General features: G+C 35.4%; 6 protein-coding genes, 1 non-coding gene and 1 pseudogene across 9 annotated transcripts in view; 1 reads left to right on the forward strand and 7 right to left on the reverse strand.

Moving 5' to 3' along the window:
* Positions 1-4,806: 4,806 nt before the first annotated feature.
* Positions 4,807-6,237, reverse strand: LOC108990026 (protein LURP-one-related 10-like). Its single transcript, XM_018963869.2, has 3 exons — positions 5,846-6,237; positions 5,474-5,701; positions 4,807-5,304 (listed from the first exon to the last, which is right to left on the reverse strand). The coding sequence occupies exons 1-3, from the start codon at positions 6,107-6,109 to the stop codon at positions 5,095-5,097; spliced, it is 702 nt and encodes a 233-aa protein (XP_018819414.1). The 5' UTR covers positions 6,110-6,237; the 3' UTR covers positions 4,807-5,094.
* On the reverse strand, positions 6,171-13,324 carry LOC108999497 (protein LURP-one-related 15-like). 3 transcript variants are annotated; one of them, XR_004801359.1, is made up of 4 exons: positions 12,856-13,324; positions 12,562-12,705; positions 6,804-6,898; positions 6,171-6,257 (listed from the first exon to the last, which is right to left on the reverse strand). XR_004801359.1 is itself a non-coding variant. In XM_035689544.1 (3 exons), the coding sequence occupies exons 1-3, from the start codon at positions 13,120-13,122 to the stop codon at positions 7,517-7,519; spliced, it is 477 nt and encodes a 158-aa protein (XP_035545437.1). In that variant the 5' UTR covers positions 13,123-13,324; the 3' UTR covers positions 7,200-7,516. The 3 variants fall into 3 exon arrangements, 2 of the variants coding, with proteins under 2 accessions (XP_035545437.1, XP_035545436.1); XM_035689544.1 differs by lacking the exons at positions 6,171-6,257; positions 6,804-6,898 and adding an exon at positions 7,200-7,582; XM_035689543.1 differs by lacking the exons at positions 6,171-6,257; positions 6,804-6,898 and adding an exon at positions 8,723-9,421.
* A 1,895-nt stretch (positions 13,325-15,219) lies between these two features.
* LOC118348365 lies at positions 15,220-15,326 on the reverse strand. The gene has a single exon (XR_004801459.1). It is a non-coding gene; the product is annotated as a small nucleolar RNA R71 (small nucleolar RNA).
* A 9,374-nt stretch (positions 15,327-24,700) lies between these two features.
* Positions 24,701-26,020, reverse strand: LOC108990027 (protein LURP-one-related 10-like). Its single transcript, XM_018963871.2, has 3 exons — positions 25,602-26,020; positions 25,239-25,475; positions 24,701-25,069 (listed from the first exon to the last, which is right to left on the reverse strand). Exons 1-3 carry the CDS (start codon positions 25,887-25,889, stop codon positions 24,932-24,934), a joined length of 663 nt encoding a protein of 220 aa, XP_018819416.1. The 5' UTR covers positions 25,890-26,020; the 3' UTR covers positions 24,701-24,931.
* Positions 26,021-31,706: 5,686 nt separating this feature from the next.
* On the reverse strand, positions 31,707-32,928 carry LOC108999478 (protein LURP-one-related 10-like). Its single transcript, XM_018976382.2, has 3 exons — positions 32,568-32,928; positions 32,200-32,427; positions 31,707-32,030 (listed from the first exon to the last, which is right to left on the reverse strand). Exons 1-3 carry the CDS (start codon positions 32,832-32,834, stop codon positions 31,821-31,823), a joined length of 705 nt encoding a protein of 234 aa, XP_018831927.1. The 5' UTR covers positions 32,835-32,928; the 3' UTR covers positions 31,707-31,820.
* A 19,593-nt stretch (positions 32,929-52,521) lies between these two features.
* On the forward strand, positions 52,522-52,968 carry LOC108989960 (ribonuclease H-like). The gene has a single exon (XM_018963749.1). It carries the CDS (start codon positions 52,522-52,524, stop codon positions 52,966-52,968), a length of 447 nt encoding a protein of 148 aa, XP_018819294.1.
* A 4,496-nt stretch (positions 52,969-57,464) lies between these two features.
* On the reverse strand, positions 57,465-58,465 carry LOC108989959 (annotated as a pseudogene).
* Positions 58,466-71,763: 13,298 nt separating this feature from the next.
* Positions 71,764-72,089, reverse strand: part of LOC108990028 (protein LURP-one-related 10-like) — a 1,373-nt gene continuing 1,047 nt past the window's right edge. Inside the window, exon 3 of the mRNA XM_035689545.1 lies at positions 71,764-72,089. This exon is cut by the window's right edge and continues 110 nt beyond it. Coding sequence (XP_035545438.1) covers positions 71,990-72,089 — 100 coding nt within the window. The 3' untranslated portion in view covers positions 71,764-71,989.

Genomic DNA, 72,089 nt, shown 5'->3' on the forward strand with positions numbered 1-72,089 from the left:
GATAGCATCTACGGATCCCCTCCAACACACTACGCATTTCTGCAAAATTATTAGAACCCTGACCCAAAGACACAGAATACGCCATGCGAACCTTACCATTATGGTCACGAAGAACACCTCCAGCGCCAGCCATCCCAGGATTACCTAAACTACTACCATCTGTATTCAGCTTCATCTAACCATCTTGAGGTCTAGACCATCTAACAACACGCACCTTCTGAGGTTTAGGGGCTAAAATAGGGATTTCCAATCTATTTAAGATAGCAACATCCTGATTAGAAAGCTTAGAAACTTTCATAATCAGCTGCATAATCCTGCGAAGCCAAAAAATAATAACATGCCAAACCGACTCCACATTAGACACCTTACCTTCATACCTAGCTTTACAACGCCAATCCCATAGTTTCCAAGAAACTATGGACGGGAGAAGACCAAAAATAGTTCTAACCTGGGAAGACTTATTCGCGCGACGGAACCAAAAATTTGTTTGCTCCTTCCAAGTTTGAAAGACCCCCATATGAACACCTAACTGAATCGCAGCCAGACGCCAAATCTGACGAGCAAAATCACCAGTACAAAGCACATGATTCGAATCCTCAACCTGACCCCCAGAACAGCAATGACATTTAGAAACCAAGGGAATACCAACAGATTTAATTTTCTCATCAACACTCAAGCAGTTATGATTAGCCTTCCACATCAAAATAGAAATTTTTTTAGGAAGACTCTTGTGCCAAATCCAATCAACCCAAGGTAAAGGAGGCGCCCTGACACGGATGTAATCCCAAGCACTTTTCGTAGTAAAATTACCAGTTGTGTCATTTAACCAGATTAAGACATCTTGACCATCCTTCCTCCTAGCAAAAAAATTACACAAATCATAAGCTTTTTGGGGGCCCACAAGCCTTTCCAGAAGAGGAAAATCCCACCCATTGTCGAGACGACACTCAGTAATTTTCAAAAGAGGCTGCTCAATAACAGGATAAGACCTACTAATAGGACCACCCTTCATCCAATTGTCATGCCAGAAAGAAATATTACCATCCCGAACGAGCCACTTAGAATTATTAAGAACATCAGGAATACTTTTAACAATAGATTTCCAGAAACGCGTACCCTTGTTAGGCGTCAACAATGAAAGATGATTACCCTTAACATACTTCCCCCTAAAGAAATCGGCCCATAAAGACTGGCTAGTAATCAGACGCCAAGCAAGTTTCAAATGAAGAGCCTTCTGAATGTCCCCAAAAGCCCGGATACCTAAACCACCTTCCTCAATAGGATTACAAATATTATTCCAAGCAACCCATTTTCTCTTGCTTTTACCATCAGACTCGCCCCAAAAAAAAGAGCTCAAAAGTCTATTCATCATATTAAGCACACTTTTAGGAACACTTAAGACAGCCAAAAGATGAGTCGCCATGCTCGATAAAACATGGCGAAGGAGAATAGTACGGCCACCAACAGAAAGCATTTTCATCTTCCAACCAGCAATCTTCTTCTTGATCTTCCCCAACAGCTCACCAAAATCACCAACTTTAAGTCTGCCATCCACAACAGGGACACCTAAATATTTAAAAGGAAAAGAACCTTCTGAAAAACCCATGAAACGGAGGATGGAATATTTCCTAGCAAGAGAGATTCTTTTAGAAAAAAACAAAGCACTTTTTTCTCTGCTAAGAACTTGCCCCGTCCAATTCTCATAATTATTAAGCACTTCCATCAAACCCCGCATAGACCTCTTACCACCATTAGCAAAAATAATAATATCATCTACATACATCAGGTGAGAAATAAGAGGAGTTGTTTTTCTTAGTATGTCTTGTGTCGACACCTACATTGTTCTTCTTAGTATGTTTTGTGTTCTTTGCCAATATATAACACGTGTGATTCGGCCATTAATATTAATTTAAGACTGCTTAACCAAGTTTTCTATCTGTCAAGCACTTAGATACATAATTTTGCAGTAAAAAAATTATTATGTTTAGATTCCATAATAATTGACAGTATCAGTATTTTATTTTATATATGAGAATTGTTGCAAGAAAGTCTCTCACTACACACTTCTATTTAATTAATGTGGTTTATTATTTTTATCATTTTATTTAAATATATATATTTAAATATTAAGATATTTAATGTAAGGTGTGTGGTGTAAAACTTCTAAGTGAAATATATAAATATATATATATTATATCTCAAAGATAGCTATGCAGGATCATAATTTTTAGACGTGGACTGAAGCGTCAAAGTAACAGTCTGGAGGTGTAGGTGCTAATATTAATAATTGCTAAAACGACCCGTAAAGTTGACGCAAACCTAATATTATATTAATAGGTTATGGTTGATTCTTATATTTTATCCAAATAGAACCTAATATTTTACCCAACAAGAACTAAATTTATTAGCATTAAGATATTTTATCTACTTTCTCAAATGGGTTAAAATATAGTTAATACGAGATCAGTTAGACTTTACACGTCTCAAAACCACCACGATAGAACTAACAAGAATAATAAAGCTACTACTATTACACCTTTTATATATACAACTACATACCCAATAAGGAATTACAATTTTTAAAAGTTTTTTAACTTTTTTCTTTTGACTTTGAAGTGTTTTAATTTTAAAAATATTGTTTTATTATGGAATAATAAAAATTAAAAAAACTCTATGTGTAATCACTTTTACGTATTTCTTGTACACTCTACTGATGTGATTGAATGTGTCATTTTTTTAATATAAAATGACTCATTTAGTCTCATCACATCATTTAAGTGCGTAAAAAATACATCAAAGTAACTATATATATATAACAGAATTCATAATTGTAATTTTATCACTCCTGATTGGCCGGCCTAATTACACAACCGGATGGGAAGTGGATCATGTTCTAATATCTTTTATCCGATTCTGAACTTTTGCGGCGATTTCTTTCTATAAAGGTCGTTGTTATAATGAATTAGCTGCAATGGTGTTTAGTAAAGTAAAATGTCGCTAATGTCCATTAATTCCAGATGTGATTAATATAAAAAGGTTGTGCAAAGATGTTCGGCCTTAGTGGAATTTTACATAAAAGTCCTACGTACTAGCTGGGCCTACCACGTTCCATTTCACAATCCTTCTTAACCGAATCGATAAAGAAATTTTAATTTTTTTTTTCACATTTATTTATTTATTTTTACATGAATATACCTTTTCAATTAAGAAATATAAAATTTTGATAAAAAAAAAAAATTATACAAATTAAATCCATTTGCTAATCTAGTCAAATATATCTATAGGGATGAAAATGATGCTGAAGGGCACAACAAATTAAGGGGGGGACGTTTAGACGCAAATATGAGACATAAAATTCTTAAAATTCTCAAAACTTCTCGTAACTTCATTTCAAAACATCAATTAAATATAAAATATTTTCTAATTTTAAATTCTCAACTTTTTTCATTTAATCATTACCTATTCATTATCTAAACACAAAAACTAATATAATTTTTACAAATTTCAAAACAAAACACAACTTTTACAAACTTCAAAATAAAAATAATATTCAAACAATTTTTTACTTTATAATATTTTTAACAAATACTATATTATAAATGATCTCAAAGCATTTAATTAATGCTAAACTTAGACTCGTATTTTTTTGATCATTTCTCTCCTAATTATATATAGAAATATATATTTGGGATGAATAATTATAGGATTCCCAAACAAAAGGGCTCAATAACTCTTTAATAACTCCGGAATCTATATATATGGGAAAATTTGTTGGAATTGGAAAGGTAGTCCCGACGTGATGCAACTGAGGTAAATGAAGAACAGAAAGAAAGCCAGTTAAAAAAGCAGTGTTCAAAGCAAAAAACTTGAAACATCCTCATGCATAAATCACAATGTTTCAAGAAGGCAAACGTCATGCATGCATGCTGTTGATATATTTTTCAAAGAGTCTAACAATATGACTTGAATGACTCACGGTATTGATGGTTAGACGTTGATATGGTGATCGGATGCTCGTCTATGAAATACATAACAAATAAATCATATAAAGTGTAAATAAAGAGAGAAACATAGATATTTACATCATTCAGTATAAAAGTCTACGTTTGCAAGTCGTTTGGGAGGTGAAATCCATTATATTTAATAATTTTACAATTGCTCGTAATTTCTTATAATACAATTGACAATTCTCATATTTTTTTTTTATAATGAAGGATTCATTCCATTTATAAAAAAAGGACATACAACTTTGACTTAAAAAGTCAGTTACAAACGTTAATAGCACCTCAGCACACTTTCGTGGCTGACATGGTCTAACCCAGACGACAGAACTCTAAAGACCGAAGTCTAAGAGATTCGTCGTACACATCTCTGTCCCCGACAGAGTAAACAAACCCCATACCCCGACTACGCGAGGTAGGGTACACCAATCTCATATTATACTTAGATTCTATGTTAGGCATCTTACCTAATTATTCTGTTTTAAGCTAAATAGACACTGTCAATTTTAAGTAATTAAAATGGATTGAAACGTGGTCAGCTCTCATAAATGCTTAATATTGCATCTCGATCCATACATTTAATTTGCCGCGTGACTTATATTTCTTGAACATGAAAGTAGCTGATTGTCAACAGTAACTATAATATAGTTTACACTATGCCAGTCTCTTTGAAGTAAGTACTTGATTTGGTTATACACAACATCAAATTATCTCATCTCATTTTATATATATAATCATTACAATATTTTTAAATTCTCACAAAATATAATAAAAAATTTAATTTTTTCAAATTTTAAAATAAAAATTATATTATAATAATATTTTATTCAACTTTCAACAATACATCTCACTTATCTTATTTGAATTACATAACCAAACGAGACCTCAGTCTCTTTGTAGTATATAGTCAAGCAAACAACAACAAACTCATGATCATCAGTTATTAACTTTAATATCGAGTACTTGGTCCAAACTGGATGCACATTCAACTACCTAGTACAAACTACAAACTAGCTCATTATTTATGTAAACACTCTGTCTATCCATCATTATTACTCAGCTAATGTATATTTAAACACACTTGCATTAATATTTATTTTCCTGGTACATTAACTGACGACGGTAGTTCAGCCTTGCTCATGGCTAAATTGAAGAACAGTCCATCCATGTCGGTTATGTGGTTCATGTCGTCTAGAATCACAATAAGCGCGACTATGAATGCATAATCAACGTTAGGATGAACAGTTACCGAGTAATTGTCTTTCCCGACCAGAACACTTCGAACGGTGGTCTTCTTACACATCTGCGTTTTAATTCCCACGATAATCAATTCAATTAGTTTCTAATTATATTATAGGTTCTTAAACTTTCAAGATCTAATTAATTTTACGAAATTAAGAACCAAGTAATAGGACTTCTTCTCTCTAATATAAACATCATCGAAAACAAGCTATAAGCGAAAACCAGCTTACCTGGGCAATTATATTGGTACGATCTCCGGTATAAACGACACAAGATTTTTCAGCCCAACTCCCTTCAACCATGAAGTCGCATACCTCTTCGTTTGTGTTATTTGCCAAGAACACATGTAACTTTGCCCTTCGTTGAATCGTTGAAGATCGCTTAACAGTAAAAATCAAATCACTGGGCTCTTTGCTTTCGCCCCTATACACATTCCATCTGTGATGTGCAGTCATTCTCTACGGAAACAAACATCATCGTCAATCGCAATTTGCAAAGAATATAAGAAAATTTATAACATGCAAAACCAAGACTTGGGGAAAAGATGTTACATATGTTTATGATGAAGAGTAATGCATATATTATCAGCCAAATTAATTAACCTTCTCTCGAAGCGTGACAATAGGATTTCCAGCAGCGTCAAGCAGAACACGAGCATCGTGAAGGGTCATTAAGTTTCCTTTCACATTAAAAATGACGTTGTCGTTGTTGTCTGTGACAACAAAGTTACCACCGGATATGGTCATGACTTTTTTGACAACCGCAAGATCAACGGCATAAGGTGCACAGTACTGAGTGCAGATGACGGGAAGAGGGTTGGCAAACTGTGCGACAGTTGGAGCTGGAGCTGGAATTGGCTGAGCCATGATGATGATGATAATGGGATCGGAATGGAGCACTGGATCAGAAGAAGACTTGCTTATGTTGCTTGGGGCTTTGGTGATGTGGGGAGTATTTTGTGAGCGGCTTTCCCGTTAAATTGCGAGGAAGAGAGCCCGCAAGCAGAACGCCTTCCTGTACATGTATATATAGTACTTTAATGCCAAAAAAATCCAAAGAATGATAGCTATCATGATGCCGTGTTGTCATAAAAGTAAAGTAATAGGGTAGTGATAGACTTGCTACTTTATTACTGTTAATTTACTAATAAAACGTATTTTAAATTTTTTTATTTTTTTATCTTTTTCTTTTAAGTATTATTTTAATATTCTTAATCATTAAAAAAAATTAAAAAAATATATATTTTTATTAATACACACTTTCTTAATCATTAAGTAAAATAAAAAAATTAAAAAAAATCAAATATAAAAAAAGTAATAAATTAGTAATAGTAAAGTAGTAACCCTATCATTATTCAAAGTAATATATTACAAAGTAAAAAGGTTCTATAGAAGAATTTCTTTAATTGTCATAGAAGATGACGCCCAATCGGTACTCTCATCCATAGATTGCAAGAATTCTATACTTTATGGAGTTTTATCAAAATCTATCGAGCTCAAAATTGATATGCTTATTCTATAACGTAATCGGCAGTTACCAACTTCATGTTTAGAAGCTTACCATTAAATTTTATTTTGCAATGTTTCTTGTATTTTGATAGCGGAAAGAGTACACCTTAAAACGTTGTATTTATCCTTCGTATATACGTACTATGCCTACTTAGTAGAAAAAAAAAAAAGAAGAAGAAGAAGACACTGTCAATTTTAAGTAAAATGGATTGAAACAAACATAGTCTCTCATAAATACTTAATTATTGCACCTCCATACATCTAAGGAAAATGATTTATTTATAATATATTGTACATCACATTATACAATAATGTGTTAAATAAAAAGTATATTTATAAAATCATCTTATAAAAATAAGATGATTTTATAAATATATTCTTTATTTAACTCATTATTGTATAATATGTCGTACAAAATATTATAAGTGTATCATTATTCTACATTTAATTTGCCGCTTGACTTATATTTCTTGATCGGACTTTTGGAATATAAAAGTAACTTTTCTACAGTAACTATAATATAGTTTACTCCATGCATGCCGTATTCTAATATTGACTAAGAAACCTGACGTCCGTTAGAAGTATTTTGCTTACTCAAGCAACCGGCAAGAAACTCATCATCATCATACAAATCACGTCCGATGACGATCCAAGTCCATCAAGTCATATCTTTGTTTTTTTTTGGTGCTCACGGGCTCACAGTTCAGTCCATGCGGTACTGGTCGCGAGTTCGTGCACCACAAGGCACCTTCAGCTTATTTTGTTTTATTCATTTTTGACCTTTTTAACCCTTACTTTTATCAAACAACCCATCCATCTCTGACATAATACCTAAAAAGAATGAAAAGATTAAAGACAAAAAAGACAAAAAATGAGAGAAGAGAAAAGCAGAGGGAAAGACCTTTAAAAAACTTTTTTTTTCGTGAGTCATCAGTGCATAGCTTTGAGAATGGTGATGGTTTACATTTTTACAATTTTATCTTTTTATTTGGTTCGTTTACCGTGTTATCTCTCAATTTATTTTATTTTATTTTTATTTTTATTTTTTTATCCTTCACTTTTATCGATCCATCCATCAATCTCTGACCTAACATCTAAAAATAATGAAAGAGAAAGAAAAAAAAAAAAAAACTAAAGACGAAGGAAGAAAAAAACTAAAGGAAAAGACTATTAAAAGACTTCTTTGTGTGTCAGTATATAGGAAAGAGATAATTTTATTTATGTCAGTATTTTGTGTCTGCTTGTGTAAGACTGACTTCTTTCGTGTGTCAGTGCATAGGGAAGAGATAATTTTATTTATGTCAGTATTTATATATATATATATATATATATATTGAAGAGTGAGAAACACATGTTCAATAGTATCTCTTATTCTAAATGTATTTCCAAAAATCTTTACATGTAAAGGAAGAAAACCGTAAAAACAACTTTACACTTGAAATATACAAGAATAAAAAAAGTAAAAATCCCATTCCCAAGAGACCAGACTGAATTATTAAAGACCAAACATATTAACAAAAAAATTCCAAAACTAATTTCCAGCGTAAAAAACCAGCAACTGTACTTCTTGAATAAATAACCAACCCAACCATACTCCTTAATGACATCTTAAAAACGGTATACCACATCTATCTAGCCTGACCATCCCTCTCACAACTTGAGGAAGCCTATCCATCTGATCATATATCTTATTACAAAAAATCTTTATAATTTTCTAACATTTTACATTTCATATTATTTTTAATTTTTATTATTTTTTTCTTTTATTAAATATTTATTATATGAATAATGAATAAAAAATTTTAAAAAAATAAACTCAAAAAAAAATATTAAAAAAATATTAAAAATTTAAAATATTTAAAAAAATATAAAATGTAGAGTGTGGTAGAAGTTGTGTAGTAATGCTCATCTTATTAACCCCAGCTTCTCCATCTCTAACAAGCAAATTAGCTACTTTATTTCTCTCACGGAAAATATGCAAAACTTTAAAGTTTATTCCTTCCAAATTCTCTAACAAAGTCTCCCATAAATCCCATAAGTACCAAATATTGTAAGTTTTCGAAGATAACCAATGAACAACTAATGCCGAGTCCCACTCAATTTCTACATTATAAAACCCAAATTCTTTGCACACAGCAACACCACGACATATTGACTTGGGGTCAACTCGACTCTGTTCTGAGTTCAACAAGGTACAGTTATGAGGTACAGAACGAGCGTTAGCATCTTCTGCCATAGTTTATCCTTCATGGGTTCTGGAAAGTCCAAAACTTCGGCTATTGGCCCTTGGGAACTATAGTTTTTGTCTCATGGGTCTATGGTGAAATTTTGTAAAAGATGATATATTATAATTTTCACCTCGACATGTATTTACTGCACTTAGTGACCCAGAGAGAGAGTGAGACAGGGAGAGGGAGAGAACAATAAATGAGATATGGGGGAGTGGGTTGAAGGAGATAAGAGGGAGAGAAAAAAGTAAGCTTAGAAGTTGGGGGGGCAGATGGAGGTAGCAATGAAGGCAGTGTGAAGAGGACGAACAGACAATTTCAGTGATAAAGGCAGGTAATTAAGATACCCTGAGAAATATTTAATGGTCCTGTCTTCGCCATTAATGCTCCTCCTGCAGACACACTCGTCTCTCTCTTCCTCATCTTTTTCCATCCATTTAGACTACATTTAGATGTTGAAAAGTGTTAAAAAGTGTTGAAAATATTTGTAAATAATAATAAGTAGAGATTGAAATGAATTTATAAATCTCATTAAGAGTATTTTGAATTGTTTAAATGTGTGAAATATGTTTAGTTGTTAACTTTTGAATATGATAGCTGAAAAATATGTAGATCTCATAAATATTATAATAATTTTATTTTTAATAATAAATATTATAATAATTTTATTATAGTGATTTTTTAATATTAATAAATATTATAATGATTTTATTTTACTTTTATATATAATAATAATAAATATTACTAAAAATAATACTTTTTATTTATATATAATATAGATAAATATTATAATAATTTTATTTTCATATATATAATAGTCATAAATATTATAGTTTTGCTAAATTTTTATTTAAAAATTATAGTGATATTATTTTTTATTTATATACAATAGTGATAAATAAAAAAGTGATTTCATTTTTTATTTATATATTATTGTCAAAATTCAGCCTATTTATATATAATAGTGATTTTATTTTTTATTATATATTATAGTAATTTTTTTTATATATTATAGTGATTTTATTTTTTCATTATATATTATAGTAATTTTATTTTTTCTTTATATATTATAATGATTTTATTTTTTATTTATATATTATAGTGATTTTATTTGTTACAAATTTTATATATAACATAAGTGCCTATATCAAAATTATTTGAATACTATCGGGATAATAACGTATTCAAAATTATTATGCATTTTGTAATTTCTTTTGTATCATAGGAAATTATTTATATAAAAATTTATAAAAAAATCAATCTTTTTCTAAAAAACATGTTATGATGCCAACTCGCAACTGCGCTATTATAACAAAAATTATAAATAGTTCATACATGCGAAAATCCCAAAACATAGAAAACATAAGAAATCCCAACATTTGCAAACATGTCCAAAAAAAATAAAAACATACAATACAATCAAATAAAAGCAAGTGTCAATGGGCCGCCCTATGTGCCCACATATTTATTGCGATAGAGTCCCTGGTAGCAGCCATGGCTTGTGCTGAGGTAGATGACATGTCAGGCATATGTGTTGAATGGTCCGGGTTATCCTCAACAGTTTGTCATTCAACAAGATTCGGATTATTAAATTTACGCCATATCTTATCATTTGGTGTAATTGATCGAATAATGTTATGCATGACACAACATGCAATGACAATATACTGTTGTCATGTCACCTTGTATGGGTTCATTGATTTCAAAATTCGAAATCTTTTTTGAGTACTTTCATTAGGAAATGCTTGGTTTTCAAATAAATGAAATGTAGTATATATCAGTCCGGGTTAGAGGGAAAAACCTCCCAACTACACCTGACTTCTCCTTATGAAATGTAGTATATAAAGCCTACTGAACAATACCCAAATCAGTAAGTATAGAAATCGTTCAGATCCTCATAATTTCTGCAATCATAAATATTTATCTACCAAATTAATAGAATACAAGCCCATGGAAGCAGATTCAGTAAAGTAGAGAATAGGGATAGAGATTGTAGTCACCTTAAAGGATCGCGTCTGAGGCCCCGTGATGAATAATGTGGTGGGAATCAATCTTGAGTGTTGTTGCTTTCAAACCCTAGACTTCGATTGGCTGGTACGTAATGTGGCTTTGGCCATGGGTGGTTTATAGTTATGAGGAAAATGTGGGATTCTAGGGGCACGGATTGAGGAATCGAATATATGGTACAAAATACACTGCCAAAAGAACTTGGATATCGAAATCGTTCAGTAGAGATGGGATGGAGCATGGAGCACGCGTTCGGTGAGGGAGCAGCGAATCACTTCGGAGAGATTTGATTCCCAACTCATCAGGTTCGCGTACTACATTGCAGACACAGAGAGAAAGGGAGAAAACGAGGAGAAATGGTAAAGCAGAGAGGGAGATAGAGGTCGAGTACGGGTGAGTCTCTGGTTCACTGTGGGGGGATTCTCTCCCAGCTGTGCGAGGACGACTCGGGTGATTTGGGGAAGAAGACCGTGCAAAGGGTGAGGGGATGTAGTCCTCGGGGGCAGACTTGATTTCTTTTGACCGTTGAGCTCGGTCCTTCGAAACACAGTAGAGTCACATGGGGTTGAAAGTGTTTTCGGGTGTTTGGATGGTGAAGTATCTCTATCCGTACAAGAATCATCAAGAATAGCTGAGAGTAGTTGGACACCCAAACACACCCTTAAGTAGCCTCTCCTTTAATTCACTCACTGTGTTTTGTGGCTATGTTAGTTTTTTCCTCAATTCTTTATCTAATCATTCATTATTGAACTGACTCCACCTAGCAACTGGGGAGAAAGGCTTGGATTTTTTTATTTATTTTCTGAATTTCTTATTTAAGAAGGAAAAGTAGCCGTTATGTTCAAGGGGTTGCAGGGAACTTGATGACAGCTTGTGGTGTGGAAAGAAAGTGTAGTTGTGTGAGGGCCATGTCCCGTTCAATTAAAGAGAGGGTTGGCCACCATAAAAGCATCCGGGGATCAAAAAGTCAATATATTGAGCTTGTCCTTTTCGGCTTGCAATAACAAGAAGTTAATATGATGTTACGTAGCTAAGGCATTCATCACGTACCCAATTAGTGTTACAAACATGAACGATAACAGTTTAGCAGTTATATAAATTGGGATGGAATTAATAAAATTGTAACAATCTTTGTTAACATAAACTATTGACATAACTTCCGACCTGCATACTACTCATCTTTCAGTTATTAAAAGACAATGGGGCCATCAACTTCTAGATCTGATTGGCATATCTCTAATTTTAATTTTAGAATGGAGGTGTAGTTTGAAACTTTATTCTCTTAATTCAAAATTTTTTTTAAAAAAGAAGAAGAAGAAAATGACGACAACAACCCTTTGCCATAGGGAAGCAAAAATTCCGAAAGGAAAATGCTAGCTATATCTCTCGCCGGAAGCTCTCATTGGAGACTAGCAATGTATTTTGATGTGTTTTTTTAAGTTTTTTTTTATATAAAATTTTTTAATAATTTTAAATATATTTTTTTAAAAAATATCATAATATTATTAAAAAATATTTTTTTAATAACAAAGTAAAATAATAAATTATAAAAAATTCAACCATGAAGTCGCATACCTCTTCGTTTGTGTTATTTGCCAAGAACACATGTAACTTTGCCCTCATTTGAATCATTGAAGATCGCTTAACAGTAAAAATCAGATCATTGGGCTCTTTGCTTTTGCCCCTATACACATTCCATCTGTCATGTGCAGACATTATCTACGAAAACAAACATCATGATCAATTGCAATTTGCAGAGAATATATAATTATATGAATATAAGAAAATTTAGAACAAAACCAAGACTTGGGGAAAAAGATGTTACATATGTTTATGATGAAATATATATTATCAGCCAAATTAATTAACCTTCTCTCGAAGAGTGACAATAGGATTTCCATCAGCATGAAACAGAACACGATGATCATGAAGGGACATTAATAATTTTTCTTTCACATAAAAAATGACGGTGCCTTTGGTGTCTGTGACAACAAAGTTACCATCGGATATGGTCATGACTTTTTTGACAACCGCCAGATCAACGGTATGAGGTGTACAGTACTGAGTGCAGATTACGGGAAGAGGGTTGGCAAACTGTGCGACAGTTGGAGCTGGAGCTGGAATTGGCTGAGCCATGATGATGATGCTGATGGGATCGGAATGGAGCACTGGATCAGAAGAAGACTTGCTTATGTTGCTTGTGGCTTTGGTGATGTGGGGAGTGTTTTGTGAGCGGCTTTCCCGTTAAATTGCGAGGAAGAGAGCCGGCAAGCAGAACGCCTTCATGTACATGTATATATAGGACTTTAATGCCAAAAAAATCCAAAGAATGATAGCTATCATTAATCTTGTGGCTCTCATCTCTTAGCAACTGGATCGATGAATTGATCATTACCGGGCAAAGTCTCCCGAACTTAGAAAATTCAATCCCTTCTCCACTACGGGAACTTGATGTGGCCAGATCACTTTAAGAGCTACTTAGGATCCATGTCATGGATTTAATGGTGTAATACTGAAAGACGACAGAGTAGAATAGACTGCACTGCACTGTGTCAACTCTCCAGGGACCAAGTATTTTTTGTCCAGCTTGAACTTTGACTTCTTCAACTCTCCCATCTCCAGGCAATAGCATAAAAGGCCTTACCAGCGGCCTTGAGGAAGAGCGCCCGTCAAGCCTTTGTACATGTATAGGACTTTTATGCCAAAAAAATCCAAAAGAGTATATGATAGCTATCATGATGCCGTGTTGTCCAATTCTTGCTTTCACTTGGTCGCGTTTTTGGCCCTGAAATATACACCACATGTGATTTTACCAGATCATGAGTAATATGGAAAATGATAGCCTTGCTACGGGTTTACCTCCGATTTACAAGGAACTACGTGGCAGTTTGTGAATCAGACACATCATATATTCGTTTATGTTAAATTTAATTTTTAGTATGAAGTAAATTTTTTTTATTCTAAAAAAATGATATAATATAATTTCAAACTATGTTTGATTTTTTATGCTAATTTGAAGTAATTCTCTTTTATGTTTATCTATCTAATTTATTCTGATCTTATTACTTTTTATTAATTGGCCCTTAATTAAATGATTATGATATTGTGATTTGCTATCGAAAGAGATAATTATAGGATAAACCTTGGATATTTCAATATAGGTACGTATAGAAATCGAAAGACTTATATGAACCTATGTAGTCTTAAAATCGTTGGTCATAATGCTTTCTTACTTTATTAATTTGTATACTCTTGTGCAAAGTGATGATCAAGAATAGATCCAAGTAACTATCAAAATAAGCTTTTGGATGACTTTGAAAAATTTGCTAACAAGCAGAGAGAATTAAATTAAATTAGATAGATGAGAAAATCTTTTTCACATTGATTCAATTATTAAACATCAGCTTTCCTTCTCTTTGAATATTTTCTTTGAATTGATTTCATTTAAAAATTACAATTACACAAATCTTAGTGACTTTAATAAATAAAGTCGAGGTTAGTATAATTTCGATACTTGTCAAAGTGAGATACCAATTCCTGAGGATGATACTCTTTTTATCACTTTACTATAAAAGTACGATATCGTGCACTTGCAGTTTTGCACCGATCAAGTTTTTGGCGCCGTTGTCAGGGATTGATTTCTTCTTATTTTTTGTCAATATCGATACAAAGCAATCTTGGTTTTAATTTAGAATTTTATTTTTTAATTTTAATTGTTTTTGTTTTACAATTGTGTTTTTGACGTTGGATGCGTTGTGCTAGATATCTTGACATTACTCCCTTTGGTTCATAGATTGAAAGAACTCTTAGATCATGAACAAAAAAAAAAAATACTAGCCATGGCTGACGGACAAGAAGATGCACAACCACGCACCTTGAAAGATTATGTACGGCTAGTTGTGAATGACAACTACTCGTGTATAAGATGTCAAACCATTAATGCCAACAATTTTGTGCTCAAACCAGCCTTAATCAGCATGGTGCAAGAAGCCCAATTCAGCAGATCTCCACTAGATGATCCCAATATTCATTTGACGATATTTTTTGAGATTTGTGACACTGTAAAGATTAATGGTGTTACTGAAGACACCATTAGAATGAGATTATTTCCTTTTTCTTTGAGGGACAAGGCATGAGGTTGGCTACAATTTCTACAACCGGGAAGTATTACTAGCTGGCAAGATATGGCTGAAAAAGTTTCTTGCTAAATTCTTTCCACCTGCAAAACCAGCCCAACTCAGAAGTGAGATTGATCAATTCAACCAAACTAATTTTGAATCGCTCTATAAGGCATGGAAAAAGTATAAAGATTTGATTTGACGTTGGCCTCAACATGGATTGCCGGACTAGTTGCTGGTTAAGATGTTCTACAATGGATTAAAGGGGCAAACTCGGGCCATAGTTGATGCTGCTGGTGGTTGAAATTTGATGTCAAAGACAGTTGAAGGTGCTACCTCTCTTTTGGAAGAAATGACCTCAACTAATTATCAATGGCCAACTGAAAGAACTATGACTGAGAAAGTTGCGGAGATTCATGAATTGGAGTCGTTAGCTGCCCTTTTAGCTCAAGTTGCTTCTCTATACCATCAAATTTCAGTTTTGACAACCCAAAGGATACCTCAAAGTACATAATGTGTTGCAGCTACAAGTATGACAGTTCCAAGTAACGAAGTAGGTCAAAAACAAGTTCAATACATTAGTAATCGGAACTACAATTATCGTGGTAATTCTATGCCAAATTACTTCCATGCAGGTCTTGGAAATCAAGAGAATTTGTCTTATAGAAATACAAAGAATGTGTTGCAACCTCCTCCAGGATTTGATAGTCAACCAAGCGAGAAGAAGATGTCACTTGAGGATGCCATGGTTTCCTTTGTTGAGGAGACAAATGCAAGGTTTAAAAAGACTAATTCACGATTGGACAATATTGAAACTCATTGTAGCAACATGGGAGCCTCTATAAATAATCTTGAAGTGCAAATTGTGCAATTAGCCACAACCATCAATGCCCAACAAAGAGGAGATTTTCTTAGCAACATAGAAGTGAATCTAAAAGAACAATGCAAGGCCATCACAATTAGAAGTGAAAGAGAAATTGAGAAGTCACCATCAAAGGAAACCAAGTCCACCCCTACAGTTACAAACAATGGCCCAAGAAAGAATAAAGTGGAAGAAGAGGATATTGTTGATGATACATTGAGAGAAACTGACAAGCTTCCAACAATTTCATTTCCTGATAATCTTCCTATTCTTCTTACTCCACTTCCTTATCCTCAACGTTTCCAAAAATAAAAATTAGATAAGCAATTTTCTAAGTTTTTTGATATTTTTAAGAAAATTCACATAAATATTCCTTTTGCAAATGCGTTGGAACAAATGCCAAATTATGTCAAATTTTTGTAGGACATCCTTTCCAAGAAGAGAATGTTGGCGGAGTTTGAAACAGTAAAACTTTCAGAAAAATGCAATGCTATTCTTCAAAAGAAATTGCCTCAAAAATTAAAAGATCCGGAGAGTTTCACTTTGCCTTGCACTATTGAAAATTCATTTTTTGATAAAGTTTTATGTGATATTGGTGCTAATATTAATCTTATGTCATTTTCTGTTTGTAGGAAATTAGGACTTGAAGAGATGAAAACAAGCGCTTATGGGAGGTAGCCCATAGAACTTTATTTTATTCTTTTATTTTTATTTTGAATAATTTAGATTTTGCTGCAGATTTGTTTAGTAGGAATAAAGAGCTGAAATTGCAAACTACGGTTGATTCACCATGAAACTAGGAAAGTTCCTTTCATTTCTTCAATCTTTCTCACTTTTAAATTACAATGAGGACATTGTTTAGTTTAGGTTTGGGGGTGTAAACTCCTATAGTCATTTTGTTTTCTTGATTGCTGTTTATTTTATTTTACTTGTGATTCTTGATATCTTGAGTTGTTGGATTCTCTTACCAAGCATGCATTTGAGTATGATTGAATTTTTTATGACTCTTAAATTTGTGATTGAGAATAGGATTGAAAATTTTTTTTGAAAATTTCTTTTATGTCAGACTGATTTTTGTGGTACTTTGATTTAAATCTTTGTCCTTGAACAGAATTGAATACAGTCATTTTTTCTTTATTCCATTTTGCTTATGAAGAGGAGTTAAATTAACTGGATCAGGAAAGTTAAATCTTGCTTTGCTCTAGAATCCGTTGATGGATTCTTGAGGCGAAATCCTAGTTGACACCAAATGTTAGAGAAATGATCTAGGCATTTTTTTTGTCATAACCAAAAAGCTTTCCCAACTGTCTTAGTTATCATGCTATCATTGCATGGTATATTTTCCATAGTCAACCCCCTTGAGCCTTATTTTTCGTAAGCCTTTATTTATTCTTTTAACTAGATCAACCATTCCCGTTCTAAGCTTGAAAAATCATGATTTACCTTTTACTGTTTGAGAAAATACTTTGGTGGAAATCTACATTCAAAGAGAAAGTTAGTTCAAAGGAAATTATGCTCTATTTGATCAAAATGTGTGAAAAAGAAAGAGAAAAAAAAAGTGTATGAAAAAAAAGAAGCTAAAGTAGTAGAAAATTTGTAAAGACTACAAGAATTGAGGTGGCTAAATGAGAAAAGGGTGGGAGGCTAAAGAAAAAAAAAAAGAGAAAAAAAAAATATTTTTGATGGGTTTGTCTTTAGCCAGAGGTGATTTATTCATCATGGTAGGAAGCATAAAATATAAAAAACTCAATAAATGGAGTGCGGATCACTTCAATTTTTGCTTAAGGTGTAGTTGGTATTGCTTCATTGATTATAGAAATAATAATATCACAACATGAGCATATAGTCGAGAAAGAGTTATGGTTTGAATTCTGTGGAATTCTCTTTTACTGTTCTTTACACCAAATATTTTCACAGTTTGCTTTGAGTTTTCTTATCCATTTCTTTCTTAACCCTTGACCTGTGGTATGTCATTACAACCTGATTAAAGACTTTTTAATCTCTAATTTTGGTTTGACTACATTAGTGGGGAGGATTTATGAAAATTGGACTTATTGGGTTAAGTTTTGAGAGAATTCTTCTAGTTTCAGATGTTCTACTTTTATCTGAATTTGCAGGTGGTTTGGAGTTAAATTGACTATCTCACACACACACACACACTCAAGGTCTTAGCTTTAGGTTGAAGTAACATCTTAACTCTTGCTTGACAAATTGCTAAGAGTAAGATACTAGCGATTAAATCTAATTCAAATCATGGCTTGGTGAGTAATGAAACTTCTCTATGGGGTCTAGTTGATAGTCTATAGTGGTCTCTTATTTTATTCTCTTTTCTTTTTGTTTGAGGACAAACAAAGTTGTTAGTTTGGGGGTGTTTGATGACTTACATAATTTCCCTTTTTTTTTTTTATCACTTTTTAATTTTAAACTTTAGTCCAATTTTATTTATTTTTGGTGATTTTAGGTTTCATTGTTGTCATTTAAATTTTATTTCAAATTTGAAGAAAAGGAAGACCCAAATTTTAGCAGTCTATCGTCTAGGGACTCTCTTAGATTTAAATGAAGATTTATTCTAGTAAAAAGCTGGTCATCTGTGCTATTTAGGGGATAAAGATCAAGTTAAATTTTTCTAGAGCAAAAAAAACTATGACCAGTCAAATGATAGAATTTGAAATAAGAATAGAAGCATATTTCTGAATTCAAAACCATTAGAATTTCGATAAAGCAAGAGATGAAAAGAGTTGAAACTAGAGGACTTCAATATGAGAAGCACTTGGCGCCGGTTGGGTGTCAAGTTGTTTTCTACACCAGCGAATGACAACATGCCACACATGAATTGCAATAATATTGTGAATAGAACCACATGTAGCATATCATTACTTTTCAAGTTGCCGCCAAGACCAAAACTCCTCTCTTCTCCAATTTTATCGTTTCTATCCTCCTTCCCCCCCACCCCGGTCGGCCTCCTCCCCTGCCTCTCTCTGTCAAAAATTGTCCCGTCGGCCTTCAAGAATTTGAAGAATCTGAGGTTAGATAAATGTTTTTCAAACAATAATTTCTATTTGGTTGCTTAGAAAATGTGAAAAATAATGAGCATTTGATTCAAAATGATTTGGTAAATGTGAAATCAGAGATTAGATAACTGTTGTTTGGTAAATGAGAAAATTGTGATTTCAAAACCCCCTTGCAAAGAAAGATTTTGATTTCAAAACCCCATTGCAAAAAAAAATTCTGATTTCTGCTTCCGAAGAAACCTCTTTACCACCGAGTTCTACACCATCAAAAAAATATAGCCAAAAACAATGATTAGAGAGACCAAACACAAAAAGTTTTACCAGGCTGATGCAGCACACCTTAAAGAAATTGAATGGAAGCATAAAAAAAGGGGACAAGTAGTCATGGCGTTGTGTGTAGACAAAAAAATTCTTTCTTTGTAAAGAAGAATAGCATTTACGTAGGTTCATATCTAGTTTGGAACACTCTGGTTCACAAATTACAATCAGTGTCATTTAATCCAAATAACCTAAAAAAATTACCATGAAAGATATGCAGGTTCGTTGCAACCGACGAGTTTCAGCTAGCCACTACCCGATCAAACGGGAAGAGCAAAAACACTTTCCGGCTTGCCACAACGGGAAAGAAGAAAAGGAAGAGCAGAACGAAAAAAAGAGGTAGAATCGGGGAGAGGATAAGCAGAAGAGATGAAGAATTGGGAGGGAGAATAAGGGAGAGAAGTCAAAAGAGGAAATCGAAATGGGTGCTTCTCAAACGAGAGAGAAGTGAAAAGTCTCAAAGTGTTTTACAATAAGGTGTGGTTCATAATAAGACAAATCCATCTGCCACATGTTATGTTTCTATTGGCCGATGTGAATATAAGTTAGACACCCGACCATTTCTGAGCTTTTCTCCTTCAATATCAGATTTGAGAGAAGAAAAAAAAAAAAGGAAAGAGTTGAACGTAAAGCCGAAGTTGATGCCGAAAGTAAGAGATTTTGTTCTGAAAGTGAAACTCTTTGTACAACCGTCGCTTGCAATCATGGGGTACTCGCCACATCATTTAAAATAAAACTCACCGTTTTATTTGCATCTTTAATAAAATGGTGTGTTTCATTTAAAGCTAGTCCTCTGATTTGAGACTTCTTTCACGTTCTTCTCTCGAACCCTAACTATCGATGTCCCTCCTCGTTCCCTAACCCAAAGACATATGTTAATGCATAACTGTTTCAATTTTATATTTCAAGGAAATGTATAGAGTAGTTGTTGATCTGCCTAGGAAACGTATAGCGCAGTTGTTGAAAATTTCTTTTCCTAGAACTATTGTTGAACCAAAATTACACTTACAGAGGATAAGAAGCCTGTGAATCAAACCGGTGAATCAAACTAGTGGAGGGGAAAAAAAAATCAACAGCTACCACATTAACATAAAAATCTATTTACCCCTCTTTTTGTTTTGAGTTAACAAAGTAAATTGGTAAAGAAGGTAAAAGATCGTAGAAGGAAGATATACCAAGCTATAATATCAAAAAGAAATGAGATGAACCTTGAAAAAATTGGTAGCCCCAAATTCTATTTTGCTCTTAGATCCCTCAACGCGTTATTTATGTTTTCTTCCTTGGTTCTGGTCTCAAATCACTCTCAAAAGCAGCTAAGAGCATTAGTATTTGATTCATCAAATTTATTTTTAAATTTTGATGAAAAGTACATGTTTTCCATATATCTAAAACTTCATTATCCATAACTCCATATTGAATTAGCTAATGAATTTATCAAAATAATGATATAATATTATTTTTTTAATAATAATATTTTATTTTATTTTCATATTTTATAATTATACTAATCATATGTTAATTAATAATTTAATTTGATTCTTACATTATTATTACAAGACAGTTAGAGATTAAACGTGAATAAAAAAGACCATTAGAGATTAAAAGTGAATAAAAAGTAGATTTAATAAGTGAACAGTAATTCTTTAAATTTGAAGAAACCTATACATTTACTGTAACTCAAAGTTTCATATTTATTTCTTTGGCTAATTCAATATAGCTCTCTTTTAATGAAATTTATCATATTTTATACTTAGATAAGCTTTTGATAAAATCAATACCAATGTTCTAAGTGAAGGCTGCTTCTATCTACTTTAAGATGAGAGAGAGAGTACAATGTCTAAAGTGTAGAAATGAGAGAAGACAAATGCATCAAAAGCAATCCCAGATTTCCATGCACTTCTCTCAATTTCCTTTTTTTTTTTTTTTTTTAATTTTTGTCAGTCGATTATACGGTGATTCTGCATGACAGTTGTACGTAGCACCTTTGGTTTTGAAAAGATAAGGACTATTGAAAATCTACTGAACAGAAATTCAAAAAGAAGAGGCTCATGATTACTATTCTACCTACCACATGAAAAGAAAGCCTGGAGAAGGGATGAAAAAAAAGTAAAAGTTTTGAAGAAAAATTGAAGAGCACACGTACGAAGCAAAATTGACGAGGATGACGCAACGGATTGTGACGAGGACTTTTTAGTGTTCATTTCCTTTCATTTATCTCAGAAAAATTATGGTAAATTTATTTATATTGAATTTAATTTTTAACATAAATTAAATTTTTTTTATTTTAAGAAAATGATGTAATCTAATTTCAAACTATACTTACTTTTTTATGCTAATTTGAAATAATTCTTTTTTATATTTGTTTAATTTATTCTGAGCTTATTACTTTTTATTAACTGGTCATTAATTAAATGATTATGATCTTGTGATTTACTATTGAAAGAGAGAATTATAGGATAGATCTTAAATATTTCAGTATACATAAATATAGAGATCGAAAGACTTATATAAACCTATGTAGACTTAAAATCATTAGTTGTAATGCTTTCTTGCTTTATTAATTTACATACTCTTGTGTAAAATGATGATCAAGATTAAATCCAAGTGACTATCGAAAGAAGCTATTAGATGACTTTGAAGAATTTGCTAACAAACAGAGAGAATTAAATTTAATTAGTTAAATGAGAAAAGTATAGTGAGAGATTAGGTGAGATCGATTTCCTAAAAGTTCTTTTTCTCATTGATTCAATTATTAAACATCAACTTTCCTTTTCTTTGAATTGATTTCATTTAAAAATTACAATTATAAAAATCTTAGTGACTTTTCTAAATAAAGTCGAGATTAGTATAATTTCGGTACTTGTCCAAGTGAGATACCAATCCCTGAGGATACTGTGCACTTACAGTTTTGCACCGAACAACTGGACAACAACAAAGTCAACCCACCGACTCGTTGAAGGGAGGCACGAGGAAAGCAAAGGTACGTGAACACAAAGCAAGTAAAAGGAAAAAAGAATGATTGAATTGATAAAGGAAAGAAAGGTCAACGAGCAAAGGAAGAAAAAGACAGCCAGCCAAAGGGAGGAGGAAAACCCATTGACTGAGGAACGAAAGAGCAAGTGAAAGGAGAAAGGAATGATTGAACCGAAAAAGGAAGGAAAGGCCGATGATCAAGGAAGAAAAAGACAGCGAGCCAAAGGGAGGAGTGAAACCCATGGACTGAGGAACGTAAGAGCAAGCAATAGGAAAAAAGGAAGGATTGAACAGAAAAAGGAAGGAAAGGCCAACGAGCAAAATGTGTCCAGTGATGAAGCATCAAGGAAAGGATCATCGCCTCGATGGCCAAGTGGCCCAGGTTCTCGAGAATATTGCTCACATAAAGGAATGAGAAGTCGCAACCAATTTTCAACTACGCCAACAAAATAGACACGACCTCCACAACCATAATGCATATCGAAGGAACATAGGGGAGAGATAGCCAAGCGCCTCCGGGCCCCTCCCCCGATGGACTGCGAGCCTAGTCTTTGACTACCTGACATGAAGCATCAGAGAACATCACCTCGCGGACAAAGCGCATAGGTTTGCTAGTTTATTGCTCCTATAACTAAAAGAAGGCTTGGCTCACTTGTGTAATTCCTGCAATGAATTATTCTGCTTCACAACGTCGATGAATCTTGGAGGAACGATGGCCAAGTGCCTCCTGGCCCCTCCCCCAAGAGTGCAGCCTAAAAACCCTAATGCGGCTTGGCTATTGAAGGGGTGGGACCCCTACCCTCTCTTTAAGCTAGCGGCAGCGGGTTAAATACCAATGAATTCTGATGCTTGTCTCTACCTCTTTCCCATTTATGCAGCAAGTTGGGACACCACGGCGTGAAAAGAAAGCTAAAGGATTTGGCGAGGGAAAGCATGATCAAAAGATCAACAAACAAAGGACAAATGACACAACAAGCCAGAACACCATGGTAAGAAAAGAAATTCAAGGAAATTGGTGTGGTAAATCACAATCAAAAGGTCGACAAAAAAAATTACAAACGACAACAACAAGCCAGAATACCACGGCTCGAAAAGAAATCTAAGGAAATTGGCAGGGTAAAGCACAATCAAAAGATAGACAAACAAAGACAAACGGCACAGCAAGCCAGGACACCACAGTGCGATAAGAAAGCTATGGGAATTGGCAAGATAAAAAACAATCAAAAGATCGACAAACAAAGATAAGGAAACCAAAACACATTTACATCCCTCCAAAAAAGCTACCTCTTGTTCTTCTTATGTATGAATAAGATGAATGTAAGCCATCAACTTTTGTACTGAACTGAATTTTTCAAGGGTGCTCTTTGGAGGGGATGCATAAGTTGTTACACAGGCTATAGTCAGATTGGACGTGGTATGGACAGCTGGTAAAAGATGCTAAAAATGTTTTTCAAAGCCAGACCAAATTGGAGGATACAACATATATACATATGAAACGTCTTAAAAGTCATCCAATAACAAGGATATGAATAGTGATGATTGTTGTTAGGTAGATAGGATATAAAATTAATGCTGAACCTGAATTATATATTATGATTTATCTGCCAGCACCGTCGATATATATTGCATCATCCAATAATTCTACCATGCATATTCATATCGAGGAGGGACAGCAGTAGGTAGGGACCATTCGGGGGTTATAGTTGGATGTAAAACAGAATTCACTAGATCTTGCAATCCAAATTGTGGAGAAGCTCTAGCTACTCTTTTAGGAATTTGGCTTGCCTTAAAGAAATAGTGGAAAAACATCATCATTGAAGGTGATTCTCAGGTGATAATTTGAGCTTTGACAAACTACTGCAAAGTCTCAGACTGGATTATTGAAGGCCTGATCAGAGATGCAAGGATGCTGCTTAACAAGTTTGGAGCTTGGAGAGCAATTAAAATTCATCAGACTCAGAACTGATGTGCACATTCTATTGTGCAATGAACATTTGCAAACATGAAGTTTGGAGATATGCCCAGTATCAAGATCTCAAAATGTCTTTTGAACTTTTACAGTGGGAATGATCCACCTTCTGCACCTGTGTAAATTTACTTTTAGTTTTTCGTTTTATTTACTTTTCAGTTTTTGTGCGTTGTATTATGGACCTCTCTTGATTAATGCAAGTTACCATCAGTTCTGGAGAGAGAGGAAAAAAAAAAGTCAATTTTTAAATGCTAGCTTATTGCATCTCAATACATTTAATTCGCCGCTTGAATTATATTTCTTGATCGGACTTTTGGCACATGAGAAATTTAATTATAAGCGATTTTGTATATTAATATATGCACCTATTCAATATGATTGATCAGAAAATAAATTTTATTGAAAACAATGCTAATTTAAATTTAAAATATAAAAATAACAATATTAATATGTAGATTGATACGCAAATTAACTTACTTGTACATTAGACTAACTTTTTTCTTAATTTTAGTATTGACTTGTCCAAGAAGCTGGTTGCACGTTCAACTAACAAGTACAAACTAGCTCATTTATTTATCTAAAAAGTCTGTCTATCCATCATTACACAGCTAATTATGTATATTTAAACGCACTTGCATTAAAATTTAATTTCCAACTACTGTCGTTATAACTCCAGCCCTGGTCATGCCAGAAATCATGATGGTCTGTTCATGTCGTCTAGAATCACAATAAGCGCGACTATGAATGCATGATCAACGTTAGGATGAACAGTTACCGAGTACTTGTCTTTCCCGGTCAGAACACTGCATCGAAGGGTGATCTCCTTATGCATCTGCGTTTTAATTTCCCCCGATAATCAATTCAATTAGTTTCTAATTATATAAGTTCTTAAACTTTCAAAATTTAATTAATTTTACGAAATTAAGAACCACATAATATAAACAACTTCACATGTCCTATATATTCATTTGAAAACAAGCTATAAGCGAAAACCAGCTTACCTGGGCAACTATATTGGTATGATCTCCGGTATAAACGACGCAAGACTTTTCAGCCCTACTCCCTTGAACCATGAAGTCGCATACCTCTTCTTTTGTGTTATTTGCCAAGAACACATGTACCTTAGCCTTCCGTTGAAACATTGAAACTGATCGCTTAACAGTAAAAATCAGATCCCTGGGCTCTTTGCTTTCGCCCCTGTACACATTCCATCTTTGTTGTGAAGTCATGATCATTCTCTACGCAAGCAAACATCATCGTCAGTCGCAATTTCCAGCGAATATATAATTATACGATCGAACTTGGGGAAAAAGATGTTACGTATATTTTTGATGAAATATATATTATCAGCCAAATTAATTAACCTTCTGTCGAAGAGTGACAATAGGCTTTCCAGCAGCATCAAGCAGAACACGCTGATCAAGATCAAGGGTCATTAAATTTCTTTTCGCTGTGAAAATGACGGTGTTCTTGGATTCGTTGGTGGCTGTGACAACAAAGTTACCAGGGGACATGAACTTGTCTTTTCTGACAACCGAAAGATCAACGGGGTAAGGTTCACAGTACTGAGTACCGATGATGGGAAGAGGGTTGGCAAACTGTGCGGCAGTTGGAGCTGGAGCTGGAGCTGGAGCTGGAATTGGCTGAGCCATGATATTGATGATGATGATGATGAGGATCGGGACGGAGCACTGGATCAGAAGAAGACTCGCTTATGTTGCTTGGGGCGCTTTGGTGATGTGGGGAGTGTTTTGTGAGCGGCTTTCCTGTTAAATTGCGAGGAAGAGCCTGTCAACCAGAATGCCTTGTACATCATGGGACTTTTATGCCAAAAAAATCCAAAGAATGATAGCTATCATGATGCCGTGTTGTCCAATTCTTGCTTTCACTTGGTCGCGGTTTTGGGCCTGAAATATACACCACATGTGGTTTTACCAGAGTATTTTTTGAAAGAACAAGTAGTTTGAAAAGTGAAGTGATCTTATATATTCTTAAATAGTAATAAAAAAATAATAAAAAATTAATGATAGAATAGTAAATAATAGTAAAAGGCATGTGAGAAATAATAAGAAAATAATTAATAGTAGTGGAGTATTATCTTGAGATTTGAGAATATTCCACTACAATAATAAAATAATTGTAGTTTATTATTTTATCATTATTTTTTATGTACTTTTTACTATTTTTTACTACTATTTATTATTAGTCAATATTTACCATTATTTTATATTACTATTCACAGAATATCTGAAATCACGTCATTATCCAAACACAACCTTAAAGGTGGCTCCTACTTGTCAGGACCTTTCAAATGTGTTATATGTGGACTATTCATGATCATAAATCAACTCTCTTCTCTCTCAACTCTCTCCCTTCTCTCTAAACTTTCTCAAAAACCAGATTCGGCTAGGGCCCACCCCCTCCCTTCTCCTCTGTCCAATTTTTCTTCTTATGTAGTGTTTGGTTTTGTTTTTGCGTTTTTTCAGGTCAAATAAGGGTGAATCGCAGATCTGGGACCTTCCAATGACCAAAAGCCAACATGCGCCCTACCTTGGTGTTGCCCAACCGCTGATATTCAAGAACACCGATTGCGGCGCCAAACTGAGTGACACGTAGCCCGCACGCGTGGGTTGAAGTTTTGGAGTTGTCGATGCATGGCTCTCATGCGCCACCGAGGAACCTTTGGTGATTCTGGGGCCTGTGACTTCAAGACTTCCATCATTGGCCGTCGGCTCTCCTTCTAGAGTGGCGCGCCACTGCAGCCTCTTTGTGTTCTGTTTCTCCATTTTTTACAATGTTTTCTTAGTTTTTTCCATTGTATTTTTTCTGAGGTATTGTCTTTACTTTTCAAAAAATAAAAATAAAAAACATCTTCCTTTCGGACTTTAGTCTGAGAGTTGGGGGGGGGGGGGTGGTTCGCCTCCTCTGCTTAGTTGGTGCTTTGGTGGGGTTTGGTGAACCCTACTCCGCTTAGTCTGTGCAGATGGGGCACGATGCTTATGATTGGGCTCACGCACGGCCTCCTTACTAAAAACTGCAGTAGTTTCTATCAATCTTCAACTCTGTTGTATTTGGATGTTAGATAATGAAATGGAGATAGCTAGAAAAGATGTGAAGAAAATAAACCACTCGGTGTTCTCAATGTAAATTAGGCTTCTTAATTTGTCTAGTACCCTGGATCCTCTCTCTGTTTGCAATAAAAAAACATGATCAGTACTGGTGTCTTTTTAGTTTTTTAACCCCCACTAACTGAATATTAAAAACTCTTGGGAGCTCAATGGATTTCGTAGTTTATATTTCTAATTTAATATTATTATTGAATCCTAATGAACATGGTAGATTAATCTGATATGATGGATAAGACTAATATATATAATTGGGAGATAAGGAGAATTCTGGTATTTGGAGAGGCTGAAATATGTAAGATTAATGTTTTCTGTTTATGCTAATCAGGAAACTTTCATATCTGTTTTAAGCTTGCGTCTCCTTTACTCACAAGAAGATCACCAACTGTCATATATATGCTCATGTGTGCATATTATTAGATGTAAAGACCTGAGTTGTTATTGATTTTTCAGTGTTGTTGTTTGGAGGATTAACGCATATATATGACTGCCACATGGGGTTTGTGAATTTATGCTCTTTAAAGTCTTGCAGCTAGCTTAGTGCTTCATGTACTCATCAGAACTAATTAAAGAGTAGTAAAAGGGATGAATATATAGATGAAGAAAGATGGTTTCCACTTGGGAAACCTTCCGCTAATTAAGGCTCTCTAATTTTAAGACGGAATTAATTAATGGGTATGCATGATAATAAACATTTATATATATCCATCTTGATAAATAATTTGGTATTCTTATATAATGTGACATATATATATATATATATATGTCAAAAGGGTTCCCGGCCAGTAGGAGATAATCCTCAAAATCTGCACATGTGTGATTGTTATTTTATTACTTGGATCAGAATTAATGGTGTATCCAATATTTTATTACATGTGTTTAATATTTATATAATTATCTTACATTAATTCATGCTTTGTATGCAACTGATGATTAACTAAGACACAGGGTGCAGTACTCTCAGCTCTTTACAGACAAACAACGTCTCTTAATGTACGTACTGCTGCTTAAATTAAAGAACTACATTTGAGAGCAAGTACGTACATGATATATTTTAGATCTGCCAAGGCAATTTACAGCAGCCATGCCACCACCAAAGTGCATTTAAACTGCAAGGATATATGTTTTTAGAATTGATTGAGCGTGCAGTGTGTTCCTCAAGTAGTGAAAGAATGGTTAAATGCACTTTCTTAAAGTTATGATTGTATTGCCAGGCTTTGGTTGATTTGGTGCAATTTCTTAAATGCACTTTGGTTAAATGCACTTTCTTAATTTGTATTTTATAGAGTTATTTATAAAAAAAAATAGAATGGTATAGAATTATAATATAAAGATTATGATAGACATGTACATGAAGACATAGAAGTTGACTGGAAAATTCAAAACAAATATTCTTTTTTTTCTAATTTGTTTGAAAAGTTCCAGGTATGAGGGGAAGTGTATTTCCACATTTTGGGAATCCAATGCTTAATTTTTTGTTTTTTAATAAGAAAAACATGGGATTGTTTGCTACCCTCCCTAGCTAATCCTAAACCATTTCACCTAAATCAGTCATTTCTATCTTTAAAAAGTTCTAGATAAAGTCACTTTTTTTATGGAGTTAAGTGCAGTGGATTAGAATATGAACACTATAGTTGATTGCAAATGCAAAAATAATGGACAAACCACTAGATCAGATTGTCATTTTTGTTTAAATTGGTTTTGTGCATGATGGATATATGTTTGATCAAGAAAGATGGACGCTCATTATTCCTAAAAGGGGGATTATATGTCAATATGTAATTGTTCAAATTACATCTGATTGGTTGGAGGATTGGTATTCCTTCTCATGAGCTTACAGTCATGTCTTTAATGTTAAATCAAATGTTTTTCACTAGATAAATGATGCTCCCACTGTAACAGGAGGCAGCTACTGTTTATACACTCTTTGTATTGACATTATGCAATCTGAGAATAATCCCAAATGGAAAAAGTGACTTTATTGATGAAGATTTTCAGCAACCAAGTTCCCTTGATTTCAACTTTCTATAAAGTTGTTTAATAATACTAATACTTGTGGCATCTACTCTTATAATTTTTATTCTTGCAATCTTCAACCCCCATGCACGACTAATAAAGTTCCATATATTCCTTTTTTGTGTATTATTTGGTTTTTTGCTGGATTAAGGGATAGGACTAGATCATGATCAGGTTAAGCACCATTTAGAATCTCAAGTCTTTGTAGAGTGACTACTTTTGTCATTGACACCCCAAAATAAGCACATCTGAATTGATTATTCTTCTCTTTCCTATCTCTGCATCTTGGTCTCTATATATATGTTGCTGGTATTAATGCTTAAATGAATTTACCTCCTTGGGCAAAGTATAAGGTTATTAGTGGGAAGCTTAATTTGTGTACACACCATGTAAAATATTTAACGGAAAATAGTTCCTTTATAGTGAACATTTGACAGGTATTTGGATTGGAGATTTCTAATATATTCTGCAGATATGAGGCCTGGAGGCTCAGTTCTTTATCACTTCCTATTGTCATTGTGTGATTTTTCTGGACTGCTCAAGCATGGGATAATTGCAAGACTAATGTTCAGCTTTTCTCCTGTCCTTTTATTTCATTATATTTAAAATTATATGGTGACATGCATAGCCACTACCTTGGCATTCAGTTGCCAATTTTGAATAATTGCTCAGTTTTTGCCATTTTTTGGGCTTTACAGGTGATTTCATTACAGAGGAACACGTTGTTGGTTGAAGGAGACAAGCAAAGGAATGGCTACTAGTCAAGTGAGATTAAATTCTTATGTGTTATATATACCAGTGGACATTATGTTGATTTAAACAAATATTTTTCCTGTTTTGTTAACTATAACTGTGGTCAAACCGTATATATAATTGTTATATGGTGTGTGCTGATATATTTTATCTATAACTGTCAGATTGGTGTTTGTCGAGATGGAAATGTGAAATATCCCACGAGTATAAGGGAGTTGATGCAATCTTGTAAGGAGGTGTTTTGCTGACCTCTCATGCCCATGTGCATATTGTTAGATCTGACTAGATATAATTTATAAAGATGTTCCGGAGCAGTACAGCAAGCATATTGTGAATGATATATGTATTCTCAATATTTAGTAGTTAAGTTGTAAGTTTTGGGTTTTGATTGGTCCACCCCAGTGTATATAGCCCATAACAATATTTTAATGTGAATTCCCCACCTCAATGGATGAATTGAATGTCATTAATTTATGTAATTAGATGGAAATGGTTTGAAAAGGTCTGTCATGGAATCCTAAGTATTATATAGCAATGAAACTAGTATTATTTTACTTGATTAAAGTGCAGTTTATTTTATTAGCAGTATATCCTATTCCAGGTCAGTCACTAAAACAATATTACACCAAAGTTATAATTAATATTGTTTTAGTTACTGACTTGGAATAAGATAAATATATTGTTAATCAAATAAACTATATTCCATTAGATGAAGTATGCAAATGAAGTCAGCCAACGTCTCTAGGTGCAGCGGGAAAAAAAAAAAAAAACATTTTGAGGCAATTATTTAACCGTCGCAATAGTGTGATGATGAAAATAGAATGCACGCGGCGAATTATTTATATCGATATAAAAACTCATTTGCGGCGAGTTTTACAAGCCGAAAAAAATGATCGTACATGGAATTATTTATATCGACGTCAATCGTAATCATTGCAGCTAAATAATAGCGGAGCAAAAAATACTTTTGCGGCGATTACTTTATCGTTGTAATAGCATGAACTGTGACGAATGTGAGTATCGCTGCTTTAAACCGAGATCAATTTCGGCGATAATCTGATATCGCTGCGTTTAACTAGGACCATTTGCGGCGATTAATTGAGTGTTTGCGACGTAAATAGTCGTTGGTATTATTAAATTGCGGCGATTATCTACGAACTTGATACCACCAATTTCGGCGTTTTATTATAACCTTTGTGACGATAGATTATCGCTGCAAATACTAATAATTGCGGCGAGTTTTTAAAGTCGATGAAACAGTTCTAAATTATCTTGATGATATCGTCGAACCCGCGGCGATTTAGAAATTGCCGAAAGAAATCAATCCTAGCGAGAAGTATGTGTATTTCCGGCGATTTTGACCGCCGGAAATGACCCTTTTTCTGATCTTATATAATCATTAAAATTTTTTTAAATTTTCATATAAAATATAATAAACAATTCAATTTTTTTAAATTTTAAAATAAAAGTAATATTAAAAAATATTATTGTAATAATATTTTATTTAACTTTCAATAAGACATCTCACTTATCTTATTTGAACTACATAACCAATCAACTTAGTCCAAATTGGATGCACATTCAACTAACTAGAACAAACTACAAACTAGCTCATTATTTATGTAAACACTCTGTCTATCCATCATTATTACTCAGCTAATGTATATTTAAACACACTTGCATTAATATTTATTTTCCTGGTACATTAACTGACGTCGGTAGTCCAGCCATGCTCATGCCTGAATTGAAGAACAGTCCATCCATGTCGGTTATGTGGTTCATGTCGTCTAGAATCACAATAAGCGCGACTATGAATGCATAATCAACGTTAGGGTGAACAGTTACCGAGTAATTGTCTTTCCCGACCAGAACACTTCGAACGGTGGTCTTCTTACCCATCTGCGTTTTAATTCCCATGATAATCAATTCAATTAGTTTCTAATTATATTATAGGTTCTTAAACTTTCAAGATCTAATTAATTTTACGAAATTAAGAACCAAGTAATAGGACTTCTTCTCTCTAATATAAACATCATCGAAAACAAGCTGTAAGCGAGAACCAGCTTACCTGGGCAACTATATTGGTACGATCACCGGTATAAAAGAAACAAGATTTTTCAGCCCAACTCCCTTCAACCATGAAGTCGCATACCTCTTCGTTTGTGTTATTTGCCAAGAACACATGTAACTTTGCCCTTCGTTGAATCGTTGAAGATCGCTTAACAGTAAAAATCAAATCACTGGGCTCTTTGCTTTCGCCCCTATACACATTCCATCTGTGATGTGCAGTCATTCTCTAAGCAAACAAACATCATCGTCAATCGCAATTTCCAAAGAATATAAAAAAATTTATAACAAAACCAAGACTTGGGGAAAAGATGTTACATATGTTTATGATGAAGAGTAATGCATATATTATCAGCCAAATTAATTAACCTTCTCTCGAAGCGTGACAATAGGATTTCCAGCAGCATCAAGCAGAACAGGAGCATCATGAAGGGTCATTAATTTTCCTTTCACATTAAAAATGACGTTGTCGTTGGTACTGTCTGTGACAACAAAGTTACCACCGGATATGGTCATGACTTTTTTGACAACCGCAAGATCAACGGCATGAGGCGCACAGTACTGAGTGCAGATGACGGGAAGAGGGTTGGCAAACTGTGCGGCAGTTGGAGCTGGAGCTGGAATTTGCTGAGCCATGATGATGATGATGGGATCGGGACGGAGCACTGGATCAGAAGAAGACTTGCTTATGTTGCTTGGAAGAGAGTTTTGTGAGCGGCTTTCCCGTTAAATTGCGAGGAAGCTAGAGCCCGCAAGCAGAACGCCTTTTTGTACATGTATATATAGGACTTTAATGCCAAAAAAATCCAAAGAATGATAGCTATCATGATGCCGTGTTGTCCAATTCTTGCTTTCAGCACATGTCGTTTTACCAGATCAGTAATATTTCTCATGCATGCATGCTCTCTGTTTTCTCTCTCTCTCTCTAATTAAAAAGTAATATATTACAAAGTAAAAAAGTTCTATACAAGAATTTCTTCAATTGTCATAGAAGATGACGCCCAATCGGTACTCTCATCCATAGATTGCCAGGATTCTACACTTTTCTGGTCTATCTTTCCGATTGATGCAGACATTCGTCTTATTTTTGAAAGTCATCAAAGATGGAGTTTTATCAAAATCTATCGATCACAAAATTGATATGCATATTCTATAGCGTAATCGGCAACTACCAACCTCATGTTTGGAAGCTTACCCTTAAATTTTATTCCGCAATGTTTCTTGTATCTTGATAGCGGAAAGAGTCCACCTTAAAACGTTGTATTTATCCTTCATATACACGTACTATGCTTGCTTAGTAGAAAAAAAAAGAAGACACTGTCAATTTTAAGTAAAATGGATTGAAACGTAGTCTCTCATATTGACTTTGTCCAAGCTTTCTAATAGCGGAAATAGTCCATGCGGTACTGGTCGTGAGTTTGTGCACCACAAGGCACGCTAGTCTTCCTATGTACATCACTATTAATATCTGTCATGATAGAATTAACCTGCGCTATGATGGAATGGTCGTTGCACCAATCTTCCAAATAGAATCATTTATATATATATATATATATATATTGAAGAGTGAGAAACACATGTTCAATAGTATCTCTTATTCTAAATGTATTTCCAAATATCTTTACATACAGTGGAAAAAAACCGTAGAAACAACTTTACACTTGAAATATACAAGAATAAAAAAAATAAAAACCCCAAACCCAAGAGACCAGACTGAATTATTAAAGACCAAACATATTAACAAAAAAATCCCAAAACTAATTCCCAGCGTAAAAAACCAACAACTGTACTTCTTGAATAAATAACCAACCCAACCATAGCCCTTAATGACATGATCTTAAAGACGGAATACCACATCTATCTAGCCTGACCATCCCTCTCACAACCTGAGGAAGCCTATCCATCTGACCATATATCCTATTAACCCCAGCTTCTCCATCTCTAGCAAGCAAATCAGCTACTTTATTTCCTTCACGGAAAATATACGAAACTTTGAAGTTTATTCCTTCCAAATTCTCTAACAAAGTCTCCCATAAGTACCAAACATTGTAAGTTTTCGAAGATAACCAATGAACAACTAATGCCGAGTCACACTCAATTTTCACATTATAAAACCCAAATTCTTTGCACAGCAACACCACGACATAAAACCCTTAACTCGGCTTTATATATATTGGTTCTGAAATTCTAAAATTTTGAAAAAGCAGCCATAACATTGTCGTCATGATCTCTAATCACACCACCCCCTCCACAACTTGCTGGATTTCCCCTACAACTTCCATCTATATTTAATTTTACCCTACCCTCTAAGCCGATGATACTGCAGACAGCTTCCGGCCATTGACTTGTTTTATAGGCAAATCCATGGCTAGAAGAATATTTATATCACTTGATGAGATCTTACGACACTGGGTAGAAATTTGGCCTAACCAAAACTTCACATCCCTCCAAATTGCTTCAACTGATTCCTCCACTGATTCCATTCTAGCCTTTCATCTTCACACCCATAATTTCCAAGAGATCAAGCCTAGAATTAAACTCACCAGAATGCCTCTATGAGAACATCGTTTCGCACACCTAAACCATGCGAGACTCGGCCACACCAAGTCGAGCTCTCCATGCAACGGACACCCAATTCTACATATGCTCGACGCCACACGGCTTTAGCAATATCTCCATTAATATCAGTCAAGACTCGTTGCATTTCCTATCACTGATATCAGTCAGGACTACGTACCCAGCAAAACTACTTAGGGACAACATTCTACCATGCATATTCATATCGGGATCCATATAGCCTGAAGAGGGAGGCATGCACGTACAAAATGTCGTGATGTACAGATCACATGATCCCATGGAAGATTTGTTGTTTCTATCATTTTTTAAAAGCTTGGGTGAGTTCAAATAATACAAGTGTCATTCGTTTATGTTCTTTTTTTTTTTTTTTCTATTAATTTAAAAGTGGAACACGACGTTTCCATTTCAATTATTATATTCTCTCTCTAAGAACTACATGATAAAATTAAAGAAAATACTTTAGCTACACAAATTAAATCTATAAATGAACGTATCTTGATGTAGATTATAAAATTACTTTCTAAATCAATCTGAAGGATCACATGAACTTATATAAGTTTGTGAGTTTATTTTTATATATGTAATCTTTTTGTATTTGTAACATAAGTAATGCTAGATACAGTTATGGTCGGATTGTACAAGCGTTGCATACTCCTTTTGAAAAAGATTAGGATTCTGGATTGTACAACCACTGCATACTCCTTTTGAAAAAGAGTGAAATTCATTATTAAAAAATTAATTTTTTCCATAATAATCTCATATTTACTCATTTTTTAAAAAGAAAGTGTGACGCTTGCGCATTCTATATATGATTGCAAATATTATTTTTCTTGTAACATTTCTAAAATATTAATTCATAAGGAAAGTTATCACTGAATGATGAGTTTTGTATGGGATCCAAATCCTTGCTTGTATATACATCTTACTTCTTTCCGGAATTTCACGCATGGTGGTGAAATTCAAAGAGAGAAAAAAAAAACATAATACCCGGAATCTATTTCATGATTTATTTAGTTATCAAGCCATTGATATTAGGGAATTAATATCTGATCATAAGCTTAACTAACTCCCTTGAGTCGACACCTACATTGTTCTTCTTAGTATGTTTTGTGTTCTTTGCCAATATATAGCACGTGTGATTCGGCCTTTAATATTAATTTAAGACTGCTTAACCAAGTTTTCTATCTGTCAAGCACTTAGGTACATAATTCTGTCGTAAAACAATTGATACTGTTATATGTTAGGCATCGTACCTAATTATTATGTTTTAAGCTAAATAGACAGTACTGTCAATTTTAAGTAAAATGGATTGAAACGTAGTCAGCTCTAAAAAATGCTTATTGCATCTCCACACATTTAATTTGCCGCGTGACTTATATTTCTTGAACATGAAAGTAACTAATTGTCTACAGCAACTATATATAGTTTACCCAATATATGCCAGTCTCTTTGAAGTAGGTTGATTTGGTTACATAAAATCAAATTATTTCATCTTATCTCATATAATTATTATAATTTTTCTAAATTCTCACATAAAATATAATAAACAATTCAACTTTTTCAAATCTCAAAATAAAAATAATATTAAAAAATAATATTATAATAATATTTTATTCAACTTTCAACAAAACATCTCACTTAGGAAATGAATTGTTGTCAACAATTAAGATCTTTGAGTACTTATGTTCTAGGAGGCACTTGGGTATGTTTATATATATATATATATATATATAAACATGTTTAATTAGAATTAGTGGAAGTGGCCATGACAGCCATTACCAAGGCACCGAATGGATTTTCCATCCATTATCCACCACTAAAGATCTTTGAGTACTTTCATTAGGAAATGCTTGGTTTTCAAATAAATGAAATGTAGTATATATCAGTCCGGGTTAGAGGGAAAAACCTCCCAACTACACCTGACTTCTCCTTATGAAATGTAGTATATAAAGCCTACTGAACAATACCCAAATCAGTAAGTATAGAAATCGTTCAGATCCTCATAATTTCTGCAATCATAAATATTTATCTACCAAATTAATAGAATACAAGCCCATGGAAGCAGATTCAGTAAAGTAGAGAATAGGGATAGAGATTGTAGTCACCTTAAAGGATCGCGTCTGAGGCCCCGTGATGAATAATGTGGTGGGAATCAATCTTGAGTGTTGTTGCTTTCAAACCCTAGACTTCGATTGGCTGGTACGTAATGTGGCTTTGGCCATGGGTGGTTTATAGTTATGAGGAAAATGTGGGATTCTAGGGGCACGGGTTGAGGAATCGAATATATGGTACAAAATACACTGCCAAAAGAACTTGGATATCGAAATCGTTCAGTAGAGATGGGATGGAGCATGGAGCACGCGTTCGGTGAGGGAGCAGCGAATCACTTCGGAGAGATTTGATTCCCAACTCATCAGGTTCGCGTACTACATTGCAGACACAGAGAGAAAGGGAGAAAACGAGGAGAAATGGTAAAGCAGAGAGGGAGATAGAGGTCGAGTACGGGTGAGTCTCTGGTTCACTGTGGGGGGATTCTCTCCCAGCTGTGCGAGGACGACTCGGGTGATTTGGGGAAGAAGACCGTGCAAAGGGTGAGGGGATGTAGTCCTCGGGGGCAGACTTGATTTCTTTTGACCGTTGAGCTCGGTCCTTCGAAACACAGTAGAGTCACATGGGGTTGAAAGTGTTTTCGGGTGTTTGGATGGTGAAGTATCTCTATCCGTACAAGAATCATCAAGAATAGCTGAGAGTAGTTGGACACCCAAACACACCCTTAAGTAGCCTCTCCTTTAATTCACTCACTGTGTTTTGTGGCTATGTTAGTTTTTTCCTCAATTCTTTATCTAATCATTCATTATTGAACTGACTCCACCTAGCAACTGGGGAGAAAGGCTTGGATTTTTTTATTTATTTTCTGAATTTCTTATTTAAGAAGGAAAAGTAGCCGTTATGTTCAAGGGGTTGCAGGGAACTTGATGACAGCTTGTGGTGTGGAAAGAAAGTGTAGTTGTGTGAGGGCCATGTCCCGTTCAATTAAAGAGAGGGTTGGCCACCATAAAAGCATCCGGGGATCAAAAAGTCAATATATTGAGCTTGTCCTTTTCGGCTTGCAATAACAAGAAGTTAATATGATGTTACATAGCTAAGGCATTCATCACGTACCCAATTAGTGTTACAAACATGAACGATAACAGTTTAGCAGTTATATAAATTAGGGATGGAATTAATAAAATTGTAACAATCTTTGTTAACATAAACTATTGACATAACTTCCGACCTGCATACTACTCATCTTTCAGTTATTAAAAGACAATGGGGCCATCAACTTCTAGATCTGATTGGCATATCTCTAGTTTTAAAATGGAAGTCTGTAGTTTGAAACTTTATTCTCTTAATTCAAAAATTTTTAAAAAGAAAAAAAAGAAGAAAACGACGACAACCCTTTGCCAAAGGGAAGCAAAAATTCCGAAAGGAAAATGCTATATCTCTCGCTGGGAGCTTTCATTGGAGACTAGCAATGTATTTTGATTTGTTTTTTTAAGTTTTTTTTATATAAAATTTTTTAATAATTTTAAATATTTTAAAAAAATAATCATAATATTATTAAAAAATAATTTTTTAATAACAAAGTAAAATAAAAAATTATAAAAAATTCAACCATGAAGTCGCATACCTCTTCGTTTGTGTTATTTGCCAAGAACACATGTAACTTTGCCCTCATTTGAATCATTGAAGATCGCTTAACAGTAAAAATCAGATCATTGGGCTCTTTGCTTTTGCCCCTATACACATTCCATCTGTCATGTGCAGACATTATCTACGCAAACCAACATCATGATCAATCGCAATTTGCAGAGAATATATAATTATATGAATATAAGAAAATTTAGAACAAAACCAAGACTTGGGGAAAAAGATGTTACATATGTTTATGATGAAATATATATTATCAGCCAAATTAATTAACCTTCTCTCGAAGAGTGACAATAGGATTTCCATCAGCATGAAACAGAATACGATGATCATGAAGGGTCATTAATTTTTCTTTCACATAAAAATTGACGGTGCCTTTGGTGTCTGTGGAACGCCCCGGTCCCGCAGGGATCGAAGAGTTACTCCCTATAACTTAAAACTCACAATTCATCAATATATTTATAAACTCCAAAATATAACGTCATCAGAATACTACAAAATCTCTTAATAAAATTGCCACTTCTCAGAAATCTTCTATGAGTAATCCACTATGCTTAAATAATCATCTCACCGATGCTCCATAATCCTGATCCTTAGCTGGTCTATTCAAAAATCATCTGAAAAATAATTGGAGATAAGGGGTGAGTTATCAACAACTCAGTAAGCAGAGGACATATACTAGTGTGTAAACATGAGCATTTTCACAGATTTCAGAATGCAGAAACAAAACATTTCAGTATCAATATACAAATAAAAAAAAAATACATCTTATCAGAAAATCAGAGCGACTTCTCAATTATTTCATATTCAGAAACCAACTTTTCATATTCAAAGACTTCTTTGGCATAACATGACTGAACAACTTCGTCTTATCATATCATATCAAAACAGAGACTATGTTTAACCCCCATGGTAGGGTTGTGCATCTTGCGGAAAGCCAAGCAGAACATAAATCACCGTGTTACCAAAGCGATTGCACTCAGAACAGAAAATCACTATTATATCCCGTGGCGGGCCAGAGGTCACTATTATCTCTCGTGACAGGGCCAGAAGTCACTATTATATCCCGTGACAGGGCCACATATCAAAGCAAAATAGAATCAGAATCATCATATCAGAGTCAGAAAGTCATGCCAAAGGTTTTCAGATGCCACATCATAACAGAGTACAGAACAGAACAGAATCAGATCGCAAAACCTACTTTATGCACAAAATTTCATATTCGCTCTCTTTTTCAAAGTTCAGAAACAGAATGTCAAAAATAAGCTCATGTCTACACCAGTCATGACAGAAAATACTTTCTTCTTAAACAGAATCTTATGAGTAATGCAGAACAATTATCTGAGATTGTTTTCAGATTTCTTTTCATAACAAAACATGCACATTTTCCAAAAAGAATCTCAGTTCATTTTATTTTAATGCAAAATCTAGTATAGGAATCCCGCTTACCTGGACTTCTTAGCTTTTCAAAATTTTTCTCAAAATGTCGAACAATAATTAATCGTCACCTATAAAATAATTACGTAATTATCGTAAATTTCCGATCAAACATGTATCTCAATATTAAAACCTGAAATGCTAAAATAACCTATTTTCTTAAACTTCTAAAATTATCTTAACCCTTAAAAATATTATCACTTTCTAATTTCGTCAATAGCCACTAAAACGAATTCATACCGAAGAGAGTAATCGAATAAATATTATGATAAAAGAATACCGGTGTTTTTAAAATACTAAAGTACCCATAACGTATTATAGATTACAAGAATACTATAGCTACTTAAAAATCCCATAAAATAAGGCCAACATGAGTTCCATTGAAAACTAAATAGTTCCAATTAACAATATAATCATCTTTTTTTTTTTTATCCTTATGTATAATAAAAAAAACAAGCCCAATCATTAAACCAAGCCCATTAAAACATAAACCCCTTAAACTAAAACCACATAACCACATCAGAAAACATCATACAAAGGGGCAAAACTGTAATAAAACTCAAAATTATTCTTCTTCCTACGTACGGGCTGAAATACTTTCCTATTTCGAAACCCAGTTCCCGTGAACCAGTCACTCGTCCACGCATGTCCAACGGTTTCAACCACCAAGTCACAGCCTCCTCCACCGTGCAACGTCAAGATTCTCCACAACCTCCGCCCTACAGCACGGTCGCCCAAGCCAACATTGGACATCCAAGAGTCCAACCACTACAAACCACCATCACCGAGAGTCCAACCACGTTGGAAACCCCACAAAAATCGTCGACCGTTGCCATCTCAGGTCCGTCGTCCTCCTCACGGTAACCCATTGTCATCTTCTCCATTTCTCTCCCTCACGCCATGTCCTCTCTCTCTCTCTCTCCCTCTCATTACACATCTCTCTCAATGCCCAGACGCTCTCTCATCAATGAGAGAGGGCTTGGGTGACCACCATCGTGCTCTGTTTTTTATTTATTTTGATTCCTTCCAGCGTGCATGCGGAAGGAGAGGAAAATAAAAGAGATTGAAGCGAAATGCATGCTGGAGGGAATCGAAATTAAAAAGAAAGAAAGAAAGAAAGCATTCACTTGGAGAAGGATGTGGGGCTTGATTTCGGTTTTGTTAGAACAAGCTAAAGACGAAAAGATGATTCTCCATTGATTACTTTTCTTCAGTGTACAATTGTGTATTTATATACAATCAAAAGATAGAAGAATGAAATATTGGTTGTTACAAGATTCGTAAGAACCGTAGGGAACAATAACAGTTTTCTCTACAGTTTTATTCTAGAAGTTACTGCGTGGGATTTTGTTGTACATGGTGAGTGCGCTGTATTTGATGCTCTGAGATGGTTGTTGCTGTAGTGGTGCACGCCTTCTGTTTGTCAAAATGCACCGTAGGGTCAGATAGTCTAATAGGTTTTGAACATAAAAAAAATGAAAAGAAGCAGCAGCGCGCGGGACCATCCATTCTTGATGCGGAAAGTTAAATGCACGGACTTTTCGGCTGGATGCAAGGCTTGGAAGGTTGACATGCAACACGAAAAAGGAATAAAAACTCACACACGCAAGCTGCGGAAGATACAAAACGAAGACAAAGTTTGGAGAAGAAATTAAAAAAAAAAAAAAAAAAAGGAAGGAAGAGAGGGACAGTAACTTCGGTGGTCGTGGGTGTGGAAGAGAGAATAAGATTTTTTTTTTTTAAATAACATATCGGCTGACATGGCATAATACCATGTCAGCCGATTCCCCAATAGTTACTCTTGCCGGTTGCATATAGAAGAGCTGAATTCAAAAAGAAGAGGCTCATGATTACTATTCTACCTACCACATGAAAAGAAAGCCTGGAGAAGGGACGAAAAAAAAGTAAAAGTTTTGAAGAAAAATTGAATAGCACACGTACAAAGCAAAATAGATGAGGACAACGCAACGGACTGCGACGAGGAAATTTTAGTGTTCATTTCTTTTCATTTTTCTCAGAAAAATTATGGTAAATTTATTTATGTTAAATTTAATTTTTAGCATGAATTAAATTTTCTTTATTCTAAGAAAATGATGTAATCTGATTTCAAACTATACCTACTTTTCTATGCTACTCTGAAATAATTCTCTTTTATATTTGTCTAATTTATTCTGAGCTTATTGCTTTTTATTAACTGGCCATTAATTAAATGATTATGATCTTGTGATTTGCTATTGAAAGAGGGAATTATAGGATAGACATTGAATATTTCAGCATAGGTAAATATAGAGATCGAAAGACTTATATGACCCAATGTAGTCTTAAAATCATTGGTTGTAATGCTTTCTTGCTTTATTAATTTGCATACTCTTGTGTAAAATGATGATCAAGATTAAATCCAAGTGACTATCGAAAGAAGCTATTGGATGACTTTGAAGAATTTGCTAACAAACAGAGAGAATTAAATTCAATTAGTTAAGTGAGAAAAGTATAGTGAGAGATTAGGTGAGATCGATTTCCTAGAAGTTCTTTTTCTCATTGATTCAATTATTAAACATCAACTTTCCTTTTCTTTGAATTGATTTCATTTAAAAATCACAATTATAAAAATCTTAGTGATTTTTCTAAATAAAGTCAAGATTAGTATAATTTCGGTACTTGTCCAAGTGAGATACCAATCCCTGAGGACGATACTCTTCTTATCGCTTTACTATAAAATTACGATACTGTGCACTTACAGTTTTGCACCGAACAACCGGACAGCAACAAAGTCAACCCACCAGACTCGTTGAAGGGAGGCACGAGGAAAGCAAAGGTACATGAACACAAAGCAAGTAAAAGGAAAAAAGAAGGATTGAATTGAAAAAGGAAAGAAAGGTCGACGGGCAAAGGAAGAAAAAGACAGCCAGCCGAAGGGAGGAGCAAAACCCATCGACTAAGGAACGAAAGAGCAAGTGAAAAGAGAAAGGAATGATTGAACCGAAAAAGGAAGGAAAGGCCGATGAACAAGGAAGAAAAAGACAACGAGCCAAAGGGAGGAGCGAAACCCATGGACTGAGGAACGTAAGAGCAAGCAATAGGAAAAAGGAAGGATTGAACCGAAAAAGGAAGGAAAGGCCAACGAGCAAAGTGTGTCCAGTGATGAAGCATCAAGGAAAGGATCATCGCCTCGATGGCCAAGTGGCCCAGGTTCTCGAGAATATTGCTCACATAAAGGAATGAGAAGTCGCAACCAATTTTCAACTACGCCAACAAAATAGACATGACCTCCACAACCATAATGCATATCAGAGGAACATAGGGGAGAGATAGTCAAGCGCCTCCTGGCCCCTCCCTCGATGGAGTGCGAGCCTAGTCTTTGACTACCCGACATGAAGCGTCAGAGAACATCACCTCGCGGACAAACCGCACATGTTTGCTAGTTTATTGCTCCTATAACTAAAAGAAGGCTTGGCTCACTTGTGTGCTTCTTGGAAGGAATTATTTTGCTTCACAACCAAGGTGAATCTTGGGAGGAACATAGGGCCAGGACAGCCAAGTGCCTCCTGGCCCCACCCCTGAGAGTACACCCTAAAAACCCCAATGCGGCTTGGCTATTGAAGGGGCGGGACCCCTACCCTTTCTTTAAGCTGGCGGCAGTGGGTTAAATACCAATGAATTTTGATGCTTGTCTCTACCTCTTTCCCATTTATGCAGCAAGTTGGGACACCACGGCGTGAAAAGAAAGCTAAAGGATTTGGCGAGGGAAAGCACGATCAAAAGATCAATAAACAAAGGACAAACGACACAACAAGCCAGAACACCATGGTAAGAAAAGAAATTCAAGGAAATTGGTGTGGCAAATCACAATCAAAAGGTCGATAAAAAAAATTACAAACGAGAACAACAAGCCAGAACACCACGGCTCGAAAAGAAATCTAAGGAAATTGGCAGGGTAAAGCACAATCAAAAGATAGACAAACAAAGACAAACGGCACAGCAAGCCGAGACACCACAGGGCGATAAGAAAGCTATGGGAATTGGCAAGATAAAAAACAATCAAAAGATCGACAAACAAAGATAAGGAAACCAAAATATATTTACATCCCTCCAAAAAAGTTACCTCCTTAGGAAGCCCAAAAGGGCAGGTTGACTTGGGCCGTCTTGACCCCACCCCAATGGAGTGCGGGTTTAGTCTTTGACAACCCGAAATGAGCAAGCATCTCCAGTGACCATGCATCAACCAAAGGAATGTCGCCTCTATGGCCAAGTGGCCTAGATTCGCGAGAATATCACTCACATATGGGAACAAGAAGTCGCAACCAATTTACAACTATCGCAACAAAATACACACGACCTCCAAAATCACGATGCATCTCAGGAGGAACAAAAGGGCTTGATAGCCAAACGCCTCCTAGTACCTCCCCCGAGGGTGCAATCGAAATCTCCAACGTGGCTTGACCAATGAAATGGTGGGTATCTACCCCCTTTTCGAGTCGACGACAATAGCAATGGAATCAAAGGAATAGCCGGGGTAGCACACATCCAAAGAATTAGCAAGAATGCCAACTTAAAGCATCAGCACCCCAAACGATGCCAACAGGGTGCCGTGAAAACCACCAACTGATTGAGCTGGAGCAAAAACCATGCAAACTAGGAGTCTTTGGCTGGCAGGATTGCAGAGATTGACCTCAACACTGATAGGGTGAATGCAAGGCGCTGAGGGCCGACTTACCCCACCAGCCGAAAAATGAAGAGAAGAGGAAAGGGAGGAAAACATGAAAGAGGGAAATACAAAAAGAGCAGCCAACCACAAACAACCCAAGGAAGATCACAAAACCAGGAACAAATTCATTAATAATCAAATACAACTAAAGTGCATAAAGGTGGTGCAAATATCTGTGTATTTATAAAAACATATGAAATATATACCAATAAGGATCATAATCTAGGGTCTGGCGGCGTTGGAACCAAGGGCGTGGACTTCAGTAGCACTGGTCTCAGGAACATCAGGCTCAAGATCACCATGACTAGCAACAGCTGACTCGGGCACAGCTAGGACCATGACCCACGAAGGCATCAGGCATCTCAACCTTGCTCAACTTACAAGCATTCTCAAAGGCTTCACAATCAACAGCAACCGAGGAGAGGTTAAGGTCCTGGAAGTACTTTTCAAAGATCTGTGGATACGGCTGCAAACTCTCTAGAATGTGGTCCCGCAACGATATCTTGCCCTCAAAGTATCCATGTGCCCAAGTGGTGTTGCGGATTCCCACGACCTGCTTCAGTTGGCTGTCCAGGTTGAAAGCAACTCCTTGCACTCTAGACAAGTCACTCCAGAGATTAGCAACGAGCCCCTCCAAGATTGATATCAGTGTGTTCGCCGCGACCAGGCCGCCAGCCGCATGGGTGGCCTCTTCTTTCACGGAGTCACGCTCATTCTTTAGCTCATTCTGACAGCGACTGAGCTGCTTGATCCATTTGTCACCCTCTTCTTGGGCAAGCTAGGGTTTCTTCATATCTTTATCCAACTGCTCCCTCTCCTCCCTCTCGCCTCAGGCATACCGCATGGTGGTTTGGCTTAGCAAGCGAAGGGCCTGGTTTTCTTGTGCAACGGCCACTTGGCCATCCATGATGAAGGCCGCTAGCTAAAAGGTACCTTGACAACAATAGAGTTCAGCACAAAGCAGTTAATAACGGGAAGGCAAGAGTAGATAAGGGAGGAAAACAAAGTAAAAGAAAAAGAGCAAGGCAATAGGAGAAACCTCGTGAAAGAAGCCAGGTAGGCACTTGACATCCTAGTTGATGGCTTCTGGGTGACATCCCCCTGTTTCCAGCCGGGCCGAAGGAGGGATGACCTCCATTAGACTCTCCAATTTGTGCGCGTGCTTGTTCACTTTATACTAATGGACCGTAACAGCAGTCTCCCCAGTTGTCGAGAGTAGAGGCTAACCTTCAATCCATTCTACACGGGTTTGTACCACCCCTCCAGCAACCACCACTGCTGAGACGGTTGGATTTTCACGGAAGCTTGAGGAACCCTCTCCGACCATAACATCCAAAAGGAATTTGCCTTCTACTTGGTGCTCCATTTCCTGAGAGCACTCGTCAGTCGTAGCAATTACCACTTTCTTAATGACGAGGTTCAGACCCTTGAGCAGCTTGGACTCCTCTCCATCTACCTCAGGGGCGGCATTGTCTAGCTCCACAGCAGTAGGTGACAACCGTGCGAAAGGCATAGCCACGACCCCAGAATCAACGTCCCTCGATCTTACCTTTGCCCTATCCTCCATAGAATGACTACTGACGGCTAAGCGAGTAGTAGAAGTGGAGACGGGTGTTACCTCAATGTCTAGCCTTGTTGGCGATCATCGAGGCACTTGGATTGTGAAAAACCCCCGAAGTTGTGCAACAAGTTTATCAGAATCTAGTGCCAACTTACGGACATCGGGCCTCGTGGGCACCACAGTAGGAACCTCACCTAGGACATTAATCACCAATGACTCCACACGCTCTCCCAATCCAGTAAGGAAATGGGACGACCTTATTAGCACCTTAGAGATGTCCTGGCTGCCAGAGGGCCCAACAAGAGTCTCCAAGACAGTGGCAAGTTAGGAATCAGAAGTTGTTGGCCCCGGCACCATAGAAAGCAAGAATGGGAAAACAACCCTATTGTTGACCTTGGTCCCCTCCCATCGGGTTTTCTTCCCCAGGCCTCCAACAATAGAGCCCAGGGGAGCTCCCGAACGAGGGCAACAAGCGTAGCCTTAGGATGGTCGGAAATCCCACTAGCACTAGGAAGGATGTGACCGAGAGGAGCTAGGAAGGCCTTAATGTTCTCTTCCAAAAGGAGAATATCCGAGAAGACCCTACTGGGTTTCTTCTTCACCCACTCCATGACAACGCCAATGTAACTTGGATTGAACCAAACCAAACCTACTGGTTGGGTTCGGTTCGATTTACCGGTTAATCGATTTTTTTCACCATTAGATATATTGATGGTACAATAGACTTCGTTCTTTGCTATTAATGTCGAGGCATGAGATTGAAGGATTATAGTGATGCTGGTTGGACCTGTGATAGAGATGAGAGTGAATCTACGAATCATTATGAGTTTATGCTTAGTGAGGGAGTTGTTTCTTGGTGTAAAAAGAAATAATCATGCATTACTTTGTCCACATTGAAGTTAGAGTATGTTGCTTATTTTGCAGCTGTACAAGAGGCCATTTGGTTGAAGAGATTTTTTTAGCACCTAAAGGTTACGACTCTTGCAGATGAAGCTGTTAAGATATACAATGATATTATGGAATCTTTGACATATGTCAAGGATCCCAAATACCATGGCAGAACTAAACACATAGATATTTATTTTCACTATATTAGATATGTTGAGCGAGGTGAGGTGATCCTACAACATATCTCTACAAGCAAGATAGTACTTGATCCTTTTACTAAGGTTATTAGTAGAAATGTCTTCCAACCTCATGTTAGGAGTTTGGAATTTCATTCGATTTGATATATATTGTACTAAGGATACCTTAGACTTTATTGTATATTTGGCACTGTTAGTATCTATTGTATCTATTGTATCAATGAGATTATTGTTTTTATCTCATATTACTAATTGATACTAAGTTAACAAACATTATAAAGATGTTATAAGACAAAGATCAGTTCACTCACAAGGATGACCACCTTTCCTCCCAATAGAATCCACCACCAGACCACCATCCATACCTAATCTCCTTTGTAAACCCGCAATTTTGTGAGATCTAGTTTTTGTTTCACAAACAAAAACCAGTTTAGGCCTCTTCTCCTTAACCAAAAGGCTAAGGTCTTGAACTGTCTTAAGGTTGCCAAGCCCTCGACAATTCCAACATAAGAGATTCATAATGCCAGGTGGTTGTTGCTTAACAACCACCACCTCTAGCTTGTCATCAACACCTCTTCCTTTCCATCATCACTTCACCAGCATCTTCCCAAGGTTCATAGCTTTTTTTAAAGCAGTGATTGAACTAGAAATCTTACCTGGTTCAGGCCTAGCCCAAGCCCTTCTCTTCCACCCCGAAGATCTTCTACTCTCTTGTATCATTTCCTCAACATTAGAACTCATCCTTTCCATCTGCATCTTATTTTCAACCTCTACATAATGGATCTCCTTTCCTTCTGCACAAGTATCTGACATTTCCTCATTCACCACAGACAACATCACTTGAGGTTTAACTTTCGACCCTTCATTCGATTCCTCCCCTTATTTCCCTATCACATCCTCCACCCCTCCCCCTTTTGACTCTTCTCCCTTCTCTATTTTATCAGATCCCGACCTTGAATTTTCTGCTCTTTTCTCATTACAATCACTCATTCTCTGATCTTTGCTCCTGGCAGAACCTTTCCTCATTTGAGGTAAATCTCTCAATCAAACACCATACTGAGCCGAATTCCCATCCTTCTCCTTACAACTCTCCTTATCATGAACAATCCTCCCACAATTAAAACACAACCTAGACAACTTCTCATACTAGAATGACACCCAACTGGTCTTTCCATCCATAACAATAGTTCTTCCTCAGGCTAGAGGCCTTCTTAGATTGCACTCCACTCTCACCCTTAGACACCTTCCCTAAACCAAGCCATCCTCCTGTACATCTACCTCCATCACCTATCCCAGTGATCTCCAAATTAACTCTCCCATTTCCTTGTTCATATAACTCAAAGGTAAATTCAGCATCTGTACCCAAAGACATGCATGATCAAAATCAGGCTGCATTTCACCATCAAAATCCTTTAGAATAAACATGAGGTTGTCATAGAGCCATGGACAACCACCGAGAACTCTCATCTTATCTTTGCGATTAACGAAAGTGATGACAAAACAATTGCTCCCAATATCATGAGATTCCAATGGTTTTCCTACCTTCCACACATTCTCCATCATCAATCTAACTACCCCCCTTCCAATCTTATGGTCCGATATCACCTTCCTGACCAAACTCCTTTCGCCCTTCGATTTCGTCAACCTTATTGTATTTTTCTGAATCTCAATCGGAATCTCCTCTTCGTCATTCAACTTCAAACTCCTGCACACCTCCTCCATATCCTCCATCACATTACTTTGCTCACAATCGCGAGCAAAGAGATCGTTCCCTTCCTCCAATGTGGAAGATGACTAACTGCTTCACCTCACTCGCTTTCAGAAACGGAAAGCAGTTGAGAGAAGAATTTTTTTTGAACCTTTTAATTAGTTAGTTACAGGTAGTCACTTCTATCAACATATTCGCCACTTAGCTAAATGTATAAATTGTAACCATTCATTCATTCAACTAGTTAGATTATTGCAGTCTATAGAATTCTAAATTCTAACATGTATTAGAGATTTTTTAAAGCTTTCATTCTATGTTTGTTTTTTTATCTATTTTTTGTAATGTTCCAAGAGAAGACCTAAACTAAATGACCTATACTCCAAAAGGACTAGTCAGTGATACAATTGGAGTCCCATTTTTACCTTATAAAGAGCAAGAACTTCTCATTTTAAAGCAATGTAGGATCTCATACACCACCTACCCATATCCTTATCATATGAGGTATCACAATCTTCCTCCTTAAAATTCAGAAGTCTTCGTCGGGCCAGTCCATTGTAAGTGGCATGACTCAAGTCCTACATTTCTGGTTGAGATATACTCTAATACTAGCCAGAATTAGGAATTCATGCCAAAATTTTCAGATGCTAATCATATCAAAACAGAGTACTAAACAGATTCAGATCATTTCACATATTAAAAACAGATTCAAAACATTTTCTCATCACATGCACAAATTTTCATAAATTTTATATTCGCTCTTTTCGTATAGTTTAGAAATATAATGTCAAAAATTTTGCTCATGTCTATAACAGTCATGACAAAAATACTTTTATCTTTCATACAAATTTCATGAGTAATGCAGAACAAATAATTGAGGTTATTTCAAATTTCTTTTCAAAACATATCATGCACATTTTCATAAAATCAACCCCAGTCATTTCTTTTATACAAAATCTAGTATATGAACCCCACTTACCTGGACTTTTTAGCTTTTCAGAATTTTTTCACAACAGTGTCTGACAAATATTAATCGTCATCTATAAAATAATCACCTAACCTGCTTAAATTTCCAATTGAACACATACTTCGTAATTAAAACCTGATATATAAAATTCTATATTTTTCCTAATGTCTAACAATCCTCGAAACCTTAAAATATTGACTTTCCCAAAAATATTTTGATTTCCACATAATTTCTCCAAATGATCATGTGATTAAACTATAAAATAATGGCCACACATCTAATTTTTCTTAGTATTATCACAATAATATCATCATTATTAATAAACACTGGGTCACATATGTAATTTACTATCTAAGGGGCTTAAAAATTTAATAAGCGAAGTGGAGGAGAGACTAGAGAGACTTACAATCAGAGTATGCATGCGGTGTGAGCCATGGCTTCAACTGTGAACCTCCGGCGTGGGTGCGCGGCTATGGCTGTTCCAGGCGACAATGCATGAAAATGAGAAAGAGAGACATAGAGATAACGTGGAGAGAGGGAGAGAGCCCAAGAGGTGGGGAGAGGAAGTTTATGCTCCATGCAACGTGAGGGTTGCGGACAATGATGCTAGATGTCTACATGGCGGCGTAAGACGGTGGATTTGGGTGACATTAGTCTCGGGAGTGGTGATTGTTGTGAGGGTTGGGTTGAGACTGTGAGACGTGGGTGCAGTCCACTTCGTATTTCACATCCGTGGGAGAAGAGGGGGAGCACGATGACTGAGCAGTGGGGACTGCAGGTCTGACTGTGGAGTCTTCATCTTCAGCATCTTAGATTTTCATATAATCTAGGTTCTTGAAACGAGTTTCTCAACGGATCTAAATTTTCCAATGGTTTGATTCTGGCTTTCTTGGGTGAGTTTTCAAATTGATTGTGGGTTCAAGGGATTTCATTCCTGCAGGTTCATATCAGATACCTTAGACTTTATTGTATATTTGATACTGTATCAATGAGATTATTGTTTTTATCTCATATTACTAATTGATGCTAAGTGAAAAACAAACATTATAAAGATGTTACTAGACAAAGATCAGTCCACTCATATGGATGATCACCTTGGCGCTTGAATAGCGAGCAAGAAGAGAGAAATTGATTGCTTTGGCACTTGGAAAGTGAGCAAGTAAACATCTTAATGCTTTGGGTGCATTCAAGATAAATTTAAAGAATTTCACCTTAGCTTGGCTAAAATTGAGATATTCAAGAGTCGTATATGAAGTATTTCCATAACTTTATGAAGACTGATTAAAGTGGAATGTGAGATCTTAGGTAGACACTAGATGAGTGACTACGCTAAGAAACTCAAGTTAGGGCGCATTTGTAGCAACTAGACTAAGATTCCTACGGCGTTTGAATGTGACAAGCTCAATTCAGTAGGATTTATACCGTAACATACATTCATACTGTATGTGCTATAGATTGCTATATGAGGGAGTGATTGGATGGGTCCCTGCTCTATCATTATATGAGCCTTAATGGATCAATAAATAATCTATTTATATACCCTTGAACCTAGAACTATGTCTTCAGATGAAAACTAGATGTTGCTACTTTAGCATGTTTTCTTAGGGTCACAAATGATACGGTCTCATAGAGCATGTCTAGGAAAACAATCAAGTCTAATTGAATTGACATGAGTGTATAGGAAAGATTGTTTGGATTATTATTTGTTATTTCATGACTCTGAGTGATTATATATTCATTTGACTCGATATAATTATAAGCATATTATATGACGTGAGGTCAAGAATTGATTTGAGTTATAAATCCGTAAAGGATTAAGGATTCTTGACCTAGTGCGATCAAATAGTCTGGGGCATAAACTGCATGTTATGAACGATGTACAATATACAATGTTAGTAGGATAGTGAGTTAATATAGTACTCCTACCTTTTGCCTTCTTGTGAGGTCGCACTCTTCATTTTTTGTATGAGGGATAATGGATTGAGAGATCAAGAGTATATTGTTAACGGACATGGTACCCATTATGGACAAGTGAGAGAAGTTAGTATTGGTACTCCATGACCCATGTAGTATCCATATGGGTGGGGAAGTTCCAGGCAATTAATTAACCAATCCCCACCACTAGCACTTACTTCAGGGAAGTTAATTAACTACCCCATTAGAAAACTCTATAAATGAGAGTTTTACGTATATTAACTAGAAGAGTGTGAAAATGTGAACGAACAAAACAAAAGCACTCATCTCTCTCTACGATTTCTTAGAGCAACCATATTGAAGTCTTGATTTTGAAGTGTGGAATTATTTTAGGAGATTCTAGTAGCCTCCAAAATGACGTAGAGGTGCAATCACAATAATTTGATGTGGGTTGTAAGACAGAAAAAGATATGGATCTATGAAAATTCCATTCCGCTTAAGGTAATTCAAATTAACCTTTTTTAACACCATATATTATTTCCAATGGTGTTAATCTTTGGACTTTGCTTATCTTTTAGCTAGGGGTGATACCTGACCCTTACAAACTTGTCACTAGTCACAATGAGGAAATTGTTTGGATTAATGATGGTCCATTAGAAATTTTTGAACTTGTTTTACAATGTTTTACAAGATAATTAACTACGTGGATGGAGGATCTTGCGGTAACTTGGGGGAGGTTGGGGGAGGGGGTATTCTTCGGGATAATAATGGTGATGTACTTGGGGGGTTCGCACATGCATATGGTGATGCCACTAATACCATTGCTGAATGTAGAGCCTTGTATGATGGACTTCGGTTATGTCGGCAATTAAATTTAAGGGATGTGTTGGTTGAGTCAGATTCTACGGTTATTGTTGGTTGGTTAGCTTCCTGGATATGCAAGTATTGGTTCCTTTGGGATTTTTGGGAGGAAGTGACAAGCATGGTACGTGAGCTCAATGCTCGATTTCGTCATATATATGGAGAAGCTAATATGGTGGCAGATGTTTTGGCAAAGCAGCGAGCTCAAGGGTTGACATCAGATTTTTTTGATAGTCTTCCATTCAAGGGTGTATTCGGGGATTAATTCGATTAGATAAACTTGGCATGCCCTATATTAGAACGTGAGTGTGATGGATTATTGTTTTTACTGGTGATTTTCGCACCTGAGTATTTTGTTAGAATTCTTTGGTGGCCTTGAGATGTTTACTACAGTATTTCTCCGCCATAAATGAGAGTTTTTTGAATAAATTTGGGATGGGGTCTCTCATGGGCAGAAGACATTTGTCTAACTATGTATTGCTTAATTTGTGGCAATGAAAGTTTACTTTTATTTAAAAAAGAAAAAAAATTGCTGGGATGAAATGTTGAATTAGGTTGTGTTTGGGTACTATTATTTAATATTTTATAATTACTTTTCATATACATTTCACTATTTTTACTATTATTTAATATCTTATCATTAATTTTTCACCACTCTTTCACTGCTATTCACAGATCTACTAAGATCATCTCATTACTCAAACGTAGCTTAGTGTCCACAATCGTTTGAACATAATTACACCAACGTTCGATAAATACATTTGAACGTAAGGCACTATGTTCGGAAGCATACACTCTAGAAACGTTTGAACTTATTTTGTTAATGTTTGCATGACTAAGAAAGATACGTTCAAATGAACTGATTAACCATCTGAATGTTAAGTCTTTGACGTTCGAAGAATTTTACATTAACGTGCGAATGCGACATTCAAACGCCGCAGTATAAGCGTTCGAATGAAAAATACCGAACGTTAGATATTTATTGTTCAAATGCTAATAAGTCAGGTAAATGTTCGAACGTTATTTGGTACTTGCAAACGTTATTTTCTGTGATGGAATTCGACTGTCGTAAAATTCTTCACATTCGAACGTTATATTTCACGTAAGATTTCAACCATCACAAAAAAAAATTTTAGTGACGGTTGTACAATAAACCGTCATAAAATACTTTATGTAATATTTTTTTGGTGACGGCCTTAAATTGTCACAAAAAGTTTTTGTAATGATTTGTGTTGTGACGGTTTCATCCATCACAATAGATCAAATCTATTTTAGTGAGAGAAATACATAATAATTTGTCTATTTAAGCTGGCTAAATACATTTGAGTCCACAAATTTTGGCTCTCTTTTAATCAATTGATCTTTATTCAGATATATAACTACGAACTAATAAAAAAATTGTAGACTTGTCAATATTCTTTTAGAGAAATCCTTGACATCATGAATTAAATTTAAGAAGTCCAGGCCGTCATTTTCGGTTGATGGAGCTAATTTGTTCTTTCCCGGGAAATTATCTAAATTAGAGATAATTGGCCGTATTAGCTAGTCAATAGTGTATTAATGCAGAGAACTGCATGGACTGAGCAGTGAGCACCACAAATCACGTCCGATAACGATCCAAGTCCATCAAGTCATCTATATCTATATATATATATATGTATATATATATATATATATATATATATATTTTGTGGTGCTCACTGCTCGATACCTATCCAAGTTTATCAAGTCCATGCGGTACTGGTCGTGAGTTCGTGCACCACAATGCACGCAAGTCTTCCTCTGTACATCACTATTAATATCTGTCATGATAGAATTAACCTGCGCTATGATGGAATGGTCGTTAAACGAATCTTTCAAATAGAATCATTTATATATATATAATATATATATATATATATATATATATATATATATATATTGAAGAGTCAGAAACATATGTATCTCTTATTCTAATTGTATTTCAAAAAATCTTTACATATAGTGGAAGAAAACCGTAAAAACAACTATACACTTAGAATATACAAGAATAAAAAAAATAAAAGCCCCAAACCCAAGAGACCACCAGACTGAATTATTAAGACCAAACATATTAACAAAAAAATCCCAAAACTAATTCCCAGCGTAAAAAACCAGCAACTGTACTTCTTGAATAAAAAACCAACCCAACCATACCCCTTAATGACATCTTAAAGACGGAATACCACATCTATCTAGCCTGACCATCCCTCTCACAACTTGAGGAAGCCTTTCCATCTGACCATATATCCTATTAACCCCAGCTTCTGTATCTCTAGCAAGCAAATCAGCTACTTTATTTCCCTCACGGAAAATATGCGAAACTTTAAAGTTTATTCCTTCCAAATTCTCTAACAAGTCTCCCATAAATCCCATAAGTACCAAACATTGTAAGTTTTCGAAGATAACCAATGAACAACTAATGCCGAGTCACACTCAATTTCCACATTATAAAATCCAAATTCTTTGCACACAGCAACATCACGACATAAAGCCCTTAACTCGGCTTTATATATATTGGTTTTGAAATTTAGAAATTCTGAAAAAACAGTCATAACATTGTCGTCATGATCTCTAATCACCCTCCACAACTTCCTATATTTCCCCTACAATTTCCATCTATATTTAATTTTACCCTACCCTCCATAGGCTTAGCCCATGATACTGCAGACAGCTTTCGGCCATTGACTTGTTTTATAGGCAAATCCATGGCTAGAAGAATATTTATATCACTTGATGAGATCTTACGGCACTGGGTAGAAATTTAGCCTAACCAAAACTTCACATCCCTCTAAATAGCTTCAACTGATTCCTCCACTGATTCCATCCTAGCTTTACATCTTCACACCCATAATTTTCAAGAGATCAAGCCTAGAATTAAACTCACCAGAATGCCTCTATGAGAACATCGTTTCGCACACCTAAACCATGCGAGACTCGGCCACACCAAGTCGAGCTCTCCATGCAACGGACACCCAATTCTACTGATGCTCGACGCCACACGGCTTTAGCAATATCTCCATTAATATCAGTCAAGACTCATTGCATTTCCTATCATTGATATCTGTCAGGACTACGTACCCAGCAAAACTACTTAGGGACAACATTCTACCATGCATATTCACATCGGGATCCATATAGCCTGAAGAGGGAGGCATGCACGTACAAAATGTTGTGATGTACAGATCACATGATCCCATTGAAGATTTTTTGTTTCTATCATTTTTTAAAAGCTTGGGTGAGTTCAAATAATACAAGTGTCATTCGTTTATGTTCTTTTTTTTTCTATTAATTTAAAAGTGGAACACAAAGTTTCCATTTCAATTATTATATTCTCTCTTTAAGAACTACAAGATAAAATTAAAGAAAATATTTTAGCTACACAAAATTAAATCTACAAACGAACGTGTCTTCAAGTAGATTATAAAATTACTTTCTAAATCGATCTGAAGGATCACATGAACTTATATAAGTTTGTGAGTTTATTTTTATATAGTTATGGTCGGATTGTACAAGCGTTGCATACTCCTTTTGAAAAAGATTGAGATTCTGGATTGTACAACCACTGTATACTCTTTTTGAGAAAGAGTGAAATTTACTATTAAAAAATTAATTTTTTCATAAGGATCTCATATTTACTCATTTTTTAAAAGGAATGTGTGACGCTTGCACAATCTATATATGATTGCAAATATTATTTTTCTTGTAACATTTCTAAAATATTAATTCATAAGGAAAGTTATCACTGAATGGTGAGTTTTGTATGGGATCCAAATCCTTGCTTGTATATTCATCTTACTTCCTTCCAGAATTTCACGCATGGTGGTGAAATTCAAAGAGAAACAAAAAAAACATAATACCCGGAATCTATTTCATGATTTATTTAGTTATCAAGCCAATGATATTAGGGAATTAATATCTGATCATAAGCTTAACTAACTCCCTTGAGTTGACACCTACATTGTTCTTCTTAGTATGTTTTGTGTTCTTTGCCAATATATATAACACGTGTGATTCGGCCATTAATATTAATTTAAGACTGCTTAACCAAGTTTTCTATCTATCAAGTACTTAGGTACATAATTTTGTCGTAAAACAATTGATACTGTTATATGTTAGGCATCATACCTAATTATTATGTTTTAAGCTAAATAGACAGTACCGTCAATTTTAAGTAAAATGGATTGAAATGTAGTCAGCTCTCAAAAATGCTTATTGCATCTCGATCCATACATTTAATTTGCCGCGTGACTTATATTTCTTGAACATGAAAGTAACTAATTGTCTACAGTAACTATATATAGTTTACCCTATATATGCCATTCTCTTTGAAGTAGGCTGGTTTGATTACATAAAATAAAATTATTTAATCTTATCTCATATAATTATTATAATTTTTTCAAATTTTCACATACAATATAATAAACAATTCAAATTTTTCAAGTCTCAAAATAAAAATAATATTAAAAAATAATATTTTATTTAACTTTCAGCAAAACATTTTACTTATCTTATTTGAACTGTATAACCAAACGAGACCTCAGTCTCTTTGAAGTATATAGTCAAGCAAACGACAACAAACCCATATATGGACTTAGTCCAAATTGGATGTACATTCAACTAACTAGTACAAACTACAAACTAGCTCATTTATTTATGTAAACACTCTCTATATCTATCATTATTACTCAGTCAATGTATATTTAAACACACTCACATTAATATTTAATTTCCTTCTTTAACTCATGACGTCGGTATAAATCCAGCCATGCTCATACCAGACCTGATCATCAACAGTCCATCCATGTCGTTCATGTCGTCTAGAATCACAATAAGCGCGACTATTGAATGCATAATCAACGTTAGGATGGACAGTTACCGAGTAATTGTCTTTTCCGAACAGATCACTTCGAACGGTGGTCTTCTTACCCATCTGCGTTTTTATTCCCATGATAATCAATTCCATTAGTTTCTAATTATATTATAGGTTCTTAAACTTTCAAGATCAAATTAATTTTACGAATTTAAGAACCAAGTAATAGGACTTCTTCTCTCTAATGTAAACATCATCGAAAACAAGCTATAAGGGAAAACCAGCTTACCTCGGCAACTATATTGGTACGATCTCCGGTATATACGACACAAGATTTTTCATCCAAACTCCCTTCAACCATGAAGTCGCATACCTCTTTCTTTGTGTTATTTGCCAAGAACACATGTAACTTTGCCCTCATTTGAATCATTGAAGATCGCTTAACAGTAAAAATCAGATCATTGGGCTCTTTGCTTTTGCCCCTATACACATTCCATCTGTCATGTGCAGACATTATCTACGCAAACAAACATCATGATCAATTGCAATTTGCAGAGAATATATAATTATATGATTATAAGAAAATTTAGAACAAAACCAAGACTTGGGGAAAAAGATGTTACATATGTTTATGATGAAATATATATTATCAGCCAAATTAATTAACCTTCTCTCGAAGAGTGACAATAGGATTTCCATCAGCATGAAACAGAACACAATGATCATGAGGGGTCATTAATTTTTCTTTCACATAAAAAATGACGGTGCCTTTGGTGTCTGTGACAACAAAGTTACCATCGGATATGGTCTTGACTTTTTTGACAACCGCCAGATCAACGGTATGAGGTGTACAGTACAGAGTGCAGATTACGGGAAGAGGGTTGGCAAACTGTTCAATAGTTGGAGCTAGAGCTGGAATTGGCTGAGCCATGATGATGATGATGATGGGATCGGAATGGAGCACTGGATCAGAAGAAGACTTGCTTATGTTGCTTGGGGCTTTGGTGATGTGGGGAGCAGTGACAGTTTTTGTGAGCGGCTCTCCTGTTAAGTTGCGAGGAAGAGCAGGGCGGATCAATACAAATGGAGGGTTAACGTGAAATTTAACTGAGGAAGATCAGTCCACTCATTTGGATGATCACCTTGGCGCTAGAATAGCGAGCAAGAAGAGACAAATTGATTGCTTTGGCACTTGGAAAGTGAGCAAGTAAACATCTTAATGCTTTGGGAGCATTCAAGATAAATTTAAAGAATTTCACCTTAGCTTGGCTAAAATTGAGATATTCAAGAGTCGTATATGAAGTATTTCCATAACTTTATGAAGACTGATTAAAGTGGAATGTGAGATCTTAGGTAGACACTAGATGAGTGACTATGCTAAGAAACTCAAGTTAGGGCGCCTTTTTAGCAACTAGACGAAGATTCCTATGACGTTTGAATGTGACAAGCTCAATTGAGTAGGAGTTATACCGTAACATACATTCATACTGTATGTGCTATAGATTGCTATATGAGGGAGTGATTGGATGGGTCCCTGCTCTATCACTATATGAGCCTAAATGGATCAATAAATAATCTATTTCTATACCCTTGAACTTGGAACTATGTCTTCATCTGAAAACTAGATGTTGCTACTTTAGCATGTTTTCTTAGGGTCATAAATGATACGGTCTCATGCAGCATGTCTAGGAAAACAATCAAATCTAATTGAATTGACATGAGTGTATAGGGAAGATTGTTTGGATTCTTAATAGTTATTTCATGACTCTGACCGATTATATTGTTTTGACTCGATATAATTATGAGCATATTATATGACGTGAGGTCAAGAATTGATTTGAGTTATAAATCCGTAAAGGATTAAGGACTCTTGACCTAGTGTGATCAAATAGTCTGGGGCATAAACTACATGTTATGAACGATGTACAATATACAATGTTAGCAGGATAGTGAGTTAATATAGTACTTCTACCTTTTGCCTTCTTGTGAGGTCGTACTCTTCATTTTTTGTATGAGGGACAATGGATTGAGAGATCAAGAGTATATTGTTAATGGACATGGTACCCATTATGGACAAGTGAGAGATGTTGGTATTGGTATTCCATGACCCATGTAGTATCCACATGGGTGGGGAAGTTCCAGGCAGTTAATTAACCAATCCCCACCACTAGCACTTACTTCAGGAAAGTTAATTAACCACCCCATTAGAAAACTTTATAAATGAGAGTTTTACATATATTAACTAGAAGAGTGTGAAAAGGTGAACGAACAAAACAAAAGCTCTCATCTCTCTCTACAATTTCTTAGAGCAGCCATATTGAACTCTTGATTATGAAGTGTGGAATTATTTTAGGAGATTCTAGTAGCCTCCTAAGCGACGTAGAGGTGTAATCACAATAATTTGATGTGGGTTGTAAGATAGAAAAAGATATGGATTTATGAAAATTCCATTCCACTTAAGGTAATTCAAATTAACCTTATTTAACACCCTATATTATTTACAATGGTTGTAATCTTTGGAGGCAGTGCTACTGCTGGAGCTTGGAAGTGGAGGCATGATGTCAACCAAGGTGTATAAACTCAAAACTTACCAATGTTGCCATAAAAACATTGAAATCCAAATGATGATGAAGAAGAAGAGTATGAGTGACGGTTGGGGTCATGTATACAAGCTTTAGATTTAGTGTAATACCCAGGCTCTAGGCCCAGCCCTTTTTGAAGTCAGCCGGATGCACGAAGCCTAGCCCACGAGGACTTGTTGAGAGACGGACGGCGTCGTTTTGGTGAGTTCCCTTTTCTGCTGCACTGTTTTTCTTCTCCATGGTTTATTCCCACTGCACTGCATTTCTGCACATCGCACTAACCGTGCGCACCAACCCATAATCCTAGCAGTTGATTTTCACCTCTTACCACGCTCAAGAATCGGATTCACTCACTTCTGCAGGCATTTCAATCGCTTCCTCTCATTTGTTTTTCCTCTTCTCCTTCCCTTCACCGTGCGATCGGCTCAATGTGTTGGAACTTCAACTTGTGTTTCCACTGCAGTTTTGTTCGGCTTCTTGAACAAAAATTGGTAACTTCTTCCCTCAATCCGGCATCCCTCTCTTTCGTTTTATTTTTTTTTCTTGTATTTATTTCTTCTCCTTCCTTCTTCTTATGTTTTTACTCGCGCAGGCCTCCCTTCTATTTCGAGTTTTGCTCTGTTTTGATTACACACACACACACACACTCTGTTCTGCTACCGCACGCACACACTCAACTTCTCAGACATTATTTTTTTTTGCCCAGACCACTAGCTTTTCATTAGGGAATTCTATGACAATATTGGGTGTATACTTCGGAGGTTGCTTGAATTCAAGGAGGTTCGAACTTTGGTGACTCTTCTTGGTAAGTCTCTTCCGAAGCTTTGGGTAGGGATTGGATATTGTGGTTGTTTGTAGAATGTAGTGATGTTACTGATTTGTTGATGGAGTGGGTAAGATTTTTGCACTGCTACAGTGACTTTTGGCAATCTGTTATAGTTATAAATTTGGATTGTGTTGATGCTTTATATGTTGGATTGTGGTGGAGTGTGATAGAATTCTTGAAGTTGAGGAGTATGATTTTGGATGGATTTGTGAGACTACTTTGGACTATTAATTGAGACTATTTGGTGTAAATTGATTGGTGTTTTGAGCTAGTTGTATTGTATATTTTTTAGGCAAGTCTTGAATTATTGAATGACTAAAATATTGATGCTTGCACTGAAAATTTTTTAGTTGAAGGATGGAGGTGAAGTTTGGTTTGGATTATGTTTTAATCATTGGAGTTGTTGTTGTTGGTTTTGGAAGTGATTATGGTTGGTTCAACGTTAATAAAAGGTGGCTGTTTAGGGTTTTAAATGCGAATGGTTTGAAGAGAGAGTTATTCGGGTTTAATTGTTATGATAGTTATTGAGTTGTGAAGGGACTGTTTTGATTTATTACTCAATAAATAGTAGCTTACTAGATTGGTTATTAAATGTTGGATATATGTTTTGTTTAGGTGGTGTTACTACTAGAGTTCTGGCTCAATGTGTTGATAATGCGAAAAAGTCAGATAAGCGGGGTTCATATACTAGTTTTGCATTAAAGAAATAAATGAGGTTGACTTTGAAAATAAGCATGTTTGTTTTTGGAAAGAAATGAGCTGAAAACAACCTCATATGTTTATTCTGCATATGCATAAATTCAATATAAGAGAATGTATTTTTCTGTCATGACTGGTGTAGACATGAGCTAGTTTTGTACACTTTGTTTCTAAACTATGCAAAAGGGTGAACATGAAAATCTAAAAATTTTGTTATGAGTCAATGAAAATATTTTGATTCTGTTTAGTTCGAACATGTGAAGCGATCTAAAGCTATTAAGTATTTTGTTTTGATATGATGAGTCATCTGAAAACCTTGGCATGAAGTTCTGATTCTGTATATGATTGTAATCTGATTCCGATGATATTTGTTTTGTTTCTGTTAAGGCCCAGCCACGGGTAGAATGTTGGTTTATAACCCTACCACGGGGTGAAACATGGTATAAGGCCCAGCCATGGGTATAATGGTGGTTTATAACCCTACCACGGGGGTGAAACATGGTATACAGCCCAGCCACGGGTATAATGGTAGTTTATAACCATACCATGGGGGTGAAACATGGAATATGGCCCAGCCACAGGTATAATGGTAGTTTATAACCCTACCACGGGTGTTAAACATGGTATTGTCCCGATGTGATGCTAAGAGATGATATAATTATAATGTTTCAGTTTGGAAATGCCAACAAATTTTCTTTTTGGGAATAAGTTTATTTTTCTGAAAGTTTCGCTCTAATGTTTTCGTACCAATTTTGTTAATGCTTTCTGGAAGTAAAATAGGTTCTGTCTATAATCTGAAGAAAATGTTTTGTTCTGCTTATCAAATGTTAGAAATGCTCATGTTTACATGCTAGTATATGCTCTCTGCTTGCTGAGTTGTTGATAACTCACCCCTTTAATCTTCATAATATTTCAGATGATATTGAAGGTTCAGCTGAGGATCAGTATTAGAGTTTATGGAGAAGATAAGCAGTGAATTGTTGTTGGGTATCTCGTGGTATTAGTGTTGATGTTGGAAGTTATTTATATTTTTTTCTTAAGTTTGCTTCAATGGATTTAGACGGGTTATGGAGACTTATGTCAATGTTATCTTATTTCTAGTTCGTTATTTGAGACATGAAGAAGAGTTGATATTTTATTTGGGTTGTTGGATTGAAAATTGGATAAATGAGTTTATATGGTTTATTAATTTGAAGTATTTACGTTTGATTTGAAGTTTTGGAAATATATATTCTTGAATTTGGAAGTACTTTAGCTTTGTTAGAGTTGATTATCAGGTTATATGAGTTAACTCTCTGGACCTTCGGGGACGGGGCGTTACAGTTAGAGTCCTATTTTATTGATAAGTTTGAATAATATTTTTTCTAATAAAAAAAAATCATTTTAACATAATAATTTAGGGCAGGCGAGTAAGTATATATAGGTTGGAACTTGGCCCTCACCATTTTATGTAAAAACAAAATCCACCCATAAGTCCACCTGCTAGGGAGAATTTTTGCCCATTACTCTTACAAGGCAAACAAATCTACAGGTGACTCCATATTCTTAGCCACTTATTGGTGAAAATTACCATACATGCATGAAGTCATTCCATGCCCATGGCTCGTATTGCTAAAAATAAGATTGATTGTAAGATCAACGGTATTGCAAATTAAGTTAGGGGGTGAAACTTGTGGAAAGATCATAAAGAGACGTTTTCTTAGTCTAATGGTTTTTGCATTTTTTATTTTGCAAAGCAATATCAACCAGCCTTAGTACTCAAGATCAAACTTCAGTGATCAATAACTACTTTAACTCATTTGAAGAGCTACTGGATGGTTGACGCTTTAAAAAGAAGAATGGGGTTTGATAGTTGTTTTTTTGTCAAACTAGTGGGGAGAAGAGGGTGGTCTGTCTTTGTTTTGGAAGTGTGAAGTGGTTTTGGAAGTTCAAAATTTCTCTTAGTGGCATATTAATGCATGGATCATAGAAGAAAACACAAGGGTCAAGTGGCTCCTCATTGGATTTTTTGGCGATCCTGAGACCTGGAAAAGGCAACATTATGGAACCTTATGGCAAGATTGAAATCACCAAACCAATTTGCTTGGTGTGTGATTGGTGATTTCAATGAAATAATCTATCAATATGAGAAACACGAGGGTAGGCAGAGAGGGGAAAATCAAATGGTTAATTTTAGAGGTGCTTTGGAAGATAACCGCTTATTTGACTTGGGATGCAGAGGGAATAGATTCACTTGGAACAACAAGCAATCAGAAGATACTTTCACCGAAGAGAGGTTGGACATGGTTGTAGCATATAATCCATGGAGGGATGGTTTTAAGGAAGCATGGGTTGAAGGGTTAACTGCTAAGCTTAGACCACGTGCCAATTTTGTTAACCATGCATATAGTACAACCTAGATAAAGAAAGACAAAAAAGTTATTCAGATTTGAAGCTATTTAGACAAAAAGATGAAGAATATGAGAAGGTAGTAATGCAGGAATCGTTAGGAGAGATTTCCACTTCGAACACTTTGGCGAGGGTCTAAACTTCACTCAAAGCTTGCAATGGGGCTCTTAATGGATGGAGCAAAGCAATACTAGAGAAAGTGAGGAATATATTAGATGCAAAACTAATAGACTCAGAATCTTGCAAGAAGTAGAAGGCTCTTCCAATGCAGAGGAAATAAAAAAGTTACAAGGTGAAGTGGGAACCTTACTAGAGCAAAAATACCTCAAGTGGAAGCAAAGGGCAAAGAGGAACTTTTTTCAACAAGGGGATTATAATGCTAAACTCTTTCATGCTTGTGCCACTCAGAGGAGGAAAAAGAACTGGGTCAAGCAAGTCATTGATTGGCATACTAAAGTTATGAAGGAGCAAGCTGGCACTAAAGAGGTCTTTAAGATGCTTTATGACAAAGTCTTCAAATCCATTGCACTTTCAAAAGAAATGATTGAAGCATGCTTACAGTCCTTAGAAGCTTGGGTGACAGAGGAGATAAATGACAGTCTGCAACAGGATTTTATAAGACCTTTGTATGGTTTAGTGGGTGATGAGGTATGTAACAATTTCACAAGACCCCTTTTGAATTTCACTTATATTGTTTTAATTCTAATTCCTAAAGTTAAGACCCTTGAAACTGTTAGTGAGTATGAACCTATTAGTCTTTGTAATAATCCTTTTAAAATCATTGCAAAAACTCATGCAACAAACTAAAAAAACTCCTTCCAACTATTACTGCATGTCACCGGAATGTTTTTATCCCTGAGAGACTTATCTCAAACAATATCTTGGTGGCTTATTAGGCTTTACACTCTACCAAGTTAAGAAATAAAAAACATCGGCGGTATGGCCCTCAAACGAGATATGTCAAAAGCTTATGATTGAGGGGAATGGTCTTACCTAGAGGTAGTAATGAGGAAGCTTGGATTTGGTGCAAAGTGGATTGCTTTAATAATGGAATGTGTCTCTATAGTCACATATTCAGTTCTGGTTAATGGAATACTTGGTGACAAAATTTTCCCATCTAGGGGATTAAGACACGGAGACATTTTGTTCCCATATCTTTTCTTGTTGTGTGCTGAAGGGCTTAGCATCCTAATCAATTTAATTGTCTAAGGGTGAGATAAAAGGAGTTACTGTTGCTAGGGGAGGGACAATGATAAATTGCCTCTTATTTATAAATGACTAAATGGTATTCTATAGAGCCACACTACTTGAATGGAGGAGAATCAATCATATTCTTGAGCAATACGAGCAAGCAACTGGTCAGTGCCTCAACAAGTAAAAAACATCAAATTTTTTCAGCACTAATTCTAGTGCTTCTGAAAAGAGGCATATTCATGAGATAGTTGGTGCAAGACTTAGTGGGAGTTGTGGAAAATACTTGGGGTATACCTACTCTAGTGGGGAGATCTAAATACAACACCTTTAAGAGCATAAAAGATAGAGTATGACATAGAATTAATAATTAGAAGAATCAGGTCCTCTCTCAATCTGGCAACAAAATTCTTTTGAAGGTAGTTATTCAAGCAATCCCAACCTTTCACATGAGAATCTTCAAGTTACCAAGAAAACTATGTAAAGAAATTTCAGCTCTGATGGCAAGTTTTTGGTGGGGGCATAAGCAAAATGATAAAAAGATCCAATGGAAGAGCTGGTGCAAAATGGGGGAACCAAAAGCAGTAGTAGAAATGGGGTTCAGAGACCTAGAGAGCTTCAATAAGGCTATGCTTGCAAAACAGTGTGGAGATTATTGATAAACCCAAGTTCATTGGCTATAAAAATTCCTAAAGAAAAATATTTTAAATAGAGTGATCTTATGAAGGAAAAGCCAGGCTATGACCCTTCTCTGATTTGTAAAAGCTCGTGGGGCTCTTTGGATCTGCTAAAAAAGGGGCTTATTTGTAGGGTGGGAATGAACATGATATCAATATTTGGGGTGACAAGTGGGTTCCAACACCCTCAACTTTTAATATCCAATCTCCATTAAATATAAGAAATAAGGACTCTAAAGTGAGGGAGTTCATAGATGCAGAGATGGGTATGTGGAAGGAAGAGTAAGTCTCCATGACAAAATGATATAGGGATTCTCAAAATCATGAGTTTTCTTTGTGAGGAGTGCCTATTACTTGGACATTAGCATGAGAAAAAAAGTTGAAAGGTGAATATTCTAGGCTTACCTATTAAAGTGCTATTTGGAAATAGATCTGGAAAATGCATTTCTCGGGAGTGGTGAAATTCTTTGTTTGGAAAGCTGTAAATGACATCTAACCTACCAGGAAAAATTTGGCCCACAGGAAGATAATTGAGAACCCTTTATTCCCCATATGTGAAAGAGATGAGGAAACAATTTGTCACTCATTGTGGAGCTGTGCTGCCTCTATTGATGTTTGGGTAGAATCTTCCAGCCCTGTTCAGAATTGGCCTAGTAATGAAGGTTATCTCTCTTGACAACACGGGAGATGATGGTTAAGAACTTGTAGTAGGAGCTGGAATTGGCTGCATCCATCATGAGAAGCATTTCACTAAGAAGGAACAAATTTATATTTGAGCACTTATCAGCTCGAGAGTGGTTATGGAAATAGCAATGGAGAATTTTGAAGATTTTCAGCAAGCTAAGAGGGATATGGTAATGAATCACAAGTCTGAATGAGTAGTTACCATAAGGGGGCAAAATGGAAGAAGCCAGAATGCAATATGGTAAAAATCAATTAGGTTGCATCCTATGATTCCAAGAGCAAGAAGATGGGTGCAAGGATTATCATAAAAGATTGGGAGGTGGATAATATGGTCTTTTTATGTATGAATAAGATGAATGTAATCCATCAAATTTGTACAGAGTTGAATTTTTCAAGAGTGCTTTTTGAAATGGATGCACAAGTTGTTATACAGGCTATAGCCGGATTGGACGTGGTATGGGCAATTGGTGGAAGATGCTAAAAAACTTTTTCAAAGGCAGACCAAATTGGAGGATACAACATACATATAGATAATGTAATAAAGTGGCTCATCAACTTGCAAAACTTGTCACTACTCACAATAAGGAAATTGTTTGGATTAATGATGGTCCATTAGAAATTTTTGAACTTGTTTTACAATGTTTTACAAGATAATTAACTATGTGGATGGAGGATCTTGCGGTAACTTGGAGGAGGTTGGGGGAGGGGCTATTCTTCGGGATAATAATGGTGATGTACTTGGGGGGTTCGCACATGCATATGGTTATGCCACTAATACCATTGCTGAATGTAGAGCCTTGTATGATGGACTTCGGTTATGTCGGCAATTAAATTTACGGGATGTGTTGGTTGAGTCAGATTCTGCGGTTATTGTTGGTTGGTTAGCTTCCTGGATATGCAAGTATTGGTTCCTTTGGGATTTTTGGGAGGAAGTGACAAGCATGGTACGTGAGCTCAATGCTCGATTTCGTCATATATATAGAGCAGCTAATATGGTGGCAGATTTTTTGGCAAAGCAGTGACCTCAAGGCTTGACATTAGATTTTTTTTATCGTCTTCCATTCAAGGGTGTATTCCGGGATTAATTCGATTAGATAAACTTGGCCTACCTTATATTAGAACGTGAGTGTGATGGATTATTGTTTTTACTTGTGATTTTGGCACCTGAGTATTTTGTTAGAATTCTTTGGTGGCCTTGAGATGTTTACTATGGTATTCATCCGCCATAAGTGAGAGTTTTTTGAATAAATTTGGAATGGGGTCTCTCATGGACGGGAGACATTCGTCTAACTATGTATTGGTTAATTTGTGGCAATGAAAGTTTACTTTTATTTCAAAAAAAAAAAAAAAAAACTGCTGGGATGAAATGTTGAATTAGGTTGTGTTTGGGTACTATGTTCGATAAATACATTCGAACGTAAGGCACTATGTTCGAATGTATACACTCTACAAACGTTTGAACTTATTCTGTTAATGTTTGCATGACTAAGAAAGATACGTTCAAACGAACTGATTAACCATCTAAATGTTAAGTCTTTGACGTTCGAACAATTTTACATTAACGTGCGAATGCGACATTCAAACACCGTAGTATAAGCGTTCGAATGAAAAATACCGAACGTTAGATATTTATTGTTCAAATGCTAATCAGTTAGGTAAATGTTCGAACGTTATTCGGTACATGCGAACGTTACTTTCTGTGATGGAATTCGACTGTCACAAAATTATTCACATTCGAACGTTATATTTCACGTAAGATTTCAACCATCTCAAAAGAAACTTTTAGTGACGGTTGTGCAGTAAGCCGTCACAAAATACTTTATGTAATATTTTTTTGGTGACGCTCTTAAATTGTCACAAAAGGTTTTTGTAATGATTTGTTTTGTGACGGTTTCATCCATCACAATAGATCAAATCTATTTTAGTGAGAGAAATACATAATATTTTGTCTATTTAAGCTGGCTAAATACATTTGAGTCCACAAATTTTGGCTCTCTTTTAATCAATTGATCTTTATTCAGATATATAACTACGAACTAATAAAAAAATTGTAGACTTGTCAATATTTTTTTAGAGAAATCCTTGACATCATGAATTAAATTTAAGAAGTCCAGGCCGTCATTCTCGGTTGATGGAGATAATTTGTTCTTTCCCGGGAAATTATCTAAATTAGAGATAATTGGCCGTATTAGCTAGTCAATAGTGTATTAATGCAGAGAACTGCATGGACTGAGCAGTGAGCACCACAAATCATGTCCGATAACGATCCAAGTCCATCAAGTCATCTATATATATATATATATGTATATATATATTTTGTGGTGCTCACTGCTCGATACCTATCCAAGTCTATCAAGTCCATGCGGTACTGGTCGTGAGTTCGTGCACCACAATGAACGCAAGTCTTCCTCTGTACATCACTATTAATATCTGTCATGATAGAATTAACCTGCGCTATGATGGAATGGTCGTTAAACGAATCTTTCAAATAGGATCATTTATATATAAATATTATATATATATATATATATATATATATTGAAGAGTCAGAAACATATGTTCAATAGTATCTCTTATTCTAATTGTATTTCAAAAAATCTTTACATATAATGGAAGAAAACCGTAAAAACAACTATACACTTAGAATATACAAGAATAAAAAAAATAAAAGCCCCAAACCCAAGAGACCAGACTGAATTATTAAGACCAAACATATTAACAAAAAAATCCCAAAACTAATTCCCAACGTAAAAAACCAGCAACTGTACTTCTTGAATAAAAAACAACCCAACCATACCCCTTAATGACATCTTAAAGACGGAATACCACATCTATCTAGCCTGACCATCCCTCTCACAATCTGAGGAAGCCTATCGTTCTGACCATATATCCTATTAACCCCAGCTTCTCCATCTCTAGCAAGCAAATCAGCTCCTCTATTTCCTTCACGGAAAATATACGAAACTTTGAAGTTTATTCCTTCCAAATTCTCTAACAAAGTCTCCCATAAGTACCAAACATTGTAAGTTTTCGAAGATAACCAATGAACAACTAATGCCGAGTCACACTCAATTTTCACATTATAAAACCCAAATTCTTTGCACAGCAATACCACGACATAAAACCCTTAACTCGGCTTTATATATATTGGTTCTGAAATTCTAAAATTTTGAAAAAGCAGCCATAACATTGTCGTCATGATCTCTAATCACACCACCCCCTCCACAACTTGCTGGATTTCCCCTACAACTTCCATCTATATTTAATTTTACCCTACCCTCTAAGCCGATGATACTGCAGACAGCTTCCGGCCATTGACTTGTTTTATAGGCAAATCCATGGCTAGAAGAATATTTATATCACTTGATGAGATCTTACGACACTGGGTAGAAATTTGGCCTAACCAAAACTTCACATCCCTCCAAATAGCTTCAACTGATTCCTCCACTGATTCCATTCTAGCCTTACATCTTCACACCCATAATTTCCAAGAGATCAAGCCTAGAATTAAACTCACCAGAATGCCTCTATGAGAACATCGTTTCGCACACCTAAACCATGCGAGACTCGGCCACACCAAGTCGAGCTCTCCATGCAACGGACACCCAATTCTACATATGCTCGACGCCACACGGCTTTAGCAATATCTCCATTAATATCAGTCAAGACTCGTTGCATTTCCTATCACTGATATCAGTCAGGACTACGTACCCAGCAAAACTACTTAGGGACAACATTCTACCATGCATATTCATATCGGGATCCATATAGCCTGAAGAGGGAGGCATGCACGTACAAAATGTCGTGATGTACAGATCACATGATCCCATGGAAGATTTGTTGTTTCTATCATTTTTTAAAAGCTTGGGTGAGTTCAAATAATACAAGTGTCATTCGTTTATGTTCTTTTTTTTTTTTTTTCTATTAATTTAAAAGTGGAACACGACGTTTCCATTTCAATTATTATATTCTCTCTCTAAGAACTACATGATAAAATTAAAGAAAATACTTTAGCTACACAAATTAAATCTATAAATGAACGTATCTTGATGTAGATTATAAAATTACTTTCTAAATCAATCTGAAGGATCACATGAACTTATATAAGTTTGTGAGTTTATTTTTATATATGTAATCTTTTTGTATTTGTAACATAAGTAATGCTAGATACAGTTATGGTCAGATTGTACAAGCGTTGCATACTCCTTTTGAAAAAGATTAGGATTCTGGATTGTACAACCACTGCATACTCCTTTTGAAAAAGAGTGAAATTCATTATTAAAAAATTAATTTTTTCCATAATAATCTCATATTTACTCATTTTTTAAAAAGAAAGTGTGACGCTTGTGCATTCTATATATGATTGCAAATATTATTTTTCTTGTAACATTTCTAAAATATTAATTCATAAGGAAAGTTATCACTGAATGGTGAGTTTTGTATGGGATCCAAATCCTTGCTTGTATATACATCTTACTTCTTTCCGGAATTTCACGCATGGTGGTGAAATTCAAAGAGAGAAAAAAAAAACATAATACCCGGAATCTATTTCATGATTTATTTAGTTATCAAGCCATTGATATTAGGGAATTAATATCTGATCATAAGCTTAACTAACTCCCTTGAGTCGACACCTACATTGTTCTTCTTAGTATGTTTTGTGTTCTTTGCCAATATATAGCACGTGTGATTCGGCCATTAATATTAATTTAAGACTGCTTAACCAAGTTTTCTATCTGTCAAGCACTTAGGTACATAATTCTGTCGTAAAACAATTGATACTGTTATATGTTAGGCATCGTACCTAATTACTATGTTTTAAGCTAAATAGACAGTACTGTCAATTTTAAGTAAAATGGATTGAAACGTAGTCAGCTCTAAAAAATGCTTATTGCATCTCCACACATTTAATTTGCCGCGTGACTTATATTTCTTGAACATGAAAGTACCTAATTGTCTACAGCAACTATATATAGTTTACCCAATATATGCCAGTCTCTTTGAAGTAGGTTGATTTGGTTACATAAAATCAAATTATTTCATCCTATCTCATATAATTATTATAATTTTTCTAAATTCTCACATAAAATATAATAAACAATTCAACTTTTTCAAATCTCAAAATAAAAATAATATTAAAAAATAATATTATAATAATATTTTATTCAACTTTCAACAAAACATCTCACTTATCTTATTTGAACTGCATAACCAAACGAGACCTCAATCTCTTTGAAGTATATAGTCAAGCAAACGACAACAAACCCATATATGGACTTAGTCCAAATTGGATGCACATTCAACTAACTATTACAAACTACAAACTAGCTCATTTATTTATGTAAACACTCTGTCTATCCATCATTATTACTCAGCTAATGTATATTTAAACACACTTGCATTAATATTTATTTTCCTGGTACATTAACTGACAACGGTAGTTCAGCCTTGCTCATGGCTAAATTGAATAACAGTCCATCCATGTCGGTTATGTGGTTCATGTCGTCT

Source organism: Juglans regia, chromosome 4 (assembly GCF_001411555.2).
Source record: "Juglans regia cultivar Chandler chromosome 4, Walnut 2.0, whole genome shotgun sequence".
Classification (NCBI taxonomy): Eukaryota; Viridiplantae; Streptophyta; class Magnoliopsida; order Fagales; family Juglandaceae; genus Juglans; species Juglans regia.

Coding starts and splice junctions, on each gene's coding strand:
- LOC108999478 (XM_018976382.2), bottom strand. CDS start 32,834: ATGGCTCAGCAAATTCCAGCTCCAGCTCCAACTGCCGCACAGTTTGCC. Junction 32,428..32,567: donor TTGTCACGCTTCGAGAGAAG/GTTAATTAATTT, acceptor TTGTTTGCTTAG/AGAATGACTGCACATCACAG. Junction 32,031..32,199: donor GTACCAATATAGTTGCCCAG/GTAAGCTGGTTC, acceptor ATTAAAACGCAG/ATGGGTAAGAAGACCACCGT.
- LOC108999497 (XM_035689543.1), bottom strand. CDS start 13,122: ATGGCTCAGCCAATTCCAGCTCCAGCTCCAACTGTCGCACAGTTTGCC. Junction 12,706..12,855: donor TTGTCACTCTTCGAGAGAAG/GTTAATTAATTT, acceptor TTGTTTTCGTAG/ATAATGTCTGCACATGACAG. Junction 9,422..12,561: donor CAAATAACACAAACGAAGAG/GTATGCGACTTC, acceptor ATCTAAATGTAG/TCTAAATGGATGGAAAAAGA.
- LOC108989960 (XM_018963749.1), top strand. CDS start 52,522: ATGTTTTACAAGATAATTAACTACGTGGATGGAGGATCTTGCGGTAAC.
- LOC108990027 (XM_018963871.2), bottom strand. CDS start 25,889: ATGGCTCAGCCAATTCCAGCTCCAGCTCCAGCTCCAGCTCCAACTGCC. Junction 25,476..25,601: donor TTGTCACTCTTCGACAGAAG/GTTAATTAATTT, acceptor TTGCTTGCGTAG/AGAATGATCATGACTTCACA. Junction 25,070..25,238: donor ATACCAATATAGTTGCCCAG/GTAAGCTGGTTT, acceptor ATTAAAACGCAG/ATGCATAAGGAGATCACCCT.
- LOC108990026 (XM_018963869.2), bottom strand. CDS start 6,109: ATGGCTCAGCCAATTCCAGCTCCAGCTCCAACTGTCGCACAGTTTGCC. Junction 5,702..5,845: donor TTGTCACGCTTCGAGAGAAG/GTTAATTAATTT, acceptor TTGTTTCCGTAG/AGAATGACTGCACATCACAG. Junction 5,305..5,473: donor GTACCAATATAATTGCCCAG/GTAAGCTGGTTT, acceptor ATTAAAACGCAG/ATGTGTAAGAAGACCACCGT.